We start from the raw sequence: 72089 nt of genomic DNA, 5'->3' as shown, positions 1-72089 counted from the left end.
GAAGTACTGAATTTCCAAACGACAGAATTTCCAAACTCATTCCAACATCCTGACAACTCCACTGGTTTCATTTCCGACTACGAAGTAAAAGATAAAGCTTTTTGTGGGCCTTTTCCTCCATGTCATCCTCTCGGGTGTGGGGGAGGAATTGCTCCCGTCAAATGCGAAGATTGCAATGCACCAGCGGTCTTCTTCACCCTTGTTGGGATGTGTCTGTTGGCGATCCTTATTGTCTTCAGTAAGTTATCAGATTTATTTCATATTAGACTTTCTTAAGTGATGTTGAATTAGTGAGTATCTAAGTAAGCAATTAGAATAGTTTTGTAATTCAGCAATTGGGCAATGATTAATCGTTTTTGTCTGATCTTACATTTGACTGCAAATGTTTGCCATGCGGCAACGTAAAGGCAACAGTATTTTTAAGCTTAAATGTAATTTTTAGAATGTCTTCAAAATCAATTATGTCGTCATTAATCAAAAACTGATCAGAAAATACTTTGTTTAACATTAAAATACTGATTAGAAAATACTTTACAAGTGTTACTACAGTCCAGCACACAGGGAGAAGTGGGAAGTTTCTTGGCAGTAAAAAGGTTAATGACATTAAAATGACTCTAATTTGATGTCTCGTGCGACAATGCGCTTCAGGCTTGGTAGGTCAGGAAAAGATCAAATTCCGCCTTATCTGCTCAAGTTGTTTCTATCGCTGTTCAACGTTGCAGATAGTTTGTTCAAAGTTTACTGGTTTATTTGTTGCATGTAAATTTTTCCTCTAATTGTTATTTTGAAAACTAAACTGAGCTACTTCATAGGAAACAATTTTACAAGAATTCATCTATTCACTGAGCAACAAATCGCTTTTAAATGATTTACACAGAAAAATCTCTGCCATCCTTTCGTCACTTCGCGTATATAACTAACGTTTCGCAAAACGTTTCAATTATGTTGTCCTGAAATTTATTTTTATAACTCTAAGAACATTCAATTTAGATTTGTGAAGAAAACGCAAATTTAATTAATAAACAATGTGTTTTTGCTTTGAGAAAAAATGCAATTTCCAAGCTGGATTGATACAACCCTGGTCATAAATAACCCATTTACAGAAAGATATTTTTACACTATCCGGCTTTGCTGCGTTAGATAAAGCGTCTCATTTAAATATTGATGTTGAGTTCAAAATGATTTTCAAAGAGTAGGAAACTATTTGAACTCGAATACGAAAATATACAGTTTAACCATCTTGTTTCCACAACATACAGGTGCTTTAACAGTGGACTTTTAACTAAAAAGCTTTCTGTATCATCCATACATATACTTGCGCTGTTGTCAATAACATTGTCGGAGGAAGTGAATTTGTTTGTGTAATGCCGTGAATCACGCAACTGTGTTGTTTTCTGAGGTTGTGGAAATTTTTGTGTAGCCTAACTTACATGATCTTTAAGGTTTGAATATAGATTTGGCCTATAGTAAGAGGGTAACTTGTTTGGTCTCAACGAGAGACATTTAAACCCTTTGTCATATGAAACCAATGCAGTATAAACCTAAACTTAAACCTAATCATAACCTTAGCCCCTGTGTTGACAGGAGGGAGGCAGGAGGTACTTTTGAATCCCGCCCCGGAATGACTTTAGAGGCCCAGAGGAAAAAAATTATGTCTTCTTGTTTTTGTTTGGTTTAGATTGAAGTCCTATTTAGACAACAAATTTTTGTTCGTTATTGTTACAGAAAGTTAATTGAATCAACCCAAATCTTTTAAAAAAACGTCATATTTTTATTTCAAAATTATGTTTTTTAAAGTTTCCTTTTTTTCTTGGAAGTATCTTAATTTGTGCCCCGAGAATCTTATTGGGATGGGGTCCAAATAATCCTTTCAACGGCCCTGAGTAAAGCGCTGCATCGATTGATGTGCTGCTATCAGTAGAGAATATCAGCACACGCACGCAGAGGCGTAGTTTGATCGATTTTTTTCATTTGCACGATGTAGGCGACACTCCACTACAATAAATATTCCTCATTATGAAGATGGTAGCTTTACAAATTCAATCAGCATATCGATTTTACTAAAAAATATTTCATACACTCCTAGGCCCAAACATCCTTTTATGTAGCACTGGTAACCCCTAACAACTTTTTGCGGTCTCTGAAATTCAAAACATAAATATCCTTGTTTTGGCTATCGATTGTAGTGACACCAATATTTCCATTGTCTTTTAGCGTAAGGAAAACCAGTGTCAATTGTGTCAGGTTCTAATTTTTTTTTTATTTCTGACCATCACAACATAAAACAATATATGCCGAACATAACATAGCATAGCAGAGTCATATAACTTACTTTTCTTCATTTCAGCTAATGTTTTGGTCATAGTTATTATCATGAGAACAAAATCTTTGCGTCGGCGACATGGATTGATCAAAGTCTCTCTTGCAACATCCGATCTCCTCATCGGACTCTTTGCTATTCCTGCAGCAATTTACAACCTTGTCACAAGCTTGTACATCTCTCTTCCTCCTCCAGAGGAGACGGTTGTAAACACTCAGCTACGATTTTGGAAACCCACTCCGAATCAGACGCAAGAGTTTGTGCAGAAAAATTCTCTTGCCAGCATCTTTTTTGGAACGATCCTCATCATCTCACTAACTTCTTCTATTTACAATCTTTTACTTTTGAGCTTCGACAGGTAATAAATTATATAATAAATAAATTATTCATAACTTTTTGTTTTTATGTTTTGTGAGTTTTTTTGACGTAATTGTCACAATAATAATAATAATTGCAAATTGTGGCCCAGTGCAAAGAACAATTGTACGCCCGTGATCTAAACCAAATATAAGTTCTGCAAGTGAATGAGAATTTATTGAATGTCACAAGTAAAACAGACTATTTGTTACCGGATACAACTAAAACGCATCATCATTTGCATTTAACGTATTGTTTTCCAGATTTTTGGCTGTGGCCAGACCACTCCAAAGTCGATCCGATAAATATTTCTCGAAGAAAAGACTGAGGATCTCTATCGTCATTGTCTGGACTGCAGGTAAGTCTTGATGGTTTTTATGATGTTTATTCAGTATCATTCTGCTCAAGTTATATTTTATTTTTATAATCCAAGTGTTCTTTTGAACATTTTCATGATACAACATGATGTTCAACAGGCCTATGTACACTGTACAGCCAAGAAACCAAGTGACACATGTTTTAATTTCCAAAATAACCAGAATTCAACTTTTGACTATGTTAGAGTTACAGGAAATCAACGTCAGGGCGTCAATTTAACACCGCACAAAAGCACGCGGATGTGTCTTTGGCACGACACTTAATGACCCGTTTGAGAGGGGCACGAAAACATTCGTTTCTTTGTCTTCTTACCTACTTAATCTACGTTTTCACCCACTCTGGGTAACCTTGAGTAGCCTATAACTAAAAGTGCACGTTTGGTTTGATACTTGCTTCCTGTTGTTAAGGACTCGTACTGTCATCGTTACCTGCTTTTATGCCATCACAATTTTCCTACCAACTCGACCCTACCACGTTCTTCTACGTACAAACTGCAAATTTCGACTCCACAGAAGGTGTTGGGCCAATCGCATTCTTCAGTCTCTTTGTGTTGGGACTACCGTAAGTTCAAGAACGAAACTTATTATAGCAGTGTGCCTCATAAAAATATTATCATTATTGTGTAGTCCGTTGGGATAAAATGATGGTTTTAATCCCTTAATTCTTTTCAAAGGGTTTTACACCATTTATGAGGGGGGTTTCAATCCTAACTCTAAACCCCTTTCTTTCCGTTTTTTATGCAATTGAAAAAAACTGTTTACTTTGAAAAAAATTAAATTTGAGTTTGCCTCTAGTTTCGTGGTGATCGTTTTCCTGAATCTGGCCACGATGTATCTAACTCTTAAGAAACTGAAATTCAGTAAAAGACACGCAAGTCGAAAATCTACATCAGCTAAAACTGAGCAGGCTAATAGGTAAGAACTAAAAGAATTTGAAACAAGACTTTAAATTATTATATATTATACAATTATTTATTATATTATGTGCCATAAATTTAATCAAATATAGTTATTAATCTCTAACCATTGACAGCCTCTTTCACCCTAAAAGGGGGATCATCAGAAGGTCCTTAATGTGTTATTATTATTATTATAAATCGTTTAAATTATAGTTTTGTTTTAAAACTTTGCAAGGAGAATAGCTTCGTTAGTGCTGTGCAATAGACCATAACTGCGCAATAACTCACGTTATTGATGCTTGCAGAAAAATATTAATAGGCTGCTTACAAAAGTAGGACTTGTATGATATGAGGTATCAATTTATTGTACAACGACGCAGGTGGTATACTTTTACAGCGTTGTTTAAATGTTAGTATAATGAAATTTCCCTAAGATTAGCTATGTGAACTTTTTGATTGGTTAGAGATTAAAGATGTAGAAAATAGATTAATTTGATTTCATCCCAGAGTGACTTAGTATACGCCTCAAGTATTCGAAAAACAAGTTAATTTTGTAAAGAAATAAAATGATAATCGAGGTGTCACAAAGACAAAGTCCTCAATCTATTTTCTTTATAGCCTGCAGCGTATTGAAGCTCTTTCAAAGAAACAAACAAGAATATTGATGCGTCATATTCATATTAGCATCATGCTTGCGTAATCATTCCGTTATCGTGAGATCATTCTATCTACCAAGATGTAAACATAAATGAGTTGCACCGTTGCACAAACCATTTTAAACCTATTGCAGAAAATGTTAATCGTTATTAGTTTTATTAGACAAATTCTGTTATCTCTCGTTTTAGAATGAAACTCATAATGCAAACCTGTCCGGAGATGAATTACGAAGAAACAGCAACCAGCAAGCTCAAGCGTTGGCTGACTACGAACCACTCAAATAACGTTAGTTAACAAATACTGTCAGCAAAAGTTTATTGATCAGATGAATGAGTTGATTTTACAAATTTTGTAATCCTAGATAAGCTTTCTATCTTTTTTTAAAAGATGTCAATGATACGACTTGTAATAAAAAAGTTATAAGCGCTTAAACTTGATACTGAATTGGCACTACCTGGGAACTTAGTTGAAATAAGAACTTGGGGAGAGATAGAGTTAAATCCGCTGCTTTCATAGAGTCTGCTTGTTGCTGGACATAATAAACTGTTACAGCACGAGATTTAATTTAACAACTTTACATGAACATTCAACTTATTTCCTACTTGGTTTTATTGGTGCAACCATGGCTGCCCTGAAGATGGTGCAACATATCAATCAAAAATCACTCAAGCTTTCCATTGGTTCAACCTCACCTAGACAGTAAAATCTACCATTTTTATATTAATACAACGTCTTCAGACGTTCAATGAATATACAAATGACGAATTGTGCTGTCTAGGATACTGCAACATTAGCATTTAGGTCTAAATGCTTTTGGAAAACGGTGAATTAATGAAAAAGAATTCGTATAAGCTTGGAAGTCAAAAAAACTTTGAAACATTTTTGAACTGATTTTTAGAACCTGAACAAATTATCACGTGATCGATTGGAAAGTGTCAGCTCCGTAGTGTCCCGGATGAAATCTGTCGGAAAAAGCGCAGACAGTCTCAACGCCAGAGTGACAAGAATGATTTTAACCATGGTAGCAGCGTTCACAGGTACATGCAGTAGAATGTTGCATTTTAGACTTCTGAATTACTTTACTCGTGGGCCATGGCCAACATTTTTGAAAACTTGTTTATTTTTAAGACTTTTAGAATAAAGATTTTGAATTAGCCTAATTGTTTTTTGTAATTTATCAACGATTTGCGGCTTTTAGTTTCGCAATGATTATCTTCTTTTATGATAAACAACTTTTATGATAATACCGGATGCAATCATTGTTAATAAAATAAACGTCAATTAATGTTATGATGAAACGTTAGAGTTGTCAACAATAGCTTAAATACTTGTCCAAAAATCAGTCTTTTTTATATTAATTCAACGTGTGCACTGTGCAGATATTGATTCAATATAATAACGTAGATTAGTGATTTTTTGCCTGAGTAACTGCCCAGACAGCAAATCGACGTTTTTTACACGGATTCAACGTCTGCAGATGTTGAATCAACGTAAAAATTGTTGATTTGCTTCATGGAAACATAATTGACTTAAAGTCGGTCAAACATAACGCACTGGTAGAATTTTCCCTCCAGCTCTTAATTTGACAACCAAAATACCCCGCATGCATTCAGAAATGCAAAACCATCATCAGGTCATGTTAGAACAAGTGGACAGTTAACCTCACTGACAATACAAAGTTCATGTCCGGTTTGCATATGAATTGAAGAGTTGACCAATTGCTTTATGTTTATTGTGCGCTTTGCTGTTACCTGCATCCTGACGTCATCATGACGCATTGTAGTGACGCGAAGGAAGCCACAGGCACGTTTGAACTGGCCAAATATGAATTAATCAAGATGATGCCGTCATTAGCTGATTTAGATGTGATCGGGTCAGGTCATATTAAGATAAGCTTTTACACGTGAAATGAATGTATTGTGTACTGGAGAAATAATTTGCATTTTTGATTAATTATTTATTAAAGGACTAAAGGATTGTTGCAGAAAATCGTCGTATGATTTTGTGAAACATATTTTTGTATTTCAAGAAACGATTTGAGATTTTACATAAAAGAAAAATCTAAGAAATATCTTCCCTAAGATTTTATAAATGCAGATCCATAACGTTTGGATTTACATAAAATCATAATCGGTAGTCAGTAATTAGCCAAATGTAGCACCTTTAAACTTTTAAACTGATGGTAAGCTTATAGTTGCGCAGTAACAAACATACAATAAACTTTAAATTACGTTTCTAAAGCGTCTCTTGTTGCAACTCCAAAATTTACCCTTTGGACCACTCTTCATATCCGGTCATGTCTTTGATTTGAAGACGTTGAAACGATATAGAAAAGGTAATTTTGTCATCCAATCTTTCACGTTTGAGTGCAGGAGTGGTAAGAGCATTTGACCAACGTTCAAAAGATTGTAAGTTGACACTCATTCAGAGCAGGTGGCCTTGATTTTAAGGGGAAAAAATCGTAGTTTGGAGACAAACGTGAAAATTATCTTTCTTGTCTTTCCGTTTACGTGATAATAGGTTTTAACTGTCAGGCATAAAGCCCCATACAGCAAATCAACTATTTTTTTACAAATTCAATCTCTGTGGACGTTGAATCCATATAAAAAAAAAACGTTGATTTGCTATCTGGACAAATTTAAACACGATAAAGAGAACGCTCTTTCCTCAAATGCTGGTTGTGACAATTTTGTCACATTTATTACTTCAAAATCTTTTTTAGTAAAATCATGAATTGGGTGTTAAGTTAATATTTTTAATTATACGGAAATGTTATTAGGTCAAATAAAATTGAATAGTCATTATTGGCTTAAAAATGGCGGTTAAATTGTGAAGCAACTTTCTATCCAACAACTAAGCTTCAAAATTTAAAACTGAAGGTTTTGGTGAGAAATCAAAAGCTTCGGAAGAATTGATAGGCTAATGTTACAAATCGTTTGGTTAAAATTACTCTCGAGCTACATTTTGTTCATTGAAAATAAGATCATGTGACAATTGATACCCCAGAGCTCAAACGTTGCAATACGACTTCCACAAGGCAAAGCCTGTTTAAATTTTCCCATTTCAAATATCATGACATCAGAAAATAACAAAGTTGTTTATGCCTGACGTTTATCTCTGATTTTTTATTTCAGCTTGTATTTGTCCGTACGTTGCTGTCAACGCCATGTTTTACAATGGAACACTGGACTGCGGTAACCTTGGCACGGCCTACAACATTGCAGTATATCTTCTCTTACTCAACAGCGCTATGAACTTCTTCATTTACAACTTTTGGCACAAAGAATTTAGGTAAGAAACAATTAAGTTTTTATTCGGTTGAGTGGCCGAGTGATGGGAGTGTCGGTTCGACACCGCTCAAGAGCACGCAGTTGTGTCACGACAAGACACATAATGACTTGCCAAAATAACAATCGGAGCAGCTGACTCGATGACCATGATTGCATGCTCCTTTGCTGCTTCCATATGTTTGTTGTGGTGTATAAACATTATTATGGAGATCGTGCCTATGATGAAGTTTCTAAAACTTCATCATAATTTATATCCGTCCAGTTAGCTCAGTGGTTATTTACCTGAGTCAAGATCAAGCCGCGCTGGTTCGGCTCTCGGCGTGTGCGTTTGAGCAACGCACACAACGACTGCTCTCTATTCAGCGACACTTAGTGGATGGAATAATTCCTCGGCAACAACACTTCAACACTATAGGAAACTCCAATCTGTCAATCTCGGTAACCGGGCCTGCGTCAGTGGTTCAAAGCCTCTACGAATACACGAAACTGCCAGGATTAAGCCAGAGATTCACAAAAGTGGAGGATTGCCAACTCGGCTGCGATATCTGACAAGTGAAGCCAAAAGTGTTGCCAGATATTTGTTAATTAAAAAAATTATTATTTTAGCATTTTTAAAGTAGTAGTGGCCTAAAACTTGCACGTAAACAACTATTCTAAAGCTAATTTAAAGATATTTTATTATTTATTATCAAACTATTATAATGTTTTGCCATTTTAACCTCTCCTGCGCATGAAATATATTAGTATTTTAAGTTTCTTTTTTGTTCTTATCTACTTAGTAATATATTTTTTAAACCTGTAAATTTTACTCAATTTAAGTTTTGTACATAATTTTGCATTCTTATTGCAAAGTAACACAACTACAAATTGTTTTAATCTTGTTTAACGTTAAACTTTAGGTTAGTTTTAAATGGACAAGTTTTGGGCGACCACTACAATAAAAATACCAAAAAAGTATTTCTTCTAAAGATTTAAAAGTATCTGGCAGCACGTTTACCTCCACTTGTTAGATATTGCAACCTAGTTGGTCATTACGTTATTCTTCTATGAATCCTTGAATTAAGCTCTCAAAAAAGCTTTCCCAGTCCGAGGATAAAGATCAAATCAATCAACCAAAACCTTGAAACTGTAACAACTCAAATTTAAGACGTTGTCTATATCTGTACAATAGGCTTTCGAAGCGTTTTTTGAGACGACTTAAACAATTAATTTTTTCATTTCACAGAATCCACCTCATCGCAGCTCTGAAAAGGAGACCACCACCGAACAGCCAACCTCCAAGCACACGGAAAGGTGTCATCTCATCAACAGACCGGCCAAGATTTTCAACCAGTCAATCATCAACTTTTGCAAAACAAACGGTATCACAATACCACAACCGCAAGATGGGAGGCAAGAACACATTCCGAGATTCGATCTCAAACTTTGACACAAAATTGTGAACGATGAACACGACTTCACCACGAAAATTTGGGCTGCCTCTGAAGAAAGAGACTTTAGTCCTTTATTTTACAATACTCCATTGCTGTAAAAACTGAACATTGGCGAATATTTGGCGTCCCCTTGGGACAATGCAAACAAAATGAAGTGCTGTTAGAGACATTCTGAGTCCCAGGTTACTTCAGGCTGCCAGCTACATTCCTTCTCAAAGACATAAGTTACTCCACAAAAATGTTATCAGTGTTCATGCACATAAACTCAGTGTTCTCATCAGGCCTAATATATAAACAAAAATGTAAAAGTATAAACATGAAATACAATAATTGTTCGCATTTTATGCAAAAGTTTCGATTAAAAGCAATTAAACGCACTGGCTGCAGTTTAGTCTATCATTGGTTAAAGAGTCTTGTGGAAGTAAATTGGGTTTTTTCTAAACACGTGTTTATAAATTAATTTTAAAACATTTGCGACGATGAGTTTGCGATTCAAACTAAACTCTTAATAATGATCTAAAGCATATCATCAAACGCGGTTAATTTGCTAAAGTTCTGTGTTAGCTTATATGAGCGGGAATAGTCTTGTCATAATCAAAACTCCAAATTACTGGGCTTGCGTAGCATACTTTTATGTGGGAATTGAAAATAAACTGATTAACCATGATATCAATTAAATAACATGATGCGTTCTACTGGTGCAAATTAAGCTGACCTATCACAAGATGTATAAAGTGACAACCTGCTTTTATTCCGACGTTTCGTCAATCAGACACGACTGAGTTCTTCAGGGAGCTAGACCAGGTATAGTGACTACCTTTTTAGCATGGCAAAACACACGACCATGTTGCTGAAATCAACTAAATATGCGAAACAATTTTTTTTTATACGGTACATCTTGTGATAGTTTAGCTTAATTTGCCCCAGTAGCCTATAACGCATTATGTTATTTAACTAAATATCTGGTGAACAACCTCATTCAATTTTCAGTATGATATCAATCATTTAAAAAGTTTTCTCACGTTTATAGGGGATCTGTTTTCGTTCTAGAAAGTTGATCTGCAAAATTTGATTTATTTGAAGTGATTGCACATCTGACATCTTGGTGTCTGCTTTGACCTAAAGAAAACCGTACACTTTCTTGTTGATGCACTTTAAAATTTATTCTATATTTATGTGAAAGGCTGATTAAAATCATGTGACATTTATCGATGACACCATGTGATGCTTATTATCTTGTTTTTTCTTCCCTCAATCGGCCCATGTATGTCGCCAAATACCACATAAGTTATAGAGCTATCTTATAATACGCTGTGTCTATTCTATGCTTAAAACATCTGCCTCCAAGGACGGCTTGTAATATTTAAATAATACAAACTCTACATAGCTTTAAACGCATTTAAGTTAATTTGGCTATGAATTTAATGCAATGTAAGCTTTTTAACATATGTAACATAGACAAAACGTTTAAATCAATCAAGAATGGATTGTTTTTTAACTTGTTTATTGATGACTTAATTTCTTTTAATAATATTGAAGTTGTACTGTTAGTATTTTAGCCTGCTGCTGTTTACGATGGCAATTTAGGCTGAACACTTAATAAAGTGCCGTTTCTAATCACCTAACCCGGGGTGGTCAAAGATAGCTAGCAGGAAGGACCACATTTAGCCTTAGGTTAGAGAAAAACTTTGCTTGCCGCATAAAAAAAAAATGAATTTCAGCTTTTGTGCGGCTCAAAAAAGTGATTCTCAGCTCATGAAGAAGACACAATGCATAGAACATAAATAATATACCAAACCAATTCACTGCTTCTTGCTTTTGGTAATTGAGTCAATCTCTGCTTTAAATTCGGTGGTCAATAGACGTAAACAGGCATTCAGGATTTTATCATCCGTTCTGTTCTTTGTGTCGCTTTTCAACCGCTTTATAAGTGAGAAAGCGCTTTTGCAAATGTAGCCAAAGTGCCATCAGACATAAAGAGCATCTTCAGTGCAAAATCAAAATACTCTTTCGGAACGAATAGGCCTATTGCTTGCAAACACACCAGACACCGTGGTTTGGTTTTGTTATTGGAAAAATACCTTTCTCTCTCAAGTAGAATTGAACTCCTTGCTTTCCTCTGACACTTTTCTTTTACACACATTTTATTAATAAATTACTTCATTTGGCTAAAATACTAAATGGATAAGTTAACACCCAACGTAAAACTCAATTTGAGAGTCTGTGCCATGGCAAAAAGCGAAAGTCAACGCAAGTCGACACAAACCGTAAAAAGACATTGTAACTTCGCCCATAATTATGGGCTAGTTAATAGTTACCTATAAGTTAAACCTGTATTTGAAGCGAAGGACGTGCGGCTTATGCAGGGCTGTGTCTAATACAATGCATTTATGTGAAATGTGAAGGCGTTTTACCACCTGCGGATATTGCACTGGAAAATCTGGCATGCAGAAAGTGTGTGTGTGGGCCGCACTAAAGTTGCACGCGGCCTTATGCGGCGCGCGTACCAGGGTTTGGACCACCCTGACATAACCTATATCGTTGGGGTAAAACCAAATGGAGTTATGTCCAAAATCATCAAACTGAGATAACCGCAAAAAATTGTTTGAATGTTTTTGATATCTCAAATGGATCAAACCAACCAGTGCCACAATACTTACAACCATGTAAGTGCCACAATACTTACAACCTTGTTTTGCAAACCTGGAGTGCTGGAAAGAACTACGCTCAAAAACCGAGACACTGCAATAAAACTAAAAGTGGACGTAACCCAGTTTGGTTTTACCTCAAGGATATATCTCATGGATAACACAGGATACACAAAAACGATGCTGGTTTTCGAATACAAAACAGCTAGACTTCGCACAAATATTGTGTTTAAACTAGGTTTATCGCTGAACTTGCATCTCGCTTGCAAACTGCTGAAGCCGATCATTCTCATTAGTGCATTGTGGAGTAGAAGTAGGCTAACCTAATAGACTTCAACTCGCATTTGGTTGAGCTTTTCGGGATTAAAGAATCAGTTCTAGATGGGAAAGCTGTCGAGTTAAACCAGTGGTTTCCAAAGTGGGCGCCAGCTCCCCAGGGGGCGTTTGTAGCCATTAAAGTGCCTCAGACAGGGAAATAAATTCGCTAAATTTACTTAAGATACCAAAGAGATGACACTAACAAACTTCCCTGACCAGCAAATCGTAAAAAATATCAACAGGCTACTAAGTTACACGCTTGCAAACTTTCGTTAATTTCGTCGAATCTGGCACTCATTCAATTGCGAAAATAAAAACGGCAACGCCGCTGTGACGTCACCATGGGTGAGAATGATACATTCTTTCTCTGTGGTGACTTGGTAAAGGTATGGTATGACTACTGCAAAACGTGAATGTGTGGGGCTCTGCTGGTCTAAAGCATGTGAAAAATGAGAATTACCGAAATGAAAAAGTCAACTTATTATTACTATCAAGTTTAGATCAAATAGGTTGAGTTTATTTTTATCAAACAGCGTCTCACTTCCGTTGAAATTGCAGTTTTTTTAAACTACTGTAGGGCTACAATTTTGATAACTTTTTAATTGTCCTAATCTGGCTATAGCCGTTTGCAGTGTAACAACAGTATCTCACAAACAGTAGGCTACCCTTAATTTATGGTTGAGTTTATGCCTGCAAATTGCTGTTTATGTGACAGTGTTAGTGACAAAGACCGTGTGCTATCTTTTCACGCTTTCCCACAAAACAAGGTGCTGAGAAGAAAATGGTCAAAGTTTTCTTCAAGTGTTCGAAAGTGGGATGGGCCATACAAAACTAGTCGTATGTTCTCTTCACTTCACTGGAGATGATTTTGTTAACACTACTCAAGTAAAAATGAGCTTGAGTAAACTTTACATTTTGAAGAAATCTGCCATACCAATAACATCTATAAAAGCACAGATGCAACCAGTTGCTGATGATAATTCCAGTACTTCTAAACAACAACGTTTGCAAAAACCTACCCTCTTGCACAGGTCAAGTAGGCTTTTACATGTATAGACTCTGCTATGTACGGTAACTTTATAACTAAGATTTTGTTAACACCGGCACTGACAGCTTGCATTGCGCAAAGCTCAATGCTTGCAGTTTCAGCACTTTGGCAAGGTTTTGGAAAGTAGCCTACCATTTCTGTGGCTCTTTACGTTAATGAAAAATCGCCACACGGAGGTAGGCTATATGCCTATATACCTTCGTAGTCACTTTTTCAACAATTTTTCAAGTCCAGATGGCCGTTACACCGGATTTCAATGTCCAACTGAAGGCACATTATGAGAGAGAGCTGAGAACTTTTATTTATTTATGAATAGTGAATATGAATGATGATTCGTACGATTTCTTCATTTTTCACTTCAAGTATATTTTAGATTTTGTAGGAACGTATCCAGTACAGTTTTATTAAACTAAAAAAACAATAAATCTTTGAAAAAAGAAACCGCTTGTACCAACTCCGACCAAACTTTGATCCACAAATTGCATCTAGGAAGCATTTGTGTCATCCGTAACTAACGACACCCACCCAGGATGACGTAATACCACCAAAGTCGTCCCAGAGCAGTGAAATATGGACTTTCGCCTGTGGTGGCGCTGCGGAACAGGCGTTTGATACAAATTTCGCCCTAACCAGTCGAGCTTCGAGGTTAAGATTAAAAAGTTCACTAAGCACAATTCTGCGCTAGGAAATGCTTAAAAAAGTTACTATACTTGGATCCAACCTGTCAGGGGCACTTTAAGGGGGCGCTAGCTATAAACTGGGCGATTGGAGGGCGCTGAAAGTAAATCGGGCAGTTACACACACACCAACAACATGCTCTCACATGAACAGTAGAATTACATTAAATTTTTATCTGCTTCCAAGATTTTCTGTTTTATTACCGAATCCTTTAAAGATACACCAGATTTTTGTCTGGTTCTATGCTTTTCACTTCGATACTAAACCATGTCAAATTTCACCAGATTTCCGAAATCTGGTGGCTCAGAATACCATCTAGCAGCACTAGCTACGTCGCTTCTCTGTGCCTAACAAGTTTGTTGAGGTTTTAACACATAATCCGATCTTTTGATGATGAAGCTTTTGAGCGCTTACTACTTCACTCCGAAGTGCAATGGCTTTCCAAGGGTAATTTTGCACGAGTTCATTCGCTGTTTAAAACTGTCGTAGAACTCTTTGACAGACATATTTTCCAAATTTAAATTGGATTTATCCCTTCAGAGTAATGAAGTAAATCTAACCAAAGCGAAATCGGCACTGTTTGGATTCAATAATATGCTCGTGTTGTATCAGCAAAACTTAGCTACTGCGGTAGACGATAACTTTTCCAATTCTCAAGCTTGTCGCAACTTGATACCAGTGACAGAGGCATATCTGATATTGATGGAGAGAAGTACAGCAAATATCTTCAAGAACTGTACGAAGACATGGGAGTTCAATTCCAGGATGTATTCCGTTTAGAAGTCCCTAACTTGATAATCGACTCATTCTGTGATATTTCCAAACATGGAATTCTTGAGGAAGAACTAATAACATTGCAAAGCGATTTTGAACTCAAACCAAAGTTCAATATCTTGTATAAATTGTTCTGGCTGCAGAACCAAATCAAAGAGAAATACCCTCACATGTAGAATCTTAGGGGAATTGTAACTACTGTAGTAGCCTACATACAGTGATGGGCATTATCGCCGATAACTTACCGGCGATAATTATCGGCGATAAATTTTTATCGCCTATCGTTATCCCTCAATTATTTTTTCAGTTATCGTTTATCGTTATCGCCAAAGGCAATAATTGATTATCGCCAATAATTGCCGATAAAAGCATCCAACTGATATCTGAAGGTATAATTATAAGCACGGCGGTTACCTCAGTGGTTTGATTCTGGATCAAGAGGTTGAAGATTCGATACCCACTGCCGATGTTGCGATTCTATTCATGCATAACTTACAAAAAGTTTTGTCCCTTTACAGTAGGCTATATTATGTTCGATTTTTCGTCATGTTGATGAAAACAGTTCGTGCTGCATGGGATGGGGCAGCGCTAATCAAGAAAAAAAAGAAAAAAATATCGTTATCGGACATTATCGGCGATAATTTTATCGTTTATCGTTATCGCTTTAGGCATTTTTCGTTTATCGATTATATCGTTATCGCTTTACTGAAAGATGAGTTATCGCGCCCAACACTGCCTACATAGGCTATCAATCCATAGAAAACGCTCATCACCCCATCACCACCTAAATCACTGACGTCACCACCACCATGCAGGCTAAATGCAGCCCACTGTCTAAACTGCTTTGCCACATACAAATTCTGTACACTGGAAACCACTTGAAGCACTTTTTTGTTCTTGTGCATAATTTTGTGTAAACAAAAAAAAGTTTTGAAGGACACAATTTGAGGGATCAGCAGGCAAGGTAGGCCATGTCAAATGGTCGTTAAAGGTAGGCTATTATAATACAAAGAAAATGAAAAGTAATGCAAATGAAAGAATTTTCATCATTGCCTATTTTACCAATGTTCAATAAATCAAGGAAGTTTTTTTAATTCCGGCTATCAAAAGCATACAAACTTTCAGTTGTAGCCTGCATGTTAAGTTTGCTAGTAGCCTATTTCATTTACTTCTTGATGACACCCACCCAATTTATTACACCCTGGGTAGTAGTGAGTGGTAATTTCATCAATCAGCTGAAGCCTGGCGTCGAACCAGGTTTGCATAATTAGAAAGCCAACGCCTTATCTGTTGCGCCATCCCACCGACCATCGACCCACTGACCATCCGACCATCCCACAGGTGAAAGTGGTGGATACAATTGCTGCAGGAAAGGCGGCTGATTGAAAGGAACTAGCCACCCTACTGTCCTTAGTGCCGAAGGCTCAGTATTATGGGAACCTTATCTTCTCATACCGGTACGCGACCCTTGAATTAAGTATGGGACCACCTTCACCTTGATGACATGCTGAAAATGGTGACATAAACGGTTAGTTGGTTTTGAATCTTTATCCTACGCTTGACAAAGCCTCTGACAGTTTATTTCTGGCAATTTCGCATAACCTATGCTACTTGCAGTCTTGCAGAGGCTTTGAATCACTGCGGTTACCGAGATTAACACAGGGAAGTTTCTGATTGTTGAAGTGTTGTTACCGGAGAATAATTCCATCCATTAGGTAGCCTACCGCTGAATGGAGAGCAGTGCTGAAATGCGTTGCGCAAGGCCACGCCTCGAGAACCGAACCAGATTTGCTTGATCTTGAGTCGAGAACTGAACAACTCAGCAAATGGGGCGGCAAACATGGTAAGAAGACCAATTGCTGTCAAAGAATGAAAACGTCAGAAGTTAATAGGTATCTACTCAAAACTAGAGTAAGTTGTATCCTAGCATTCATAAAAACAAGTTTATGATTCAATCTGGAATAAACACGTTTCACCAGGGGGGCATTGAGAAGATATTTTGGGCCCGACACCAATGAGATCCTTGGGCCTCATATCAAGACATTTATAAAATAAAAAAAAAATAATAAAACGCACTGCATCCAATAAATACTCCATCCAATCCAATGGTTTCTTCGTATTCCCAGGCCCGTACAAAGATTCCACGGCTTGTAATATCATTTCGGGCCCGCGTGCAAAAGTACCCACAGAACCCCCTGTCAACGCTGCTGCATTTTGCTATGAGCTAAACGCATCAAGACGTGTTCCCCTTACGACCATCAGCACTCTTGATAACGCACCATGGCCGATCTTCATAGCAACTGTCCATACAAATCTTCAATATATCAGCTAAAGTTATGTAGGCTAATAAATTTATAGCCTATATATGTTTATTTGTTTTGTAACATTTTTTATTTTTTTTATTTTCCCTTTATATCTTAAATTTTTCTGAAGGTGTTGCGACCGTGCCAAATTTCTTTCAACTCAATAACTTACTTCGATCACAAGCAATCAATCAATCAATGTTTTATTTGTCAGTAACAGGAACATAGGTAGGCTACATGTTTGAAATATGCAATATACACAGTACAAAAGTTATACAAGTTCCCATACCGACAGGGAGACAACGAGACGACCATACTACTAGTCAATTGCCACCCTACGGAAATTACGATTTTGCCATTTAAAATAAGCTTACAAGAGAAAAATAATAATTGAAACGTTCCCGCGCTTCAACAACAGTATACGCACAAAAAAACAAAACACTTTGATGATAACGTAGCCTAGGCCAAAACACAAAATTCCATGAAGCAGGCAGAGAATAATAAAGTTTCCGAAGCAACTGACAAGTTGGTTTCCATAACATATCACTTACGATGCACTGTAGCTTTGTAAAATTAACGTTTTGATCTCTTTTTTGAAACAATGAAATGATAAGTTTTTTAGCTTACTTGGAACCTCTGACCAGAGCATTGGTCCCAATACCTGCATGGACTTCTTGCCAAATTCTGTGTTTGATCTGTTTATAAAATAATTGTTACTTGTTTGATATCTTGTGTTATGCTGATGAATAGATGAAGCATTTGTAAATAAATCACAATACGTAGACGGATACTCATTCATATGAACTTTGTACATATGTTTTTTTATTTCAATGTTATGTATGTCTTTTAGTTTCAAGATGTTCATTTTGAAAAATAAAAAATTAGTGTGAGCACTGAGCATAGTAATTTTGCTTCGTAATTATTCTTATAACCTTTTTTTGTAATTTTATTAATGGATCCAGTGCACTGTCACAGGCCTTTCCCCAGCTTGAAATACAATATTGCAAATGACAGTAAATCAAAGTGTGATACACATCTTTTAAAGTGTCTGTGTTGACATAATTTCTGAGTTTAAGCAACGCCCATGAACCTTTTGCTACTTTTCCGCAAATTTTATCTATGTGATATTTCCATGTTAATTTGTTATCTATGTAAACGCCAAGGTATTTTATTTGATCTTTTTGTTGAATGCTTGTATTAGCAATGTTAATATTAAAATTTTTTATGTGTTTTTTATTTGTTATTAGCATGTATTCAGTTTTTGAGAAATTTAATGATAATCTATTAAGCTTCAACCAGTTGTAAACTTTTTGCATTTCGGCATTCACATTGTTCTGCAAATTTATTTCACATTTGTCGCTCATCGTAAGATTGGTGTCGTCAGCAAATAGTTTAACATTCATGTTTGTTGAATTTGGTAAGTCATTTATATACAGTAAGAAAAGAAGGGGTCCCAATGTCGATCCTTGGGGTTGGGGCACACCGCAGGTAACCTGTCTTGAGTTTGAAGAGATTCCATTGACGACCGTGTGCTGTAGACGATTGCTGATATAGCTTTTTAACAATTGTAATGGAAGGCCCCGAAAACCATATGTTTGCAGTTTCTGTATGAGAATAGTGTGATCAACTGTGTCGAAGGCGTTAGCTAAATCAAGAAATACAGAGCAAGTTGTATCTTTATTATCTAGGTTAGTTAAGATGTTATCACAAACGTTTGACACAGCTAACGAAGTGGAATATTGTGGTCTAAATCCATACTGATGTGGTGTGATCAGGTCTTTTTTTGTTAGATAATTGTACATTTGTTCATACAGGCATTTTTCGAATATTTTGGTAAAGGCGGACAATAGTCATATGGGCCTATAGTTGGAACAATTTTTCCTGGAGCCACTTTTGAAGATTGGGGTAACTTGAGCGACCTTTAGTACATCAGGATATATACCTTTATCGATACACTCATTGAATAAGTTGGTGAGGAAAGGGGCAATTATTGGTGAGGATAGTTTGACAAATCTTATAGGTATTCCATCATGTCCTGTACTTTTAGAGACAGAAAGATTATTAAGATGTTTTAATACAGTAGAATTCGCCTATAGTGTCTTTGGCTATAGTGACACTTCGCCTACAGTGACACCTGTTGCAAAGTCCCGTTTGCAAACCATATGTTTTGCATAGAAATGACTTCGCTTATAGTGACTTCGTGTATAAGAACACTTTGCTTACAGTGACACCACATTTCTGTCCCTTGGGCTCAAAAATTTCCGTATAAGGACACTTTACGGTGTATTTCCAGTTTAAGTTGGAATCGTATTTTGTCCCTATCAGCATTCGCCAGTTCCCAGCCAGCAAATCCATCTTTTTACATTGATTTAACGTATGCAGAGGTTGAACCATAAAGGATTGATTTGCTGACTGGGTTTGAATTAAACCAACATGGGATGCGCATGCGCAGATACTGCACAAGTGACGTTATCAACGACGTCATCATTCGTCTATAGTGACACTTCGCTTATAGTGACACTTTTTCCGCGGTCCCTTCAGGTGTCACTATAGGCGAATTCTACTGTACTTCTTCTTGATTGACAGGTTTTAGGAAAAAGGAGAATGGGACACTTTGCAATTTCAAGCAAGCAATTTCAATTTTCAAGCACGTTTTAACGTTCGCGTTTTGTCGCTTCTACCTTTTTCTTGACCTTTGCTATGTTGACGTGTATTGTTTTGATATGATGGTCAGAAATAAAAAAACAACTGAACTGAACTGAACTGAACTGCATTTCACAGTTGACACAAGCAGGGAATTTGCACAAAGCTCAGGGACACTCGCTAGGTGTCAGAAAAGAACTTTAATAATCAAAATAGGTGTTGCCAAATAAAGAACTGTGTCCCCATTAATGATACAATGGTGAAATTCTAAGACCGAGGGGACAAGAAACTATATTTGTCAAAATTTTCAAATCTTTTGTTTAGACAAGCACTGTATTGAGAAAATGGTATAAAAAGAGAAAAATTAGACATATGAAGCGAATAAATTTATCTGGCAAAGCCTGCCAACGCCTGCCAAAGAAGTGTCATCAGCATTTTGAGGTCCTTGCGGATAAAATACCAAATTGAAACTTTTTTATTTCAAAAAGGCTTTTTAAAGATCAAGGTCAACTTGGCACCAGCAGGCGATTAGTGGAAAATTGTTGGTAACAAGAAGTTGCTTTGGAGAATTCCTACTACGATTGGTGCTAATTTTATCTAGCTGTCTCTGGCAACACTGAGGCAAAGACTAAAACAGCTGATGCAGACATTGCAGCTGTTTCAAGACAAAAGACAGCACAAGAGTCAGAACACTAGAGCAGAAGTGGTAGTCATTCGACAGCTTGTGTTGTGTGGCTGGTGGTAGTTTTGCCCTGGGATGTGGATTGTGGAACTTAAACTCAACCCCAGCTACGCAAAAGTACTATCTGATCGGTTATTAATTAAATTTCAAATGATTTGAAGGTTTTAGAAAGTAGAATGGATTGCTTGGTTGAGTATAATTTTTCTAAGTTTTGAAGTCACTTATTTTAAAAACGCTAAGCTTAAATTTTTTTGCTGCTATATCTAGCTTCGTAGACAGTTTCACAGAACATTCACTTCCAAAGTGAAAAGACAAGGTGCGTGCTACTCAGTCAGAAAATACTAAGGTTACCTACCTTACCTTAGGTATGAATAAGCTACCGTACCTATGAGGCACTTCAAAATGTAAATATAATAGCCTTGGCATTGACGCATGCTTAGTTGAAATTTTTGATACTTATATGCTAACATAGGCTAGCTACCTTGATAATTCTTGTTTGGACTATAGTATTAATTTTCTACTTAAAAGGCCATATGTATAATAATTACTATGGAGTCTCTTTTGTTATTTTGCTTAAGTGTACTCAATACTTACCGGTATATGTTGTTGTATTGGTTGTGCTAGACAGTGAATGCTTTTCTGATGATGGTAGAGGTAGATTATTGATTCTATACCCTGAGGGTATGATGCAGCTTGCATAATGTGTCACTACAAAACCATAACAAGGTTTCTGTATGTTACTATTGAACCTGCCTCTAGCGTAATAGTTTGCTCACTTTCATAACCTTCAATAACCTTCAATGTGATCAAGAGAGTGTACATGAAATGTGCTCATTTCTATTTCATTTACTAAATTTTCATATAGTTTAGAAGTAATAGTTGCAGGGCTGCAGGTAATTGCTATTTATTTTATCAACATTTCTGTACATGAGGAATTTTAATAGACGATTAAAATAATAAGATCACCATTGACGATTTGACGTAAACGGTAATAAAATGTTAGACCATTGGCCCAGAAGCTCAAACAAAGAAAAATATAACATCAGTTGCATTTAACTCAAAGTCAACAAATGTTTAAGTGATAATGTAGTGGAAAGTAATTGAGCTCGTAGATACAATTTAGTAGATAGTCAGAGGTTAAGTTATTGCACTTTGCTAATATTACACAAACTATTTAACTTCTGTCACAAGAAAGTATTAATATTGTTTAATTCTGGTAGTGATGCTTTTGACTAAGGAGTTAGGCTAGCTATCCTTGAACAAAACAATACTTTTTAAAAGCTTAATCCTGACAGCTTTACATTTTGAAGTTTTGAACCACTGATGCAGGCCCTTATTGCCAAGATTAAGGTGTGAAGTTTCTGCCTGTGAAAGTAGTCACAAATCAACTAGGTGTTATTAGATGAAGACTTATCCAAAAAAATTATTTCAACAGCCCATGCTGAGAGTTAGGATACCATTGTATTATTTATAGAGCCTAGCCTACTGTTCGCAAGTACCAAGGCATTTATGTAAAGAATCTTGAGTCTAATTTTGCTCATTGATTTATTTTCTGTTTGCTTGAGATTTGCATTATAGGTATATATGTAATTTAGATGTCTATTACATTTTGACTTAAAACTCATTTTGTTGTTTTGCTTTTTAGATTATAAAATATATAACTAATGAAAATAGTGTTTTGTACTTGAGTTACGGTTTATCAGCATCATAATACAGTGGATTTTTAATGTGAAGTGAAGATTTTCAATTTATAATTTTAAATAACCTATTACTGGACTTGAAGACTGTCATCTTTGAAGCAAATTTATTTATTTCATCTTATACCATGTCAGTTGAAGATCCTTTCTTTGTTGTGCGAGAGTAAGTATTGTACTACTGGTATGTAGTTTTCGAATTCAAATATACAATTAACTACATGTTAAACGTTAGTCCCATGGTGTATTTCTGCAGTAACATGTTATGCAAAACACCATTTCCAGCTAATCTTGAATAATAAAGTTTTGCACTCTGCTTCGTAAACTAGGTGATAAATCAATGTTCGTCTTCTTTTTTAAGGAAAAAACAAACGAAGAGTCAAAGTGCAGAATCTGATTATTTGTGGTCAATGTACCACTACTCTTTGAAATAAACGCCGGATGCCCTTACATACTGTTCAAGTGGATATTATTTAAAAAAAATTTCAAACAAATTTATCAGTAAACTAATGTTTTCTATTAATAAATAACATTTTAATACACAGTGTCATTTTCAGTTTAAAACGTTTATTTCTCATTTTTGCGCAGAGATGTTGAAAAATCTGTGAAGGCCTGTCATGAATTGGAACGACAATGGCACAAGATACTTGATGAAGAATCAATAGCGAAGTATGAGCAATATGATCGAGTACACAATGAATTAAAGAATAACATACGCAGCATTGAGTGGGACTTAGAAGACTTGGATGAAACAATTCATATCCTTTTACTTACACGTTTTGATTTTTTAGAAATCTTCCAGTTTTTATTTTACTGTATGTGCAAGACAATGATGAACAATTTGAGTTACAATCAAACTGCAAACAAGTCATGTTGAAATTGAAAATTAAATTGTTGTTGTAAATTAATGAAAACTTAAAATAAAGTTATTTCATTTCACTTTCTAATATGTTGGTGCTTAGCTGACTGTAGCTTGAACATATATATAAGAAAACAAATGGTGGTAAAATGGCGAATTAAATTCCCTTTAGTTTGTTGAAGTTTTTTGTTGTAGGATAGTAAACAAATTTTTAAAACCATTCTAATTTAATCTTAAATTATCGTCAACATATTGCTAAGTATGCATATTAGGTATAACTAATAAAAGCAATACCTGCTTAGTGGTACCGTTATTAGTCATTTTGAGATAAGCCGGTGTTATGCAAAGTTAGCTTTGTTTAAAGATGATGTTACTGATTGTTGGATTTCTTTTCTCATTCATCTGTAGGTGAATCATTACATGTTTTCATGAAGTATATGACAAAGTAACAAGACTATTTCATTCTCTTTGTTTTTGCTTATAATCATAAAACTTCTATAAATGTTCTTGTGATAAGATATTCTTAGAAAGAAGTGTACAAGAATAGTTGTCAATTGGCCAATTTTGTGAAAAACATTGTCTGGTTACTGTTTATCTTGTCAGTGTAGCTTGCCCTGAGGCTTGGAATGTTTTTGGACTGTATAATAATTAAGATTTTTTTGTAATACACAGTTTGACATTGTGAACTTTTTGAAGGAATGCATTTCTTTGCTTCGGTATCCTTGTGTTTTGTATTGTTTTTCCTGTCTTTTTTATCCAATGCTTTTTTGCTTCTTCATTGGTCTTCAGCAAGCAATGCCTTTTTTTATCACTTACCCGTTTTTGTGATAGAAAGATGCGACAGATGTCAGAGTTATATTTTGAGCATTAATCTGCTCAAATAGAAATATGTGTAAGGCACTGAGAGGTACGCCATCTGTGATGGATACAGTCCTATCCAAAATCACGTTATTATGGTTATATAATGAACAAAATGTCACATTACGCCCTACATAGTCAGTTGCGCATTAATCTTCTAAGAAACTAAAAATTCTTTCTATTCAAGCTGTTGTGAGGTTAAACCGTGCTTGACAATTCATTGGTTGGAAGCTTCACTCTCCATATGGTCTATGAGTAATCTCTTTTTTTTTGGTTGATTCACACGTGCCCTCATCACGTTGTTGTTTTATAGTTACTCAATATTGAAACAATGTAGGTCTTGGGTGAGGTAAATCAATAGGCTGGGTTCTTCAAGTGATGAGGCTTAAGTGGTTTCCTGATTTGGTTTTTGTCTTTCACTTTTGGATAAGGTGTTTAGGATCAAATTACCCAACTGGATATGACTCTCGACTTGCAAAGACCCCACCGGCAAATAAATCACGTTTTACGTTGATTCAACGTCTGTAGACGTTCAAGTAATGTTAAAAGTGATTGATTTGTTGTCTGAGGAACTGTCAGCTTGCAGGGATGAAATTTCCTCCCATGTGAAAGGAGTGGTTAAAAAGTTATGACTCAACAGAATTGTATTAGCGACTAATTGGTCTTGTTCGATTAACAAAAGCTTTCTTTTCACTACCTCTTGCGACGTTCAAGCGATGTTGAAAAGACAATCTTTGCCATCCCTTGTCTACTTTACTTGCTGCCAAATAAGGCAAGCAGCCGAATTCTCCAATTCAACCATAGAAACCTTATCACTTGTCCCAGAAAACAAAATCCGTTATTTTTACACTGATTCAACGTCTACAGACGTTTCACACTTGTTCTTACTTTTATTAGCAAGCTGCTTTTTCTAGGAAGCAATAAAATTCTTTTTCAGTTATTTTTGCTCATTTATTTCATGATTTAAATGTTTTCACTGCTTTGTTTAACGTGAGATTTCCATCAATTTCAATTGTCGAAAAAAAGGCATTTTTTTCTACTTTTGTATTTATAGTTTCGGGAGAGAGTTAGTTCTAAAGTTACTTTCAAGAAGTTTAAATTTATTTTGCTATTTATAAATATTTTCAGATTCCTGATGAGGGCTTAAGTTAAGCCGAAAACGTTTGACTGTTAAACTATTTGTAAATATGTAAAATATATTGTTGTAGTGCTCAACCCTGTGGTATTGTTGTGTCTTGCCTGTCATTCGTATCTGATCCTTAACGTTCACTTCACATGTTGTTGAGTCTAGTCCATTCAAATTTCGTGTCCCCACGGAAGAACTGGAAGGACGAAAGCGTTTCATAAGCGACACAAGAAATTTTGTTCAAGATGTCAAAGGCGAGTTAAATTCCACCACGAACCAAGAAAAGGCAGAAAAAGTCACGAGAAAGGTGAGTGGCCAACAGAGTATATAACTGTCCACTTGGCTAATCAATCGCTTTTTGCATTGATTCAACGTCTGGTGTCCAATCAGTGCTTTCTGTATATATTTAACATCTACAGATGTTTAGTCAATGCAAAAAAGGTGTGATTTGCCAGGTTTTCAACTTTTCACTATTGTTAGTGATGGCAGCCCTGTTATTCACGTTCGTGGAGAGACCAAGACAATATTTAGCATATGGTTGTCACAACATGAACATTGTTTGAATGCTGCTATTTCAAGAACAAGCATCTACTAAACTTAAATAAACGACTCATAGCAACGAGTTACTTTTGTTTGTTAACACAGCATACTCTTGCATTCGATTATGTTTATTGCACGCTGCAGCTAGCATGTGTAGTTGTGTACGCTAAGCAAAGACTTTTATAGATTCATATAATATTTACGATTGGCAAAATGCTTTGTGTGTCTTCAAACGCGCACGCTTTCGGTAAACATACCAATGATGATTAATTAATTGTATGTTTTACAAGTGTGACTAGTTTTTTCACATTTTTTTTGTGTTTGGTTGCTACCGGAGCTCTTTTGGTGAGTATGGTATCTGCTTTATCCAGGTTGATTTGATCCACTATGGAATGATATAATCCCTTCACATTTTTAAGCCAAAATTTAAATTTTTTGGATGACTTCAATTTTCTGGTGTTTAACTTCACTCGATATTTTCTTTACGTCTTCATTTGAACAATATCACATCTTTTACATTGCATTTAAGTCACTCGTTGTATTTTCTACATTTCATTGCTCCCTAAAAACGTATACATATTTCCTGGCTGCACCAAGCATTTTTGCTGGCATTTTTTTGCAACACACGGTTTGTAAGGTCACCGTTTGGCCACAAATCATTTGTTATTCTCTGTTTGTAAGCGCTGACATCTATCCCAATTGCCAACCTAATCCCTTGATGCTGTAGATTTAATAAAAATCGATTCGGTAACATTAACAGCATCTGCTCCTCTATAACCGCACATTCAATTTCATCACTTTATTCCAACTTTTTCATTGTCTCCATTTTGTGACGTTACTCTGGGACAGCACAATTCAGGGAAGTTATTGTTAAATCCCAAATAGCAAAATCTGTCATTTTTACATTGATTAAATTGTAAAAATGACAGATTTTGCTGTCTGGGATAACGCTTTAACTGTCTATTCAGTTTTATACAGAGGTTTGGAAAGTCTCATTACTACCGAACTAAATGCATCCATAAGTTGCCTGTCAATGGCGTGATGTACTTTGAATACTTTGATATTATGGACTATTATTCATGAGACATGTAGTCTTAGTTTACTGGCCGAACTTTTCCATCTCACCAGATATACTGGCCAGTTAAAATATTGTAACCAATAACGTGGACTGAAGCAAACGATGCAACATCTGCTCGAGTGCTTTGTCTTAAAGCCAAGGTGCTCTGCACAGGATTTGGCCGATTTCAACGACAGAGCAAGAGCTTGCGTGATGCTCTGGGCTACGGTCGTATGACACACGACGAAGGAGAATCAATGCATGATGATTATTTTACGTCTCTAGAGTTTGCAGTTCAGCAGTGGTAAGAGAGACAAGCTACCATACAACTCTGACACAATCCTAGACATTGAATATAGCCCTGACAACAAGCCTTCCAATGGCTATCAACAACAGAGGGTGAGTTAGCACTTGTCAAACATGAATTTGTGTTTTATTTAATTTCAAATTCTATTTAAATATTTAGCAAAACTTTTAAATTTCTTAACTTTAATTACTTTCTAACGAGTTATTAAAATGGTAGGCGCACGAATTGGGGAAGTAAAATTAGCATTCAAACAAAGGTCGGCTGCCATATTGAATGTTAAGAACTGCGTGCATAATGAAATGACTTGTTTCACCATGTTGCGTGATGTGTTATGGTATCAGCGTTAAAGTGGATACTACCGTTTACCGACCTTAAATCAACATAAAAATTGGTGATTCTGTGAGCTGAGAAGTTCCACCCACACAGCAACAGTTCTTTGCATTGTATTCCTTAAACAATTCCATTGTTGGAAATCTACTGTGGAACGGCAATCGAAACACTATGTTTATAGTCTATATTTGCTTCATGTAAGCTGTTTGTCAATACAGTATTATGTTCTGTGTAGGCTTCAAAACCTTGATTGGTTAATGTGATAAACATTTTCGGTCATTTGAAATTAAAATCTGTGTTTTACGTGGTGCTTAATTGACTATCATGTGTATGTATATACAAAGCTCTTGCTACTTATAAACTAAAAATAATTCAGCTTACTCGACGACTACATGACTGACAGCAAAAAGAAAAGCAATAGCCTGCTATGTCGTGTAGCTGTAATAGCTGTGGAAGAAGTAACATCCCTACTGGCAAAGATTATTATTTTAACATTGTTTCATCGTTACCAGACGTTGAGGCGATGTAATAATGACAGCTTTTGCTGACTGGGTTCCAGTTAGCAATATCCACTCGGTGCTGTCTTGCATAAAGTTTGTGACAATGCGCAAAGCAAATGCAATTTTGAAGCAGTTTTATGTTGTATCGATTTTTTGTTTTCTGCTATCACCTTTCGAAGCAGATGTGTTTCCCTGTACCAATATTTACAACACTCTTGTCACCGATTCGTACATACTTGCTAACATTAAGCCTAGGGCATGAATTACTGCATATGGCATTAGCACATTCCTCACTATTACTTCTCACTTGTTATCTAATGGTTTTCCGGCAGGCAAGAATTTTCCACCTTGCTGAAGTTGCCTTTTTGCATCGTTTTTACGTTTCAAAACGTTATTCTATCCCTTTCTTGCGAATTTGTCAAGAGACAAACTTTTATTTTACGACTGCTTAAATTTGCGGTCAATTCTATTGCGTCAACGCCCCCGGCGTTATAATGAACACTGCAATAATCTTTTTTTTGCCACATGATATTTTATTTTTCCAACTTACAGAAGTATTTCTATCTCCCCAAACACAATTTGCTTGGAAAGCATATGAAGTTGATAGATAGCTTTAGAATTTAAAGTTTCATAATCTTTGGAAACCCGAAATCAGTTTTCTGATCCAGGATATGGTTTTACAGCGAGAAGCAGGCGGGCAGCGATGCGGAAGCTCACAATGCATATGTGGGGCTCTTTTTGTCACGAGGGTTTTATCTCATCACGAGCTGACAAAACAAACATACTTTTAAAACAAGGCATTTAAAAATATGAATTACTCTAAAAAACCATCAAAATTTGCTTTGCTGAGTTGCTTCACAAAAAAGTGTATCTTGACAAGTAGAATGCCCTACCGGTGTATTAATACAAAGCAGTTAAACAAAATTTTTAATTTCTTTCTAACCCATTTTCCCAGCCATCTAATCCGTCCTTTTAACATTGATTCGATCATTTTACGATTTATTTTTTGTTCCAGCTTATGTTTCCTCACCGAGATGATGAAGCCAAACTGGTGACGAACAGCGTTGATGTCTTGGAAGACATGTCCAAGTAAGTGAAGAAAGCTGTGACTTGTAAATTCTTTTTTGTTTCGAGTAAATTACGGTAAACCCATGTATGCCTCCCACGAAAGAAGGTTTTAATCATCATCATTTATGAAATATGTTTTTGTTGCAATTAGAAATCCTCTTCAGAATCCTAATATTGGCAGTTTCGCATACTTGCTGAGGCTTTGAACCACTGACACAGGGATTGACAATAAGTTACCAACTGTTTCATTCATTGAGATCCGCTGAATAACGTGGTTATTGAACTGTCTTGCTCAAACCTGCTGCGTGAAACAACTTAATGTTACATTTTGCTGGCAGCTAGCCAGTATTCAAAGCAATCGGGACAAGTCAAATTTTAGGCGAAGCCAATCCAAGTATTCAGCGGAGATAATGTTCAAAATCTGTAAAATTTCATCATTTTTCTTTTCCCCTGGAAAAGTTTTGAGAAATAGAAATTCCCACTCTCGGCTGTCTCTTACGCAGCTGTGCGTTTTGCAAAAGGAAATCGTTTCGCATGTCACCGCATCCGAAAGCAATGCAGTAGGCGAAATTATCAAACCATATTGATTGCAAATGATAGAAGTCCACTTTTAGTTTCGTTTCTAATTTGGTTCAGAATTATCTCAACGCAACCTTGGCCCGTATCACTTCACTCAAGTATATTTAGCCAGTTTCGTGTCACTTGTGATATTTGCTTCACTCGTAGTTGTAGTTTCGTTCTGCTGGTGAATGGTCATTTAAATTCTGCAGCTTTTAACAGCTAAGTGTGAGTTCTGTGTCGTTGTATGAAACATAATGGTTAATCGTTATGACTTCAACTAAGACCTTCTTGTTAGTCGAAAATCAGAATTCCTCAGACCGTACCATCTCTACACATTTCATAACAATCATGTTTTGAGACCAAATATGGTTTCATCCAATGGTGCAACATTATGCGCGGCGTCTATTGTGCCAAGGTAGAAGAGATTGTTACGGCCTAGTGGTTCTGCTTATCAACGTCAAATTAAACTTGAATTCCTTTCTTCTGATGGTTACCATGATTGCCATGATAAAAATGTACTTTTCACTTGAAGCTTTTCATCTGCACATTTTCAATTTATTATACCTAATCCGGCGTTGATTAATTATATACTTTGAAGATACAGTATATGTTTTGTCTGGATTTTTTTTATAATACTAGAATTATTTTTGTCAGTAGATTTGGTGTTGTCAGAATGACATGTACAGAATATAAAAGCGTCTGTTATTTATCTGATTTCTGTTTGCAAACTTTGCTTTCTTGGGGATTCTAACTGAACAAGAAGTCTTTTCAAATGATGGCAAATGACAGAGAAGTTTGGAAGACCATAATCGCCAACGTCTGTATCAGATCAGGCGCATAATCATCATCAATCAAGAAAAATCAGTCATTTTTACATTGATTCTCAACTTACGGACAATTGCAAACAGCTCAAAAGATTAAAACGCAAAAATGTTTGATGTTGTTTACGGAATTCACGTCGACCTCAAGTTATGAAACAGCGATTCAATGTCGAAGCACGATTTGTTTTGCTAATTTAGACAAAGACATGCAAGGGTGTTGACTAATTACTTGGACATAAACAAAAACATATTGGCGAAACAATGTTATCTATGATCTTGGTGGGTGTGGTTGCAGTGTTCGACTTTCTTCGTTCCCGTAAAATACTTTTCGTAGAATCAACGCTTTCATTAATCAAATACACGCAAAGTAATTCTTTTTATTGAAAAGACGTGTTTGTTTAAACTAACACCAATGTCTGCTTATTGACGACTGCACTCGAGCCAGGTCAGCTGGCGTGACGTCATAAGGCGACTTCGTGCGCATTGTGACGCGTCTCTCCTTTTGTGAGCGTGCTCGTTGTGTTGTGCGCTGACAAAATTAGACATTTTCTCTTTTTTGTTGAATGTACCAATTGGTGGTTTGAGGAATGTGGGAATTTTAATTTCTGTCTTAATCTGAAATAATAACAGATAGCAGTTTATTCGTGAATTTTTTTCCTACTTTGGTTTTGTAAAATGTTTTTTTTTATTTGGTTTTAAAACTCACTTTTGGTTTCACTATCTGCACAGCAAAGTCCAATTATTTTACATGATCCAATGTTTGAAGGCGCTAACCTATGCAAAAATGACAGACTTCACAAACTGAGTAGAGTGCATGCTCTATTCCGTTTTTTACATTGATTCGATGTCAGCAGACGTTGAATCAATGTAAAAAAAACGGTTGATTTGGTGTGTAGGATGCTTCGATGCAGGATTCCTTCGTCCGTGTTTGTGCTTAGGCGAATCATTTTGCTTTTCTGGAATAGTATTCGTTTCATTCCCAATTCCTCTTAGACTTCTTCATTAGAAAAGTAACTTTTAATTCTTAGACAGGCTTATCTGGTATTGCGAACCTATAGAAAAGAAACACTTACAAGATTTACGAAGAATTTTTAGTATAATATAGTGCAGTACTATTATTATCTTGAACATTTATAGTTAGGCACATGGCTAAACTTACCACACATATTTAGTTGAATGGATTTTCATGACCAGACTATTTCTGGATATCCCCAGTTCTATTGCTGTGCATTGAAGCGCTGTCTTGTATTATAAAAGGTCTGAACCAAACACAGACAAATCCTTTGTCTTGTATTACACACATCGCTGCCAAAAACGATTTTTTTATTAGCATCAATCAGATATCACAATAGCGTACCTTCACCGTATCTTAATTGTATCTCAAGTGAGATTAGTGACAAATTGCTTTAAGTTTCCATTTTGTAACTTAATCGTGGCACGATTTGCTAGATCGAAGAATTGCCGCAATGATCACACCATGAAATCCGAACCAATAAGAGAAACGCGCTTACAACCTTTTTTATTGTTACTTTCTTGGAAAATTGTCCCGTGTTGTTCAAAAAAAAGATTGTAGTCAAGTGTCAGTTACAAGCCAGAAAATCTTTTTTTTTTCAATTCATAGACGTTGAATGAACGTAAAAAGCGACGTGCTTGTCACTGTTGCAGTTGGAAGCATGCAGAAGCTATCCCAGACAGCAAATCAATCGTTTTTTACATTGATTTGCTGTGTGGGTAGCTGCTGCTACGATCGCACGATTTAAAACGTGAATGGGTACGTGCTGTTGTCTGTTTTGCATTGAATCATCACAAGCTTCAATAACCTTTTTCGGGCATTTGAAATTAACTAGACCTACTCAGAAACAATCGTTCGTTTTCTGTTCATTTCTGATAGCACGCAGACGTCTTTAAACTCTATTTCCTGTTCGGTGATATTCTCCTGAAGCCACTATTTTTTTTTCTCAGAGGATTTAACTATAGCTTGTTCTTGTCAGCAAATTGGTTCGTTTTTACATTGATTTCACATCTACAGACGCTGAGTTTATGTAAAAACGAATTGATCTTCTGGTTCTAAACTGCGTCTTCGGTCAGCGGCGATGCTGGTGGTTGACCAACAGCTGATTGTTAAAGTTCGAAACACATTTGTTGATTTTTTTCGACATCCTTTGATTTATGGAAGCTTGTTAATTGTGCCGTTTGATCTTTGTATACATTACGTTATCATGTTGTCACAGAATCACAGTCAAAGGAGTTGACTGATAACTAACCGATAAAATTTGTTCACAAAGCACATTTTTTTATGCTGATTTTGGTTTGACTGGCCTTGCTCGTTCAGCAAAAGACCTGTTGTTCGAAAAGAAGCGAGATTCACATGACATATGTGTTCAGTTAGTTACAAAACACAACAGATCTGTACCCAGCCAGTACAATTTGTCGTTTTTGGTCTGCGGACGTTGTTTCAATGTAAAAAAAGTTAAGTTTTACTGACTACATCAGCAAATGGTTTCATCTGTACAAGAACTTTTCTACATTTGCCATGATGTTGTGTGTCCACTGTCCAGTCATATGCTTGTTGCTGTTTATTGGCGGGTTGGTTTTGTGTTATTGGTGATGTTTGACAAAGAGTTGAATCCTCAACAGAATAAAGTATCTTCTGACAGGTGTCAAACCCACAACAATGCAGAGTTGAATCCTTGGTATATATACTAAACGAATGTAAACTGAGAGATATTTGTACTTACAAAATATGTTGTTTTGCATTGTTTCAACGTTTAATCAAGCAACAAAAGACTGGTTGTGTAATCCGAGTTTTGTTTTTTTGGCGTTTGTTTGTGTTTTGTTGAAGAATCTTTGAAATGATAGTGAAGATGATAAAGCTTTCTCCTTACCTCAGATCCTGTCACAAAGAAGAAATTGACTGTGATTGTGATGAACTAAGAAATATTTTGGTGGTTGTAATCATCATATGTTTGTTTCAGCCCTAAACAAAAGCAATGCTGGGAATTTTTACATGTGTGGTTGTTATTTTGTCGTGTGGGTGTTTCAGTTTACTTGCCATGCACTTGTGTGGGACAAAAAGACCGAACTTACCAGATATGTTTCACCCGCATCAACAAGCCGTATCTGAATACAAAGAAAATTGTAATGTGTAAAACTGTGTTTCTCAGTATTTCGGTTTTAGAAATACTCATAGTTCCAGTTGTTACACATCGGTCGTTCTTCTTCCTTCCTTAAATGCCATTTATGTTAAAAGTAAAATGTTTTTAAATATGATAATGCAGACGCAGACCGTAGCATTATGTGATGGCTTGTTTAAGCAGTGCAAAGATGACTTCCAAATATCACAAAATTTTAATTCTTTGGTTTCCGTGTCAACTATACCCAATTTTACATTTGCACTTCGCAGTAACTTCAATGGTGAACTTGCAGGAACTTTAATTGGCATTTTATTATAACTTAGCAACATCCCAACTTATCCAACAACTTCCCAGACAGCAAATCAACCATTTTTTTGCATTGATTTAACGTCTGCAGAAGTTGTATCAATGCAAAAAGCAGTTGACTTGCTGTCTGAGTTGTGACATTGATCGAGAAACGTAATGAATTTCGCGACAAAGAATCCAAACCCTAAATGGCATGCTAGGCTACATTCAGCTTATACTATTATCTACAAATACCATGTAATTAGAAAGAATTATTTGTACACTTTTGAGAAAATCAGTACTTTTTCTCCATAACTAACCCATGCCATTTCTGCTGTCTGCTTACACGAAATACGATAATGGCTCTTCAGTCATGCATGGAAATAAATGAACCAATGACAAGATATTTATCAAAGAATGAGGCACTCCTCAAGTTATTGGTTAGGACTGAACAAATGGGATAATAATAATGCTTAAAACAGATGTTTCGCTAAAAGATGTTTATTTGTTGGAATTTTCCTACTTTCCTCAAGCAAACCACCTCTGAAGCTTAGTTTTGATTGTTACTTTCACACAGGTACTAGCAGAGACTTTGTACCACTGACGTAGTCATGAACACGGATAGTGAAAATTCCGCTTCTTGAAGCGTTCGTTTCTAGCACTAGTTGCTACGTTCATCTGATGAAATTGAAAGTAAAATTAACAACAAACAAGATGGTTTATTGCTTCACTGACGTTTCGCGCACCATGACAATGCGCATCCTCAGAGCGAATAATCATATATGATTATTATGTATGATTATTCTTATTATGATTATTTATGTATGATTATTATTATGTATGATTATTCGCTCTGAGGATGCGCATTGTCATGGTGCGCGAAACGTCAGTGAAGCAATAAACCATCTTGTTTGTTGTTAATTTTACTTTCAATTTCATCAGATGAACGTAGCAACTAGTGCTAGAAACGATAATTGTCCTGATGAACACCCAAACTTTTCAGTATTCTTGAAGCGTTGTTGCTGGCAATTTTTCTATCCACTTGATGTCGCTAAATAGAGAGCTGTTCATGCATTAGATTTCTCAATTGCCCTCATTGCTGAACTTTAGCAAGTAGATAGCATTCTTTATAAGTTGCCATGTTTTTATCTTCCATTTGTATCATTTGTAAATGAAACCCTGTGTTTGCCCTAGCAAGGGTCTGTCAGCTTTTACGGCCCCTTTTGCCATGTTTCTCAATTGTTGAAGTTAATTTTACCCAGTTTTCGTGCATTGGTGTGTTATTTTTTTCCTTTCGTCTTGTCTTCAACAAAACTTTGTTTAGGTCACTTGGAAACGAATTGGATCAACAAGCCATCATATTAAACCATCTTGAAACTGAGATGCAACATACAAGATACCAAATGGACTCCATGTTGACAAATATGGCCAAAATAACACACTTATCAACCAGTAAGTTTATTAAATACATATTATTAACACTACGTAAATAGTGCCAAATACCGAGTAAAAATGCCAAGCAGGGCGAATTGAAGCAAGTGTATTTAAAATGCAAGTGTATGTAAAAAAAAGCTTAGCAGTCTGTTTGACCCTTAGTAGGTATTCTTATTCAAATGGAATTATTTCAGTACTAAGTTAATTTATATCCATGAGTGGATAAATGCTCCTTTAATTGTTAAAGTGTTGCCATGTCACGTTTTTGTGACGTTGGCTTTTATAAAAAGTACCTACGCACAACTGTCTACAAATTCTTACAAGGACACACTGCACTGCGTGTGTCATGCAGAAAATATATAAATAACTTTGCATTTTCATTTTTTCTTTCGTATTAGTAAAACATTTAAGTATAGTTTTGATATATTGGTCTTACGTAACTGAAGTTTTCATTGGACAACGTCACGTTTTACGTAGCGAGATTTCTTGGTCACTGTTTTCGTGCTATTTGACACGGAACAACATTCTCACACCTTGCTGGCAACAAAAGTCGAGAACAACCCTTACAGAAAATCTGTCGCTTTTACATTGATTTAACGTCTGCAGCCGTTAAATCAATGTAAAATTGACGGACTTCGCTGTCAGGAGAAGGAGTTTATTAGCAGTCATGATGACATCATCTACACCGGATCTTCTATAACAAATATTGCATGTGAAAAATTCCGACCGACGCAGACATGGTCACCCTAACCCTAAAGCATTTTTTTGCTTGAGTAGATACTTTTGATTTGCTTGTTTTCTTACAATTTTATTACATTAGCTGAAATAAAATATGCTGTTACATGGCAACTTTTATTAATATGAATTATTTATGATTATGTTTAGGTCGCAAACAATGGTGCGCAGTTGGATTCCTCAGCTCATCAATCTTTGTTATATTTTTGTTATTTATTGTTTGATTTTCCTCTTTATTTTATGTCAACGTACAGTAGCTGAATGCAATTACTAGCCGAGCAAAATATCTTTCTTGAACTTAACAACATTCGCCGCCACTTTCTTTGTTTTCTTATTATCTTATTTAAAGTTATTTAAATATTGTGAGGAATCAAAAGTTTTTTTCTGCTCATAAAAAATTGGTTGGTTGGAAAAACTGCGTTTTCTGACCCTTGGCCTTTTAATCGAAGCTGTGTTTTGTAGCCTGCTGGAAATTGTATTCTACTGAATATTGATTTGTTGAATGATTCAAGCGTAAGTTTATCGTTGAAGCACTGCACCATGACAGTCGTTAGGTAAAACCGGACTTAATGTATCCCTTCACTGAGACGTTTGGCAGGCATAATTTGGGGTGTAAGTTGGCAGACATCAGCGCACTGCAAATATTCCTTAGGTTTACACCACCACTGAATAGTGCTCCAATGCCCAGTGCCCACACCCGCCTCATCAACTGGCCTATCAAAGACGCGTTTATTGTTGCTGAATGTCTTTGCCCTACTGAAACAGAGTAAAAAATGTTAAACACTACCTTGCTTTGGAACTGCCATTTGCAGTGTAACGAAAAATAAAATGTCTTACACTTTGCTTCCTTGCTTACACCACTCCAAATTCGATACACCTTCTTAATGAGCATGAGAAGCGGAAATAGTTGATTAAAGTAATCATTGAAAGTGAGTAACATGGTGCAATTGCAACTTTTATAGAACTTTCAATTTTCCCACAGGCCCATTTCCCACAATGCTTTGTCAATGGCTGATGTTGTTGCAAGTTTTTAGAACTTTGAAATTGCCATTTTTTTAACCATCAAATTAATTTCATAATTAGCACATACCAGCCAGCAAATCAGTCCTTTCAAACATCGATTCAACGTCTCTATACGTTCAATCAATGTAAAACCGACTGATTTTATGGCAAGGAATGTTTGTGATCATGAGTGCCATCTTTCTGTGTTTTATGTTCCGACCCAGCTGGCCACATGTGTCGTATTTTACATTGACTTCACGTCTCAAGACGCTGAATTATTGCAATCAGTATGAAGTTTGCTAGCTGGGGTAAGAATAGCAGCTTTTAATGACGTTTCTATAACGTTTGTGCACGTGTTTTGTCCGCAAGCATTCATTCGAAGTGTTGTGTTCCTTTTTTATGTCTACGTAGCTCTGTGCTGCCCTCTACTGTGCGAAATAGTGAATTAGTATTGCAACTATCTGTCGTCTGCCAGCAACAAGAAACGTTGTAATTTTTGCATCGTTCAAACTTCACCGTAATTTTAGACGTCAATTGTCGTTCCAATGATGACAAAATACCAACTGTTTGCTGGCTGGGTTATCCCTTGCAGCGTTTCATAATGTTAATGGCTTGTTACTGTTGTTTTTATTTCGTGTTCGGTACAGAAAACAGTTCGTCTTCTTGAATATGTTCCTCTCGCGTATGAATTTTGATTCAGAATCACTTTCAGCTGCTTTCTTTGCGCTCAGACTTTTAATGGTCAGCACTCCTTACTGTCTGAACGAATCAGGCAAACCGAGTCCTTTCAATGTACTTTGCGTCTTTTTCGTTTTAATTCGACAATTTGGCAACCTCATTAAATCGACTTATCTGCAAAAACGAAGTCATGTCGTTGTGATGAGGCCCGGTTGTATTTTACAATGTACCAAAGATCAACTTGTTACTTTTGTTGAAAATCAGCGTCTTTTCAACATTGATTTCTCAAGTTATTACCAAGCCACAGTTATGCTGCTGCGATGCCGTATGCTATATTGAATAATAAAAGAATAGGTTTCTTTGTAACCATAGCCTACTTCTTTCATCTGTTTGTACTCATATGAACTTACCTGTCGGTGCAAAGCATGTAGAATCTCCTTGTTCAAGCACAAGCAATTAAACAGCTTGTGTTTTTCAAGTCGATGCCAATTTGAGCAGTGAACCCCTGGACAACAAAATCTGTCATTTTTACATTAATTCAACGTCTGCAGACGTTGAATCAATGTAAAAACGACAGATTTTGTATCAGGGTTCATGCTTTTGTTGCCTTCCAGTTGTAACGGTCACATGACTTTGTGTCGAAGCATCACCTTTTGCATACAAATTTGAAAACTTAAATTTTGTTCTTTTAAAAATACGTTTATTAGAAATCTAAATTCAAGAATTAAAGTTTTCTATCGTTGTTAGTATTTGATAACTAATGCTTCAACTTCAAATGGCCTCTCAGCACCATACTGTTGTGATGGTATATAATTTGTTTGTTGTAAAACTTACGCATTAATTAAATTATCTTCAGTGGAAAATTGTCTTTTTTCAAGTGATCGTTAATTGATTTTTTGTTGAGCTTTGGCACTCACATTCAAATGCCATAACCTTTCTACTATATTAAATATTTGGATCATGTTTTTTGAGAATGAACTGTGTAGATTTTGAGCTTGTGCTTGAAATAATATGTGCTTGCGTCAATAAAATAATCTTTTAATTTTTTTTGTGTTCTAGCCAATGTAGCTTTTTTATTCTTAAGATATGACTTGCATTAAAACAATATATTTTTGTTACAACTTAGCATTTTACCAGATTTTCCTGGTACCCTAAGAACCTCTGGGTTTGTAGGAGTTTCACCGACAGCCCCATCTTCTTGTACAATCTTTTACGCTGTTGCATTTTTTATACTTAGTTTTCCATTCCAGAAGTGTTGTATTTGTTCTGCCCATAAAGTTGTACTCTTTTAAGTCAACTCGCCTGAGCACCCTTCGAAATCACTCATGCATAACGATTTGTGTAATCGTGTTTTGCCTGAATGATTTGAGCCCCCCTCCTATCAAGTAGACTCGTATTTTTGAACAATGACAATATTTTGCAATGAAGTACTTTTTGTCTCGTCCATCGTGGTTACTTTTCTATTGATTTGTAATAAATACAAAAATCCATGCGTCTTTTGCGTTGGTTTTGATTTGTAAGAGTTGCATTGCGAGTCGTAGAGGTAACAGTTAAGGCAGACAGGTTCAACGTGGTCGTATTGAGGCGCAATCCAATACATTATCACACTGAATCCATTCCCTTAATGCTGAGTAGCCTACTAAGTACAAACACGACTTAGTTGTCACTCAAGTGCCAAATTAAATTGTCAGTTTTTGAAATTCCTTTCCGACCCGTACAGTGTACACACAAATGCACTCTCAGCAGAATTCAACAACTGCTCGTTTTTTATTTACCAAAACAACGGAAAACCATACATTCCAAACATAACATCAATCTAAAAAGGTAGCAGCGACAAAACGGAGACTTTATATCACTAAAGCAGGCCGGTCACCGAGATTGACAAACAATTTTTCAGCTTGTTGCCGAAGTGTTGACTTTTGCGAATTATTCTATCCACTATGTACCGCTAAAGAGAAAACTTTCCTCAAACGACGTTGCTTTTGTTCAAGCGCACACTTCGAGAGTTGAACCAGCGTTGCTTGATCTTGCCGTTTCAAAAACCCTGGCATTTATCTAACTCAGTTGTCGACTGCTAGCAGCACCTCAGAAATAAGATGATTTCACAAAAGCTTAGACAACTACACAACGCGTTGTTGGAGTATTTGTTTTTTGAAGGTTGTCTAACTCTAAGACTTCATGAATAGATTTGAATTGCATGATACTGCGTAGAAAAGTGAAAGCAGAGAGCCCATTTGAAGGTAGATCACGTGGGTTATTATGTAAAAAAACATTATTCTGACTTCTGAGCAGTGTTGTACGCGTCATTGAAATAATTTGACGGCGTCAGCGTCAGCGCGAATTGCCTAAAAACTTTACGGCGTAAAGGACTGCGTAAGCTCTTAAAGAAATTGACGGCGTCAGCGCTATTTTTTGCCAGCGTCTCATAAAACGGAAATATTTCAACCAAGTTCAGGCTAACAATAGCTATAAAGAGCAGATATTATGTTTTGAGACTGTATTGTAATTAGCTGCTCAGCCTATTAGTTATTTCCTTGCAGAAAAACAAGCATTTCAAAACGTTTGTCTGACAATTTGCTGCGTTTGGGACGCATATTCAGGGGCGCCAGAGCGATTTTTGGCTGGAGGGGCAAGAGTATGAAAAAAGAGCACTTTCGTTGCTGAAAGGCCAATTTGTTTTTAAGTATTAAAATAAGATATAGCGATAATGCTCATCTATCAGCTCATTATCGAGTAACGATACAAGTGTCCGCTATGCAAACAACAATGGCACGGAAGGGCATCATGCTATTTTATAATGATGTAATATAACTTACTGTGATGGATAATTTTTTGTCGTGAATATTATTTTGAGGCAAAAATAGAACATTATAATTAGGCTAAAAGCGAATAGCATAAATTGTTATAGGGCCTATTGCAAAGTGTGCAGTAGCTTACATGACCTTAAAAGGACACCATTGCCCCCTCTTCCCTCCCCATCCACAGAAATTTGAGGGCAGGGGGGCATATGCTCCCTCCCCCGCTTCCGGCGCCCCTGCGCATATTGTCCTTTCCAAGTGAAAACATGCGTTCCACAGCAGCGCTGGTTGGTATTGGTGTGTTGTATTTCAAAAACAAGTTGAAAACGTTTAGTCGGAAAGGTATCACTGTTCCAAGCGTGCTGTGATAGTTTAGCATGTATAAATCTTTCAACGAGGTCCACTGCACCAACATCGCTCTTTTCAGGGGCATAGAGTTCTTTGCTATAGCCTACTGCTGAGTTGTATTCAACATTTTCAATAGCGTATCCCTTAATGTCGATTCGTACCGGATAAAAACACGCTGTTGTGAGTAAAATGACCAAAATGGTTTTTGAGCACAGCATTTTCCTAAAGAAAGCACTATAGGCTCAATTAGAGACGAGAGTAAGAGCAATAGAAATTGGTGCAAGAAACTTAGCTACTCAGATTGCACTTCTCATTGTTTGGACAATTGATACGCGGAAAAGCAATCCTTTTTTACATTGATTCGATGTTTGCTGATGTTGAATTAACGAAAACGACGGGTTTCTTAAATAAGCTGTTTATCCCTCCAAAGTCAGCTACGGGGCCTAGTGGTGCGAACCTCAAAAGATTGTGGGGTCGATACCGCTCCAGAGCACGCGGCTGTGCCATGACAAGACACGTGACAAACTAATTGGGAGCAGCTAACCCGATGACTATATGTCACTTCGCTGCTTCCTGTTGTATCGCATCTTTGATCGCAGCATACTTTATGTTGTCGTATAATAGGTTGGGAAAACATGTTGGCCGCAGTAGTCTACTAACTAAAAAGCCGGGCTTTCAAACTTGTAAAATGAGTGGCACACATAGGTAAAAGGTAAAGGTCTCATACTCAGTTACTGAGCTTTGGGAAATGAGAAGATAAGGTTTTCATCACACTGAGCTTTCGACACTAACGAGAGCAATCAATCAATCATTTTATTTTTCGTCATTAACACGTCAGGGGCGAAAAATTTATTCAATTTATTTTGAATTGAAAGATACTAACTACAAAAATCGATGTAGACCTACCAGCACGTTAATAAACGGGAAAAGGTGGCATAACCTTGAAAGGTTTAAAACGTGCCTGCATGGAAAATCATGTAGTAGGCTATATGTCTGTAGTTAGCACCGCCACAAAACCAAAAAAACAAATAGCAAAAAATAAGCAGGGCGGCCACTGGCCAGTTCCTTTCTCTTAACCGCCTTTACTTCAGCAACTACGCCCACCCAATTTATTACACCCTGGATAAAGTAGTGTTTTCAACAACCAGCTTAAGTCGGGTGTCGAACCAGGATTGCATGATTGGAAAGCCAACGTCTTAGCCTATCCGCTGCGCCGTCCCTCCGCTGCGTGACACACATAGCCTAGCCTAAGCAACAAAATGTGAAATAAGTTATAACTGAACAAAAGTTGTCTCTAAAGAGCAAGACGTCATGTGAGAGGGTGAAAGGAGGATGAAAATAATAAATAAAACAACCAGAATCGATGTAGTTACACAAATTCGAAACAAAAAATCGCTTTAAATAAACATGGCATTTTCTTTTAGTTTATGTGCCCTCTGCAGTGGTTCCCAACCTTTTTAACCTTGCGGCACCCTGTCAAAGAGATAATGGGTTTGAGGCACACTGGCAAAACTGGATCAATTTATGAGGTTTCTGTATTTTAAATAACTGTATGAAATAACACAGAATGAGTTGTACAGTACCGGTATAGCTCGCGTAAATAAATGTATTTATTCAAAAGTCATTGTGAAATTTGGGCTTGACTTCTTGCACAAAGTCCCTTAATATCTGGGGGCACATTTGATAAATCCACCCGCATTTCTTCCTCGACTATAAGCAGTCGTTCTCGTTTTTTTACAGAAAATCCACTCTCACACAGGTATGACGTGGACAACTGCAGCAAAAGCGCAATAACTTTCTTTCCAACGCAAGGATATTCATTTTGAACTTTTATCCAGAACTCGCCAAATTTTTATCCAACAAAAGTTTCCTATTTTATAATGGTTCCCAAACAATCGTGCAATTTTATAAGCGTGCTGGTTCACACAATCCGATAATACATCACTGCAATTTGACTTTGTGCGCCGTAAAACGTAAAATAAAATCAGGAAACCTGGCAATAATGATGCGTTTCAAGCGTTTTTATGGAAAGAACAGCAACGAGTCAAAATCTCTTTCACCCTGTTTTTCCTGGCTGGAAAACAAAGGCTTACGGCAGATCAGAGTTAAAATAAATAAATAAATTCGGCACTAAACGGGTTAAAGTTAAAATAAAGAACGGGCCGCAGTATTGAAATATCTTAATATCTCGCGGCGTCCCAATTGCACCCCAGGGTGCCGCGGCACCCCGGTTGGGAACCACTGCTCTAGAGTCTAGAAAGACACCGGGACCATATAATCATCAAAAGCCGGCTTCAAAAATACTTTTGGGAACCCCTTCAAAGGCTATTTTACCTATTTGGTACCAATCAGCGTCAGATGTCAAAAAAACGCTATCCAACACGTCATTTAGGCCTATTCCAAATTAGATTGTCGATATGTCAATATGCATAATGGCAGTAATTGTAGCTGTATAGATGATGTCACAGAACATTAGATTCTATGTTTTTAAAAAAACGTTTGTTACGAAAGACTAAACCAACAAGTTTCATGAAAAATTTGTGTTTAAATGTCGTTCTGTTCAGCATGGTGAGCACAACGTAGCGATTTCCTTATCTCTCTTTTTTTACTAATGAACCAGATTGATTTATGCGGTATTTCCTGGATAGGCTGCTGTAATTTTCCACGCAAGCTGCTCTGGATAAACGCATGGCACAAGAAAAAAAGGGAAGCAGACACGTGGTAATATTTTGTATTTGGAGTTTGGACTGCATTTTGGTAATTCGCCTTTGGACAGAAAACATTAAAATGATTAAACAGATGTCATGCTTTGTACGTAACAATTGAAAGGTTTCTAAAATGTAATAATTTGTAAGATTGTTTGACTATGATGCAATGTTTAAATTCATTTCGTTTTACCTGCAAATTTGTGAATACGTTGTGATAAACTTTTACAGGGGTGTAATCAGGGGGCAAACTGGGTAATTGTCCTCTCCTAAATATTTTGAATAAACATGTCCTTTTTCGTTACAGCATAATTTGACAGAGTTTCTCTATGGATTTGGGCTGAAAGTAGCCTATTCTTAAGCTCTTGTTTCACGGTGCGGAAAAAATTGCACGGGGGCCTCCACCAGCTAAACCCGGCCCTGCTAAACCCAATTTATTCTTTAAATATTTCTGGGGTAGAACCCCTCCTAGACACCCCAATGGATACCTTACTTTATACAATTGTTTCCGGGCTCACAAACGTGCTCAACAATACTTATTTGCCCCTCAAACATTTTGTGCTGACTATACGCTCCTGCCTTTAAAATATACAAATTACTGTAGAATAACAGACTACGGTATGGAAGAAACTTGTAGTCAGACAATAAAATTACACAGGATTTCGCTGCCCAGAGTCACTCTTGGAGTGGCGAAGAAAATTTCAACAAAGAAGACAGATAATTTTATTTTATTTAATTAGAATATCAAACAATCACTGTGAAGAAACGAGCGTTCTTCGCGGCTATCAGCACAAGGCTGAGCACTCACTAGTAGCCTACAGCAAGCAGTTGCAATTCGCTAACCATAACAGGGCAGCTTCCACGCTAGCCATTCTTCCTACAATCGGCTGCCGAGAAACATAAAACAATCAGTATTACTAAAACAGGGATACAGGCCTTTACAACAGGCTGGCTACTGGCTACAGGCCCTACACGCTTTCACATTGGTGACCCCGCAAATCAGCAGAATGTAGGCTACAACGCAAAAGCCGAAAAATAGGTAAGTGCCCGTTTTCTCTATTTTCGTATATAGTTACTAGCCTACATCATATTATCTTGTTGTTTATCTTATAATTTTAACTGTCGTTTTCTGCTCTATCATCATTATGACCCCCAGGAAATCTCGAACTGGCAGCGAATATCGCGACCCCTTCAAGCCCAAATCTCTCCAAGCGAGAAGTGTTACTACACATTTTGGAGAGATAGGAGTAGCCTAAGTCACCACGAGTCTTTGGTTTGCTATTTTGGAACATCGGTTTACCATTTATCAGATTGATTGTCAAAGTCTGAAAACGAACAAGCTTTTATCATTTTGTCATATCCCATAACTGTAAACGTGTACAAGATTAAATTATAGCGGGAAAAGGTTACGATGAATTGAAAAATCAAACATCCACTTTAGCATTTTGAGTGACGTTGAGTCAAGTGGACATATTGCTGCAAAACTTCCTTTGAAATGCTGCATCGAAAGAATTAATCCGCGAATTCCCATGTGACATTCGATGCTGCCTATCACGCTTCGTAACATTATGGTTTGTTTTAGCTGTCAAATTGTAAACTGAAGCCTGGCACAGACGCTGCAGGATGTGGTGTCTTCGCCTTTTCACAGCAGATTAATAACCACTTAATCCTACCCCAGCTCATTCGCCATATCCTTCCTGTAATGTGTTTGGGAGTTCAAAAGTGTGTTAACCATATACGTTTTGTCACCGAGCACGTAGTATTTCCATTTATCATTGCTATTATTTACCGTTTTTCATGTCGTACCTTAAGCTACAATTGTTAATTTTCTTTATAAAGTATTTTATAACCACACATCTGTACATCTGTATATTATTTGCATCATGTATAATATAACCGCTTATTGTGATGTGATTTATCTGTTATTTTGCCGTAAAGAGGGAAGTGTGTAACATGTACCATGTTTTTAACTAACAAATTTAAATTATGAGAACATCTGCTGGCCGAAACCTATGAGAACTGCAATTTGCAAATGCACTTCAAATGCAAAAATTCAAAACCTAAATTCTGCTCTCACGGCATTTAGGTCACGCCTCCTGTTAACAAATGCCACTCTCACGGAACTTTGCTCACCACATCCGTATTTCTGAAACGACATAACTGTGTATTGTGTAACCGTTCTGCTTTTATAACTCCCATTATTAGCTATTACTGGTAAAAGGGCACTATATTATGAAATAAGCGGAGAAAGGAAAGATACAGCAGAGAGAGAACAGACCGAACGACGCTACAACAAGAAGGTAAAATTCACGATTGGAGAATGTCGCTTTTCTGACACCAGTCGCAATAAACTAAATTGGTTAGAGTTAGACAGCAAGACAGGATAAGTATTTTTCCATTTCCCGAATAAGAGCTTGTAACTTTGATTAACCAAAAATACATTTCAACCATAAATATCCTTTTGTAGCTAGAGACCCAGAGACTCAATAAGCAAAAGTCTACACTAAAAATATAGTTAGAAATTAAAAAGCCTACATTTTCATAAGGATACAATGTAGATTAAAGTCAACGAAATCTACTAAAGTAATAAGTAGCCTTCCACTAGGATAATGCAAGCGGTTGTGATTCTTTAGCTTAGTTTGGTTTGTTTGCTGTAGGCTATAACGCGCAAGGGTCACTTGCTTCTACAGTGCTTTTTTGTTGCAGAAGTTTAATAATTACTGTAATGTCTCACCATCTTGTGCATGTGGCTGAGAATCTCAGACCATTGTCCTGTATATCGACCCAAGGACAGATATGTGGACATCACAATGCTCGATGAATACACAATCCATTAGCTGCTGCGCCTGGACGAAACAATGTGATATGCGGCGGCCTCAAACGCAAGAAGAATTACTGTAAGTTAAAAAATTTGCAAAAGTTTTTTGGTATCTAAAATGAGTGAGAATGACACTGTTTTAATAGAGAGGGATGTAATGGGGATGGGAGTAGGAAGGTAGGCCGAAAGGAAGAGCCTGAATTAAACACCTGGAAGCGTATATCAAGATTAAACTTGATTCTCGTGAAGGCGAGAAGCTATTTTTACAATGTCAGAAGTGCTTACCTGCAAAGCAAATTTTAACTTACCTGCAAAGAAAATCCCGGAAAAATCGCCAAGTGGTCTGAAGCATGGTCTGAAGTCACAACAACACGAAAATGTGCATCCGTTTGCGCTACGGTAGTCTACTGACGCGCCAACAGCGTTACTTTTGCGTGTTGTTAGCGCCGCTAATAACGGCGTTAATTTTCAGCAATTCGAGCTAACGCTGACGGCATCAATTTATTTTGTTAACGTGTACAACACAGCAACACTGAGTGATGGGTATAGCCTACTTTGTAGCGTAGAAAAAATGAAAGTTTAACTTTGTTGGCAGTATAAAGAACATCAGCCTGTTTTAAATGTAAAGTTCGTTCAGAAATAAATTTTAGCTTTGTCTTCTACAAATACTACAGTAATCAATGTTCTAAAATCAATGTTTTTTGTTTAGAACAGTGAGCCAGTAAATCTTAATATTTACCAATTAAATTTCTACAATGGACTTAAAGATTACAAGTTTGATCCTGCCTTCCCTTTGCCAAAATGTCGTGAAGCAAGTAATTATGCTATTAGTAAAGGACGAATTAAAACTGCCAAGGCCAACTATCCGACTGTTAAAAGGAGAAAAGTTGCTCACAATGATTTCATTGTCACTAGCTGGAGTATTCAGAAGCTAAGGATGCCACATTTTGCTTTTCCTGTCGAGTTTTCAACAGTTTGGTGTGTTATAGTTCTATTAATATTAGTTAAACTTTATTCTATTAAACTGCAATAATGCTCTGCCGGTGTTAAATGATTTTTTGTTCTTAATGTTTCTTCTTCCTATCCACGAAGATTTCATGCGCAATATTAAATGACAATGCCTCAACCTCGAACTGGCGTTGGAAGATGTAAGATGTTGATGCGACACTGGGGATATTATTTGAGAAGCACAAGCTGTAAGTGTGGACAGGAGCAAACGATGTAACATCTACTTGAATGCCCTGACCTAAAAGCAAGATGCTCTGCACAGGATTTAGCCGAGGTCAACGATAGAGCAAGAGCTTGTGTGATGCTCTGGAGTAGTTAGTGTCGTGGCTGTTAGAGCCCTCAAGCCTTAAGTATTACACGGAAGTTACGCTTCAGGTATCACCGTAGTTACATTTCAGATAACATTAATTAAGGCAAAAAGTGTCAACGGCGTGACGTCACGACTGCGCAGAGCGAAGTCGTTCTGGCTGTTTCCTGAAGCTTAATCAAGGCTATGATATTATTTTATTAATGCGATTATACTTTTTCAAATCGTTTTTCTGACGACTGCGCATAGGGAAGTCGTTCTGGCTGTTTCCTGAAGCTTATTCAAGGTTATGATATTATTTTATTAATGCGATTATACTTTTTGAAATATTTTTTCTGCAGCAAGGACATGTCGCTATTTTTTGTTCACAAGTTCGGCAGCAACATAAATGCCCGCATGGTAGAACTTTGTAGGTGTGACGTACTTTGTGTGGTGGTTATAAAACAATCCATTTTTCATTACAATGTAAGTCATAAGTACACCTAAAGCGTACTTGAAGGTTATGAAGGTATTAACGCCACTTTAATAATTTTTCTTACTCAGCCAACATAAAAATAGCAATCTCAGAACATATTAACTAATGAAGTGTTGCTGATTTTAAACTGTAGACCTAGATTTGTTACATGTCGTGAATTTCCGAGGACATAGCCGTAGGAGAGTAAAAAATTTTGGGGGGGGCGAAAAAAATTTGCCCAAATTTTCCAAACTTTGCCCAAATTTTGCCTTTGCAAACATATTGTGAAAAACGCAATATTACTCACAACCTCTGAGATAGTGTAGTCTAAGAACTCCACAATTTCATCAACTTGGCAGTGTACAAAAACACAGGCAGCAAAACAAGGCTGAATTAACTTTAAACTAAATAAACCATCAAATTGAAATAAGTCATCAAATTCAAAAAACATTCATCAACTTGGCAGTGTACTATAAAAACACAGGCAGCAAAACAAGGCTGAATTAACTTTAAACTTAATAAACCATCAAATTGAAATAATTTTCTTGTGGCACAAAAATATGTATATATATTATATACAGGCCTAACTGGATTCAACAACAAATTAAACTGAGAATTCAACAACAACTGGACAGCAGTGGCTAAATATCCATGCCCTCAGATCATTTCAAAATCTCAAGACTCAAGGTTCATAAATTTGCATTGAAAAAATCTAAAATGACAACCTATTTACTCATCAAACTAAAGTAACATTACTTACTCCATGCTACTTAAAACCTTGCAACCTGAAAAGAATTCGACAGTTTATCATACTATGAGCATCAAATTTGCACCTTTGAAGAAAGCTAAGTTGCTATTAATTAGTATGAATATTGATCTCATTACAGTGAAGTTGTAGCCAATGTTTTTTCATTAACATCATTACCAAGATATTTTAAGTTCATGATGAAGCAACTACTGAAATCGTAGGCACTGAACTAAAACAACTCATAGGCCTATCCTAGTATCCTATAGGTAATAGTTTCAAACTCAATCCTTGCCAGAAAATACAGACAACATCATCAATATCATACTATCTACATTGCCCGATATATTAACTGCATGAATTGGATGCCAAAACAACATAACACTTGCCTGTATATTTGATCATTGATTGCTATAATACTGTGTCATTCATGGTAAATAGCTGAGCATATCAACCCTAGGACCAGTAAACACAAACAGCAGTTAATACAAAAAATTCTTTTTATAGAAAACAATTCAACTGTAGCCCACAAAAACATGAAATCAAACACTGGAAAATTCACAGGTACTAAAACGAAGCTTAACATTCTCCACAAATTGCAACATACCAAATACAATATTTTCCAAAATTGAAGATGGCACTGTTTACATTCATGGGAAAATTTTAATGTATGTCATACAAAATATTACACTATAACAATATACAAAGTTTTTAAACTGGTAAGATGTTCAAAACTCATGGTAAGATTGATTCTCTCAATAACTGGACATTTTTACAAATAAATTTATTAGTAGAATATAGATAAAGAAGCAAAAAACCTCATAAGATTACCAGTACAAAGCAGGGTTTCAAAATTCCACCAATGAAGAAATGTGTATATCCTAATGATTATTAGTAATAGCTTACCTCTGCCTTCTTATTGCATGATTTTACATTTTGCAGATATGATATATCATATATATACTAAATCGAAGCTTAATATTCTGCCCAAATTGCAATATACCAAATACAAAAGTTTTAAAATTGATGACACTACATTTAACATTTAAAAAAAATGTTAATGTATTTCATACAAAATGCAACACTATAAACAAATTCCTAAACTAGAAAGATTTTGAAAACTCATGGTAAGATTGATTTGCCCTATAACTGAACATTTTTGCCCAAATATTTTTACAAATAAATAGGCTATCATACATTAGTAGAATATAGAGAAAGAAGCAAAAAACCTCATCAGATTACCAGTACAAAGCAGGGTTTCAAAATTCCACCAGCGAAAAAATGTAGTGTATATCCTAATTCCAAATGAACTTCAGTGATAAGCTTACCGGTACCTCTGCTTGCTAATTGCATTTTTTTACATTGACACTCTGCAGATATATACTGAATCGTGAATCGAAGCTTAACATTCTGCCCAAATTGCAATATAACAAATACAAAAGTTCCAAAATTGATGACACTACATTTAACATTTAAAGAAAAATGTTAATGTATATATTACATACAAAATGCACATAAATTAATAAGCAAAAACCTCATAAGGTTATTAGCAGGCTACCCAGCAAGCTTAGAAATCTCACCTGTGAAGAAATGCAGCCTATGTACATGCTGGTGAATATCGGTACTAATAAGCTTAACTTTGCTTGCCAATTATGTTCTTTTACACTTTACTTTTTGCAGGTGGTGTTGAATCGAAACTTATCATTGTGCCCAAATTGCAATACCACATGCAACAATTTTCAAAATCGATGAAAATGCATTTTACATTGATTGGAAAATATTAATGTATATATCTCATAAATTATAACAATTACGTAAAGTTTCTAAACTGGTAAAATGTCGAAATATCATGATAAGATTGATTTGCCCAAATAAGTGCAGATTTTTGCCCAAATTCGCGGCGTTTTTTTTTCAGCGGGGGAGCGACCGCCCCCCCTGCCCCCCCATCTCCTACGGCTATGTCCGAGGATAACCCATAATTTTTGTCGGTCTGATTACAGGCGTAACCAATCTTTTTACAAAGCTTCATTACATTTTTTTAAACGCTTTAGCACGGAAACAACCTATGTTTGCGGTTATATAACGTTACCAGATACCTTTGGGTCGTCGCTTCTGTTTCATGATGCTGCGCATTCAATGTTTTAATTGCGTAATCATTTTAATCTCGTAGGTGTTCATATTAATTGTCTTTCCTTAATTTCTTTCATTACAATTACATTACATATGAGAGCTTGTAGCCTAAATGACGTAATTTTAACTATTTTTCATCTTCGCTTCGAAGTAGCCAACTGTCATAATTATTATTACAATACAAGTCCTAAACACATCTAAAGCATATACTTGAAGATCATAAAGGTTTATTAACGTTATTTTTATAATGTTTCTTGCTCAACCAACATAAAAATATTAAGCTCACAAAATCAATCTCACAAAAAAAATTGGATACAATCAAACCAACAGACACAGCGTTTCAGTGCAGTATTTGATAATTTCTCTATCAACTAACAGACCAATCAAAATCATGAGGCATATTTAACTAACAGACTGTTGGAAAATCAGAAAGTGCATTTGTAAACAGATCAGACATGCCAAAAATGTGGGACTTTACATAGGCTATATTGCAGTAGACATAGCAATAGAAAACAAGAGAAATTAAATAATATATCACCCTCTTGCAGTAATATTTTGTCCCCTCAATGTTGAAGGTCTGGTGGCGCCACTGTCACGGATGGACAATAGGAAAAACGGTAAGCACTTTAACGGCAAAATTTCATTAACTGTCGAGAAAACCTCAGCCAATCAGAAGCTACGTTGTCTGTGACGTAAGAACGTCAAAATCATGAATGATCATCATGAAACTCAATAATTTAGCCTACTTGTTTTGTCAGCTACATGGCGTGTGGTTGCACTGTGTTTACTTGCCAGCGCATACAATTATTATTATTGTTGTTGTAGTGGTTCACTTCTGTGAAAGATGGCATGAAGTCCACTTAAGACTATGCAAAGAAAACAGCAACAAAACTTCTTGTTGCACAGAAACGAGCATATGGTCGTATAAGTCTTCCCGTTCACTTAATCTAAATCAGGGGTGACGAACCTTTTTGCGGTCGCGGGCCACTTTGTCAATTACACATGGTTATCGGGCCACACAACTTAGCGCTTGTCAAAATTCTATGACGTCACATATTGGAATCGACCAAAAATACAAGGTGAAGTTGGTGAATAGTGTTTTAACAACTTTGCTTTATAGCTTTCCTTTTTCTAACTTTATACCTTGAAAGTTAGTGTTTAGGGCAAGAAAATAGCAAAGGAAAGGTGTACCAGTGAATGCATAAAACAGCTTTGAGATGTCTTTAATGCATGAGCGATTGTTAAAGAGTTTTGCGGGCCTCACAAAACTTTTTGACGGGCCGCAGGTTCGTCACCTCTGATCTAAATCTTCAACCACCTGGCGTGAGCCTGGATACGACAAAAAAACTGCTCTTCATCTTCGGTACTATGAATCCCAATAACTTTTTGAAATTACTTTAATCAAACATACTTCTAGCTGAAATGTGTAAGTCTGCATTCTGCCACATTTAAAAGTTTAGCTCAATTAGCTCCAACTGCCTTTGTCTAAATCTTTTCTCAACTTTTTCTGCCGCTGCGGTACCCAAAATATATAATTTTTGTTTAACATGTGCGGTATTAACTTTTTGTAAATAGCCAATGCACTATGGCACTTCCACTATTGTTAGGCCAGATCATCATCCATGTGTCTCTCCTCCCCTTGCCTAGATGAGACCTGCCATTTGTCCTCGCAACCCTTTTTTTCCCGACCAAACTGAGAAGTTTAGAGTTTCGTTATTTGTTGGATGTAAGTAGACGCATGCTAACAGTTTTGACCACCTTAACACACTAAACCAGCTTCTGCTCAACATAGCCTACAGTTTTCAATTTTTGTCCCAGGAATTAACTCTTCAAGCAATACTTTCCCTAGTTTGTGTGTGCATTAACATCCTCAATTATATGTCGTCGTTAACAATTGCGAGATTTGTGAATTCATTTGAGGCTTTGGTCATCGAAATCAATATATTTGAACTAACAAATTCAGTCCACAACACTTTCCATTAGGCTGTTATTTAACACTAGCACGTTAAGTTAAGCACGCATATGTGCTGCGATTTGTGACCGTGTTAGCAACTGAAAAAAACCTTGGTGTGAAGATCACAGAACTGTGCTTGCAACTGCACGGTGTTATCAACGTGCAAAACAACTCGGCTCCAGGTCCCCTGCGGTCACAGACACGCATATTATCCCTGAATTGGGGGGTATCGCGTTTGCCAATCGCTCATAGTCGCCTGGTTTGATTGCAAACAAGTCAATTCTATGTAGTTGCTTTCCTCATCGCGTCCAAAGTTGTTGCACCATAAGCAGCCCTCATTGCATCCGCATGTTCTCCATAACGGTGAGTGTAGGGGTTTGGTTTCGCACGTTTTTGTGGCAGTGGATCACACGCAACTTTTCTATCCGATCCGCGCTTTCGTTTTGCCTTCAGAGATTTAGGCCGAGTATCCTCCCTTGCGATTGTTAATCCAGCGTCTTGGCAGATTGATAGAACATCAGCTGTCATTGCATCTATCCGAGTGACTGTATCATTTATCAATGTGTGATCGTTAACACGATACAGAACATTACACAATCGATCTACAGATGCATGAACATCCCTCATAGATGTCATAGGTGTGGTAGGTGATGCATTGCTCGGTCCAGGGGCGTCGTGGTTTATGGGTTCAACATTGGTGGCAAAATCGAAAGACGGTTGCACAACACTTTGTGGAGAATGTGATGGGCAAGGCACCGCTAGCTTACCAACCACGTCGGGATCGAGCACAATCAACACAGATTTGGTGTACCACGTTGGAAAAGATTCCCAACGAACATTTGCCACATTATGAATAATGGCAAACATATGTTTGCAAGGAAGAAAATTGAGTTGGAAATCTTGGCATGTGCAGTTTGGCGCACAGTTGCAACTGCCAAAGGTTGTTCTGTAACGTACTTCTGATGAAGTGCTTTTCACAACAAACGTATCTCCATCTTGAACAATGGAGCTTGCGGTGACGTCTTGGGATGAAATGATACGATTCAAACATTCGTGAATGAAATGTTTGGGCCGATTTTTCAAGTAATTAGGAATCGAAGAGTTATAATTCCGATAAAATTCCGACGAGAACATGTTTTCTTGTTCGTACCTAAACATTGCAAAGATAACAGAATTATTAGTAATTAATTAGCCATGTGATGTGCCTTTCTCCCCTGCTTTGCCGTTTCCTTCTTATGTATTTCATTTTTTCAATTCATTGTGTAGACCAGTTATTCATTTTCAATGTGGATGGTGTAAAATTAGTTAATTTTCGTTGCTTCAAAAGGGCTAACATGTGTATTGGGTATGGTCGAAAACGTTTTTACTTTATAATTTATGTCCAGTTTAATGCATTATGTTAAATGCCGTGCGGTTGCTTAGTTTTATGGTTATTAGTAGCAGACAAACATGCAGAAAGTGGCAACATTCAACGATTATTCTGGAAAGTCACTAACCGACGTTTGTTGTCAGGGAGAAATTCCTTGTGGAGAAGCGTTACAAGAGCAGATAACGATTTATCCCTTCTCATGCTGATGTATTCCTTCAGAGTCCTGTTCTGCCGCTCCACTCCATTGTTGGTGTGAAACGTGATGCTAACCTTGTCAGAACGGTAAAACCACACCCAACGCTGAAACCCACCAACAAGTTTATTATTTTATTGAACTAGCCTACGATTTATTTGCATTTAGGGTAGTTTATATTGCACACAAACCTTCTTTTCTGTAAGCCAAACATTCTCAATATCTGTAAGCCAAACATTCTCAATAAAAACGTTACTTCAAAATCAATACATCGAATTGCCGTAAAAAGATAACATTTACACAAGTTATGATAACATTATAGCCTGGCTAAATAAACTTTAAAATTTTGGATGCAACCTAGTTCGTACCCTGAAAAAATCAAAAAAAAATAGCACAAAGCCGAAGTTGCTGATCGCAGTTTCTGCAAACAAACAAAAACTCTTAGGATCCTTACCGGAAATTTTAAAATGTTTGCGAAAACTCCGATTAACCATAACCCTTTTAAAATGTTTGCGGAAACTCCGATCAGCGACTTCATCTATTTTTAATTTTTTCTTCTTGATCTTTTCCTAACCCTAACCCTTTTAAAATGTTTGCTGAAACTGCGATTAGCGACTTCGGCAAACTCTAAGGATCATTACCGGAAATTTTAAAATGTTTGCGGAAAAAAGAAAACTCCGATCAGCAACTTCGGCTTTGTGGTAATTTTTCTCTTGATCTTTGCGATCACTGCGATCAGTGGCTTCAGCTTTTTTATTTTTTCTCTCGATCTTTTCAGGGTACGAACTAGGTTGCACCCAAAATTTCTACTGTCAACAAAGGTAAACCTCTACAGTTCAGTATGAATTTTGTAGGATGTTATGAAACAAACAACATACACACCATATGCTCGTTTCTGTGCAACAAGAAGTTTTGTTGCTGTTTTCTCTGCATACTCTTCAATGAACTTCATGCCATCTTCCACAGAAGTGAACCACTACAACAACAATAATTGTATGCGCTGGCAAATAAACACAGTGCAACCACATGCCATGTAGCAGACAACTGTTGAACTTCATATACCACTACTTTAGTAAAAATATATAGCCTACTCAGTACTCATACTGTAAGATCTAAATCAAATTGCAACAAACCTTACCTGAGTTTCAGGATGATCATTCATGATGTGGGCTACTTGCGTTTTCCTGCACTAAGCTGCCTGCTATGAAGCTAATAATGCAAATGTCAGCTAATGCAAATGTCGTCACACCGCCAGCTATGAAACTAATGCAATTTTGCAAATGTCTTCCATTTGGGTTTTCGCGCGTTTTTTATGATTTCAGGTCACAGACAACGTAGCTTCTGATTGGCTGAGGTTTTCTCGACAGTTAATGAAATTTTGCCGTTAAAGTGCTTACCAGGAAAAACAAGGTTTGACATTTATACTATCTATCGGTCAAGCTTTTCATATCGGTTCAAGCACACTTTAAGCAAATTAATAAAAAAATAAACAGGGTGAAAGTCGGAAAAGGAATCTAGTTAACATGGGTTTTGAAGGATTGCCAACCAGAAATTTTTGAATGAATTAACATTGTTTTGATTGCTTTTTATGCACTTTTTAGCCCAATAATGATTGATCTGATCAAGACACAAAACTTGAATTCGACCAATAACCTATCATCAAATAAAAACTGGATTTGTTCAACAGTTTGAGTGACAGGCTCTGATTTAAAATGCCTGAAACAGGACACGACGATTGACTTCCTTGCCTTCCCGTCTAAATCTAAGTCTTCAACCACAAGGCGTAAGCCTGGATAGTGGATATGACAATAAAATGGAAGTTAGCCTGCGTTTTAAATATATTTTTCTTTCATGACTACAAGGATTTCAATATCGTAATTTATTTGTTGAAGGTCTGTAGGCTATATGCTTGTTTTTGTTTGTTTGTTTATCTTTATCCTGCATTGCGGGAAAGCGGACTTGAGCGCTATGCATCGGTGTACGCCTTCCGACATACACCTGACCCACGCTGCAGCCGACGGCAATGTCTGTTTTCTGGTTGTCTACTTTACTTATGACTTAAATTTGGTACTACCCATTACTCGAAATCGATCACTAGGTAGAGGCAATTATCGTTAAGTTTCTTGCCCAGAGAAACAACAGCAAGTGCGGGTGGTTGGAGTCGAACATGCAGGCTCTCGACTGCGAGCCCAACGCGCTAACCACTCGGCCACGGCTGCCTAGTATATCCTCCGAAAATATATGGCCTACACACCGTGAACAAGATTTCAGAACTTAAGCTGAAGTCGATTGCAGATAAAAATGTAACTTAGGCAACTTGGGTATTCTACATTTGCTTAAAACGGGTTGTGTCTAGAAAGTTGGTTGATTTTGAAGCTTTTCCTCGGACTGACAAACCCTTTATGGTTTATTCATGGTAGTTTCGCATACGGTACCGTAGCCTACTTGTAAAGCCTAGCCTATATGATAGACACAGGGTCGGTTAGGCTACGGAGATTGACGGGGTAAAGTTTCCGATTGTTGTCGAAGAATTATTCCATTCATTAGGTGCCGCTGAATGGAGAGTAGTCCTTAGAATGCGTTGCTCAAGCGCACACCCCGAGAGTCGAACAAGCGTCGCTTAATTTTGAAGCTTCTTTGTAGGCCTACACGAAGTCACGCGCTAACCAATATTGTTTCAGTGGTGCGCTTTTCATTTTGCAATCTACTTTTTGCAGATTGAAGCCTAGCGCGTGGGCGTTCGCCATAGGACGTGGGGATGTGGATGGATAGAATAATCTAGTCGATGGAATAACTTCCCGGCAACAACACTTCAACAATCGGAAACTTCATTCTGCTAATCTCGGTAACTGGGCCTGCGTCAAAGCCCTTATAGGCCCACAAGTAGCCTATGCGAAACTACCAGTGTAGCAATCCAATATTATGCTAAACAAGTTTTCCTTTCTGACAAGTGAACCATTTTAACCTATAGGCCTAGCCTACGTCATTTCCTAAAGTATTTGTATTTTTCCATCTAAGCTGCTCTGAATAGAAAAAAAGTAACAGAAAATAAAGCTGTTCACACTCGCCTTTTGACGAGAGAGACGAAGGGACACGAGAGAGAATAAAAAGTAGAACGTATAGAATTTGGATGAGTGTTAAAATTTGATAATTCGTAGGCCTAACCTCTTATTGACTCTTATTGTTTCGTTATTCTGTAATGTTTAAATTCATCTTTGTTATAGACCTACAATATTAAGTCATATGAACACTTTCTGATAACTTAAAGTTGTAATTCGAGTAACAATTGTGTGGAAATAGTTTATTGGAGTGTATAGTTAAATTAGTTAGGATGTCCAACAGGCAGACAGAATTTCATCAGACAGCCAATTAACATTTAAAATCTTAACAAAACCATCCTTGCATCATAATGTATATTACCACCTTGGTGACGACGTAATATACGGTAACGTGAATAACCCATCAAGGCTTTGTCAGTCCGAGGATAAAGAATCAAAACGAGCAACCAACTCCCACTCGATCTTGACGGCGATTTCGGACGCGTGTTCTTGTGACCAGGCGGCAACCTTTTCGATACCTACTGGGTCGTGACTCGGTAACCCTTGTTCAGACTGTTCTAAACAGATTCATCATTTGACCGCTTCGGTTCCTGTAGCCTGCATTTTTGGCTAGTTTCATCAACTAGGTTGTAGCCTACGTTTTTTTTCTGAGTAACTGGCAGCACAGCCATCTGACCGATGATCTGACAATCTGCCAGAAGAATTGGGGCTGGGCTAGTTTTGTTTTTCTGGCCTAAAAAAATGTTAGCAGTTATGGGTTTTAAGCAGTGGCGTAGCTAGAGGGAGCGGGGGGGGCGGACCACCCCGGGCGGCACTGTAACAACCCCATATCATCAGCTACTTATTGTAGCTAAACACAAACAAATGTGTTTCATAAACATAAACAAATGTGTTCCTTGGTTTCGTATTATCTAATGGCAAAACACAAACAAATGTGTTCCTTGGTTTCGTATTATCTAATGGCTAAACACAAACAAATGTGTTCCTTGGTTTCGTATTATCTAATGGCTAAACACAAACAAATGTGTTCCTTGGTTTCGTATCATCTAATGGCTAAACACAAACAAATGTGTTCCTTGGTTTCGTATTATCTAATGGCTAAACACAAACAAATGTGTTCCTTGGTTTCGTGTTATCTAATGGCTAAACATAAACAAAGGTGTTTCATAAACAAATGGTGGCTGCCTGAAAATATGTGGAAACTTCCGTAAACAGATCTGACCATACACAATTCACCACAGGATGTCATGACATAAAAGCACTTAATTACAGTGTGAAAAATTACATAAACTTTCGTAGCTGAATGATTTGATTGGCTGAAAAGTATCTATGTAGATTGTTCGAGTGTTTCCATTGGTTGGACCAGAAATATAAGCAGGTGTTTGTTTGCCAGAAGAGTTGGGGGGTTATTTGGATTTAGTTGAATCTAGTTGAATTTTCATCTAGACTAGCTCAGATGCGCGGCAGGCATCGACACATGCTCAGTGATGGGCATTATCGGCGATAATTCATCGGCGATAATTATCGGCGATACATTTTTATCGCTTATCGTTATCGCTCAATTATTTTTTCATTTATCGTTTATCGTTATCGCCAAAGGCAATATTTGATTATCGCCGATAATTAATCGCCGATAAATTTTATTTTGGATCAACACACAAGTGGAAAGATCATGAAAAGTAATATTTTTACTAGCCACCTAGTTAATGAAACTAAAATTAAAACCAGTTCTTCTTCAGTGCCTGAAGTGTGTGTGCACAGGTCGTTATCAGGGGAGGGGGCACGCCCCCCTGCAGCGACGGCCCTGAAAACACAATAATTTTTAGAGTTGCAATGCAATGAAATGCATGCAACAAGTCTCTTGTTGTTTTGCTGCAATGGGCAATCGCGAGTGAATTATACAATTAAAATGTAAGCGCACAGGCGGCACAACTTCCTTTGAAGCAAAGCGAAAGAAATTGGCAAGTGGTTTGTGAAAGTGTCGCAATGCGAGGCCGCTTTTACATCGAAAACATGGTCTTTCGCGCCACCTCACGATCAACTATTTTATTCTTGTTTTTTTTTTTCGTTGGATGTGTTAGTTTTTAGTAAAGGTAAAGGTAAAGGTGGGTCCCATACTTGATTCAAGTGTCGGGTATGAGAAGATAAGGTTCTCATTGTACTAAGCCTTCGGCACTAAGGAGAGTAGGGTGGCCAGTTCCTTTCTCTCGGCCGCCTTTACTTCAGCAACTACGCCCACCCAATTTATTACACCCTGGGTAGAGGTGAGCGGTGTTTTCAACAACCAGCTGAAGCCGGGAGTCGAACCAGGTTTGCATAATTGGAAAGCCAACGCCTTATCCGTTGCGCCATCCCACCGCTAGTTTTTAGTAATTGTCGTAAAAAAAATAATCTCGTCAAAAAATATCTCTCTAGTCAAAACATGAAACTTACTGTTTTAAGCGCATTAAATCTTTAGATGAGTAGATTAACTAAAATTGCAAGAACTTGCCTTGAGACGTGCGGTTACGTCACAAACTCAGATTAAAAGACAAAATTCACACACAATAACAACACATCGGTTATAGACTGTAAGATCGATTTTTTTCTAGCTTGGCGATATAACTTTAATCCAAAAATAATAACCGAATGCGTAAGTGCCATTTAACTTAAAAAGTTAACCCATTTGTGCCAAAAGTGAAAGTACTTAAAAAAATTTTCGGAAAATTTAAATATTGCATAATTATGACCTAAAAAACATATCACAATTATTTGTTTTCTAATTGTGTTTGTACTTTTTGAGAAAAAAGTCGTCCTATATATAAGACGCTAGACAAATCCGTTATCAAATTTTACAAGTTTCTTGTGCGTAATGCTTAAGCGTTATTACATTTTACTTATCGCTCAAAGTGATAAATGGGAAATGTCTTGTTCATGTCATTATTGTCATCGAGCATTTTATTGAAATGAAAGTTCAAAAATATGAAGATGAAAATTAGCAAAGTAACACAACATCACTAAAACAAGTCATTGCGGAATATGATATTGCTTGAAGCACTTAACATGCAGACCGACATCACATTTTTTGCATCTTGTAGTAGTTTTTGCATGACAATAGGCGGATCGAGTTACGTGATAAAATTATGCTAAATACAGTATAACCTTTCTCATTTACTGTAGCCTACCTATGCGACATAGCCTACCTCAATCAAATATTTTTATTCCCACTAATACAGTGCCTACATTGTAATTCTTATCTCAACAACTCAGCGTTCTGCCATTGCTTTAATGATGGTGTTCACAAAAAAAACAAAAAAAAATTATCTGAAATTATCAGTAAGTTACGATAATTATGTTATTGTTCTTAAACAAACACGACTAATTTGACAAGCGTGATGGATTTCACAGTATGCACATTTTTACTACCAATAACGCTTAAGATTACTGATAAATTTTCAAGCATTTTGCGTTTTTGGGAATTTTTTCAATTATTGCTCGTCGTCGTCTGAGCTTCTGGGGCCGAGGGTCTATCCTTTTACCACCCCAGATTCACGATGTTCCCGGACTACACTGGAAGGCTGCTAGAGAGCAGCCAGTCTTTAGTTTCATCATCCATGACGCGCAGACCTTCCACTCCGTTAGGTGGCTTGAAGATGGTACAGTCATTGATGATGTGGTCTGCGGTCTGTTCCTCGGCACCACATTCACAGGAGGAGGAAGAAGCCATTCCCCATTGGTGCATGGTTGAGCGGAAAAGCCCGACGCCCGTACGGAGACGGTTGAGGCGCACCCATGCCTGTCTCTGTAGTGTCAGGCCGATGGGGCGTGTGTCGGCGTCGGGGATGAATGAATGGAGTCTGGTGGTGCTTGACCTCCATTCAGAATGCCATTTATGGTCCGCCCAAGTAGCCGCAGAGATGTCTTGTTCGTCAGCTTCGTTGATCAGAAGCCGAGCGGCTGGCACGAATGGGTGTCTTGATTTCAGTCGGCGGGGGTGCCCGTTTGGGAAGGCAGAGATCTTGTGGTGGAGAAGATGATTAGGCTCCAGTGCCCGTCGACCGAGGGACAGAGTGGCTTCTTCGCGACGAAGCTCAGCAGGTTGGATGCCAGCGAGAATGGGGAGATTGTCCAATGGTGTGGGACGCAGGCATCCGGTCACTGTGCGCAGGGCGCTGTTTATGGCAGTGTCGATGTTGTGGCAGTGAGCACTGCGGCACCAGACAGGTGCACAGTACTCTGCTGAAGAGTAGACAAGGGCTAAGGCTGCTATTCGCAAAGTGTCAGCCCTCGCCCCCCAGCTAGAGCCTGCCAGGCGCTTCAGTAATGCAGCGCGGGATGTCAGTTTCTTGCGCAGTGACACCAATTATTGCTGACTTTGCTGTAAACAGCCCTTTAAGCAGAAAGCAAAATACAAAGTTTGGAATTTTTTATGGTATTTTCATTTGATTTAATTATTTTGCCAACTGCACGTAAGCGGCAGTGTAACTCAATTGATAAAAGCATCCAACTGGTATCTGAAGGTAGGCTATAATTATAAGCACAACGGTTACCTCAGTGGTTTGATTCTGGATCAAGAGGTTGAAGATTCGATACCCACTGCCGCTATTGCGATTCTATGTATGCATAACTTACAAAAAGTTTTGTCCCTTTACAGTATATTATGTTCGATTTTTCGGCATGTTGATGAAAACAATTCGTGCTGCATGGGATGGGGCAGCGCTAATCAAAAAAAAAAAAAAATTATTGTTATCGGACATTATCGGCGATAATTTATCGTTTATCGTTATCGCTTAACTTTTTTTTGATTTATCGTTTATCGTTATCGCTTTAGGCATTTTTCGTTTATCGATTATCGTTATCGCTTAACTGAAAAATGAGTTATCGCGCCCAACACTGCACATGCTTATATGGCTGGTCCTAACTACTTTGTCTCAGATTTTTTTCAATGTACTAAGATAATTATAATCAATGTAACTTATAATATAATATGTGTTGTGGTCTTGTCCAGAAAAGCTTAGACAAGGCAATAATCAGGACTCGCGAACTATTTGAATAAACTCAAAACCCCGATTAAGTTAGCTTAAATAAATTACCGTACGCTAATCGAACTTTACTAGACTCACATGTGCGCTCTAGGCGACATGAGGGCGTCACATTTTGGTGCCCCGAGTGAGGAGAAGATTTTTGCTCTGTGCATGTCGCTTCTGGACAGGACTATCAAAACGAATTTAATTTTAAATTATTTTGTGCGAGCTATAATTGATTCTTGTGCTATTGCTTAGCTTATAGAATAGGAATGGATGTTCAGCGGAACGATTTTATTAACTACTCAATTGGCGCATTATTGCTGTTAATTCTAGCTGTACTAAAAAAAAACAAAAAAACATATATATATATATATATATATATATATATATAAACAATCAACAACGATAGATTATCTACAAAGGATTTAATCTTACGACAAAAAAGAAACGACAATCACGTCATAAGTAAATCATCCTTTTTTTTCTCTCCCTCTGCAAATATCATAGCTGACACTGCTTGCGAAGTATGCTTGCAACAATATGTTCTGGTTAGATAGATCTCGAGCGCCTTACCAAAGTTTAACAGGACGTTTAAAATATAGTCGAAAATTATGCAGAAATGGAAATGCTTACTCTCCTCTTGGCCGTTTTCCGAGTACAATATTTTACCACTTATGTAGACAAATCTTCGAGTTCAACTTATCTTATGATGAGGCCCAACAGCTTCATCTGCCTCATTTCTAAAGATCTCAGAAGCCCATTTGCCGTTCCTGACTTATCTTCTGGAAAACTACTTTTCTAAATAAATAATCAAAAAAATTGTGAGGTAGCAGCAGGCCTACATCTGAAGTGGAGAACAATATACTGGAGTAAAACGTAGGGGGATGACAAAGTCTTCTCAACAGAAGGTATGATCATTGTTTTATATTGATTTCGGCCTTGATAATTGCTGGCTATTTTCTTTCCAGTATATCGGGCATAATTTTCAATGGAATGAAGTAAAGCATTTTTTTATAAGCTCTCTTTTCTCATTAGGATAAAAGGGCTCACCTACTGTTCGATTTTCGAGCTCACCTACAGTTATTAAGTATAACAGGTATTTTCTTGTGCCTATTCTTCAACAAGTCTCCTTTCAATTTTAAAATTAAACATTTGTCTTTTTATGGCATTCCTAAAGTAGCAAGTTCAACAATTCTAATTATAGCAACAACTTTACTACAATACCTTTAGACTAAGGTTTGTGATGAACTAAGTGACTGATCGTTATTGACCTTTTTTTGCTCAAGCAATAGGCTACGCTTTTCGTCATAAACAAGTTTCATTTTATTATCTACACATCCGTCAACCGAGCTGCAACCAGCTTAGCAGACAGGAAGGGCTTAGTCGACAGGCTTCACGAGATAGATTGTCACCCTATGTTATTTATCGTGATGATAACTTATCACCTCTATCGCACTTCTGGACGGTTTATTTTACTTAATAATTTCGCCTTGTAAGGCATAGCCCACTACCAAAGCAGCTGTCCTTCATTTTTTCCTTTTATTAAAAGAATTGCTTTACTATTCTTCCATCTCAAAACACGCTACTATATGGAACGTAACGTAGGCAAAGCGGAAATCAACGTTGAAAGTTGCGACTTGTCATCATACCAACACTTAAATCAAAAGAAACCTGCAAGTCACTAGTGATCGAAACGATAGCATGTTTAATCCTAGATACCAACTATGAAATTTAACGTTTCAACCATGTTGAGAATTTCGCAGTCAAAACTTAAATGAGAATGTTGTTAACTAAACTAGAATTAAGTGCTTCAGCACAATTAGAGTAGTCACCTCTCAACTTAAGCCGAGCTATTGTGAGATTATCTATAATTCACTAGCATTTTTCTTTGATCTAGGTACAGCAATAAACTAGGTTTAAAACATAAGCGCTGATTTGATTCATCAAAATCAACTCTGAAGATAAATTATTAATCATTTCAACAACATTATTCTGTCGAATACATCAAAAAGGTATTTAAGCTTTAAAAATAAAATAAATTGCTGTTAGTAGTACCATCAAATGAATGTTCCATTGTTCTCCTCACTAAATAAGATAAAGAAGCGCTTTACGGTTCGACAAACCCACTCTCCTCAAACTTCTCAAAACAACCCAAGTTATTCAACTTCTGCTATCATAACTTCTCAGTCCCACACTATGTCAAGCCACGAAGACTCTACCCATGAAGACGACGCTCAAGACAACCCAACATCATCTACCGGAAAAATAATCAGTAGTGAACATGATCAACAACCGGGTCCAAGCTCGACACCACTCAATGTGACAACAACCGATCCTAATTCGTTTAATACTGATTCAAATTTTCCTGCAGAGTCTATATTATACAATAGCGGTAGGCCCATATCAACCCCTTCAGTCAGGTTCCAAACTACAGAGTTGGGCCTATCTGACCAATCGAACCTCCAACCGTTTTCTTTTCCTGGATATCCTCAACCAATGGCACGTCACATGGACTCCACTCTGACCCAGGGAGAATCATATCGTTCACCCCATAACAGTCAGAAGCCAACGACTAGTCTTCCATCCTTTTGGGATCAGGATGTCCTTCTATGGCTTCAAGTTGTAGAAGCCATCTTCCATCAATATGGAATTTCAGAAGAACAAGAAAGGTACGATTTTATGATTTCCAGTATAGATGCTCAACATCTACGTAGGATTAGTCAGACAATTTTTCATCCCGACCCAGTCACTCTATACAAGACTCTTAAGGAAGCTCTAATTAACGAATTTAGGCCATCACAATCAAACAGATTGGACAGGCTCTTCAGTTTTGGTTCGTTAGGTGACATGGAGCCCAGTCTTTTGCTACGCCAAATGCGTGAGTGTTTGGAGGGGGAAGAAAGAGTAAGAAGGATCTTGGCCAGCAACTTATCTGATAGTTTAGATACGTTAGCAAAAAAGGCTGACGCTGTACTACTCACTACCGGATCTACAAGTTCCAGCAGTTCTAGTAGCCGTGGCCGAGTGGTTAGCGCGTTGGGCTCGCAGTCGAGAGCCTGCATGTTCGACTCCAGCCACCCGCACTTGCTGTTGTTTCTCTGGGCAAGAAACTTTACGATAATTGCCTCTACCCAGTGATCGATTTCGAGTAATGGGTAGTACCAAATTTAAGTCATAAGTAGAGTAGACAACCGGAAACAGACATTGCCGTCGGCTGCAGCGTGGGTCAGGTGTATGTCGGAAGGCGTACACCGATGCATAGCGCTCAAGTCCGCTTTCCCGCAATGCAGGATAAAGATAAACAAACAAACAAACAAAACTCAAATCAGCAAGCAATAATTAACAAACTATTAGAACAACGAATACAGCAATTGTCGAACAGCGTAGATCGTGTGGTGTTTTCACTAGGACGTGATAAAGAACATCACAATCAGAATAGGACTACACACAACAGAGTCTCCTTCGGAAGTAGAGACTTCAACGCAAGACGTCCACAAACAAATTGGCAAACGGGAAGGAGACCCATTCACTTTCACCAAGAAGCACATTCCACTCCAGCAAACCTATATGCACGCCAAGGCAGGACACAGAACGACCGGTTCTGTTACTATCACAACACTTATGGGTCAAACGCAAGGAATTGCACGCAGCCATGTCAATGGCGAAACAACCCTCGACCAAAAAACTAGATAACCTAGTTAGAACGATGGCACTGACTGGGGATTTGAATGATGGCCATCTATTTACTATTTGTGACAAACTAAATAATATTACCTTCCTCATCGACACAGGTTCAACGTCTTCCTTTCTTACTGCTGATAAACATGTATTACTAGGCTACCTATAACATCCAACTTTAGGGCAGCTAATAATACAAAAATCCCTGTCCATGGCAGACAGCAGCTCACAATATGTTTAGGACTTCCCTTCAAACTGCAATGGGAGTTTTATCTTGTTACTAATCTACCATGCTCCATTATAGGTAACGATCTGCTGTCTCATTACAACTTACTCATAGATGCTAAACAAAAACGCCTCATTAGTCAACACTCTTGTCAACCGGTACCGGACTCCCAAAAAGCGCAACCTCAAGGCCCTACGGTTGCGACTCTCCTGAATGGGCAATCAGGAGGGAGTTACTCTTTCTCAACAATCGCACAGCGATTCTTCAAGGTGTTTGACATATCAACTTACTCGACGCGCGTCATACCTAACGTATTTCATTATATCTTGACTACAGGTCCACCAACACGAGGCAAGCTAATTAGATTATCACCTGAAAAGATGACAGCTCTACGACTAGAGATCAATAAACTTCTAGACTTAGGAGTGATAAGGCCTTCTAATAGTCTATATTCGTCAGCAGCTTTATTAATTGCCAAAAAGGAGCCAGATCAATATAGATTGGTACCGTAGTAGATTACAGAGCCTTAAACAATCAAACTCAACCTGATCGTTACAGCTTACCATACTTGCATGATTTCGCAAACAACCTCCATGGGAAGCATGTCTTTTCTAAACTTGATTTATACAAAGGATTTCACCAAATTAAGGTGTCACCACAGGATGTACCAAAAACTGCTATGCTAACTCTTATCGGACTATATGAGTATGTTCGAATGCCGATGGGGCTCAAAAATGCTGCGCAAACATTCCAACGACTTATCGATTCTATACTAAAGGACTTAGATTTCTGCTCTGGCTACATCGACGATATATTAGTATTTTCGAACACTAATCGGGAGCACACGACACATCTTAGTAAACTACTCCAGAAGTTAGAAGAACACAACATCACAGTCAATGAAGATAAGTGCGTATTCTTTGCTTCAGAAATTACCTTTCTAGGTCACGAGCTAAGCGAAAAAGGGATTCGTCCTCTACGTTCAAAAGTAAAAGCTATCGACCAATACCCAAGTCCAAACACCCTTAGAAGATATGGGAGAAGTTTACAATGTGTTAAGCAAAACCAGAGCCTTACATGACCAAATTCAGAATCTATTCCCTCGCACTGATCAAACCACTATTTCCACCTCATCCTTGACCGGAAATGCAGATACAGCAATTAAACATTTATCTCTACGTTTACTATCGTCCATCACGTCACCCGTTGTCAGGGCCCGATTAACCATGAGGCACACGAGGTACAGGCCTCAGGCCCCCTGGTTTTGGGGGCCCCCATTATTTTTTACATTAGTAAGGAAAGTAGCCTACTATAATTTGGACCACCTAATGAAAAATCTTAATATTTTTATAAAAATCCACAACATTGGGGTGCAACAAACTTTACTTGATTAGTTACAGGCTAGTTGGTTTGCAAAAACAATTCCAACCAAAAAAACATTTATAACACAAACAAAGAATACTACATTATTATTTTTTTATATAGTGGTCCATAATTATTATCAACCCAGTTTCTAAAATGGACCACCCTGTTTCATAATATGGACCACCATACTGTAATATGGACAGTTGTCATGTGAAAGTAAATATATCAAGGAAGTCAAACTTCAAAGGCATGAAATAGAACACAAACACTCAATAAATAAAAATAGTCTGAAACGTTCATGATAGTCATCTCAAACAAGTTTCAAATCTTTGATCGTTGGCACAGTTGTCACAATAGTAAAAATGAGCATTTGATATATCAGCACAAATTTCATGGGCCAATTTCTTGCACTGACAACACTGAATCCAATCCTCATCAGTGGACTCGTCACACACAAGACAAGTGCATGCAGAAGCAGCATTGCTTGGAATACCTCTCTTTTTTGAAAACTTAAAAGGTTAAGCCTTTTCTCACTTGTTTTGCTGGTTTAGCTTTTTCTGTGAACTTGATTTTATGTTTGTGTGGCGTACCTGTCAGCACAGTAGCCTTTGTAGTTTTTCTACGTTTTCTTCCCTTCGTAACTTGTTTTGGAAGTGGGCTCATGTCCTCGACAGATACCCTGCATGAAATGCTAACTGAACAAGGTTGTAAGTTCTTAATACTCAATGACGATGGTCCTGGTGCTTGTGAGATTGCTTCATACGGTGCATCAGCTAAAGTTCCAGATTTAATTCTGTTGACATAATAGAATTTTTTGCCACTTTCTCAATGTTTACCACATCTTGTGACAAAGGTGAAATGTTTCGAGAAATTGCATTTTGAGTAGACATATCTTGATCATCAATTATCAGCGGTGATACATTGTTTGGAGAGGTGTCTACTTCATGAGGCTTGTCAGTAACTTCAGCTGAGTGAAAATCACTTTCATCAAATACAAGAGGATTAATGGGGTAAATTCCTGCTTTTTCAAATCCATTTACTGCATTTAAATCCAATTTTCATGCTTAGACATGTCATCAGAATTTAATCAAATTGTTTATAATATCAAAGTGATTATGCAAATTACTGGTAATAGCTTTTATCACTATAAGAAAGCAAGTTACAAATATATTTTATGATGCACTCTAAAAAGTTTGAAAAAAATGCATAAATCTCATGGAACTTCATTTCTATGCCTGTCTATATTACTGAGAAACAAATTTCTACCAATTGACCATAACCTGGACCATATTACCAAACAGCTAGGTGGTCCATATTACAGTTAGCATAATCTTATGTTGCTTGGTGTCATTTAGAATTAATAAACTTAAACTAAACAGTGGACATTTCTTCAAGATTTTGGCACATAGTCATTAGTAATGCCTCTCCTGCAGATTACTTTTGTAACTGTAGCAATATTTGCAAAATTCTCAATAGTTTGAACCAGCAAAATAACATCGCAGACCCCCAAAACACAAAACCTCTAGTAACAACAAAGAACCAGCTCAATCCTTTGAATCTGAATCTGAAACAGTAAAAACTAGGTCAGTAAGAAAGGTTAATTCAAGCTGTTCACAAACCATGAAATTATTTACTTCAGTCATTGAAAAAACAGCAGTGGTCCAAATTATCAGCCGGTCCACTTTATAGCACTTTCTACCGTAGGCGTAGGTAGCGAAAGTTGTTGTGCCAGTATGTGCACACTTGTTAATTTTGAGTAACAATTTCAAATTGTGTAACGATTTTGCAGTAGGCTAACAGTTGAGCACTCCTGCTCTGCATCGAAAGCGATTGGGGCCCCTAAACTTAGCTGTGCCTCGGGCCCCCGTGAGCCTTAATCAGGCCCTGCCCGTTGTCAATGCTTTATTGTCAATTTTATTAATTATAGCTTTAGTATGGGGCGTGGTCTGGACAGTATGGCTGTTTAAAATCACTATCCTTACATTGGTTTCAGCCATACGCAACCGCACTTCATTACAACAACGTCACTTTTCATCTTCCGCTCCGGTTGGACCAGCCGAATCGATGCTAGCCGCGCATCAAACTCCCAATGATACATGAGATCTTGTATCTCCCTTTGTAATTGTATTAAACCAACTTGTAATCAAATATGCACTGTAGCCTATATCATAATTATTGTAACCTAAAATCGCCTAGGCCTAGAGATATGTATTACAGAAACAGCTTATCCACGGTGTCATCGCAACCATCAAGGACCTCCTAATCGACCATTACAACACTGATGTTACCGATTTATGGATTTCTATAATCACTGTGTACCCTCTGCAGTCACCCCAGCTAAAGACATTTTGTTTTCAATCAACATTACAAGAAGATGCAGTATGACAAAATGATCAGCAAAGCTTCAATCAGTGCGGATCGCAATCCCTCATGCAGACCCACAAACTTTGCAGATGTACGGAATCATCGACGACTTATAGAAGCACGAAATTTCTCAACCAGAAGATACTAACTCAACTGTTTCCTTATGGCATTAATGATGATGATTTAAGAATCGAATTACCGCCGGCACCATCGCGCCAGGGTCTTGCAACCCTCCCGCTCTGGCGTCGACGTAGATTCTAGGTGGGGTATAATGTAACAACCCCATATCATCAGCTACTTATTGTAGCTAAACACAAACAAATGTGTTTCATAAACATAAACAAATGTGTTCCTTGGTTTCGTATTATCTAATGGCTAAACACAAACAAATGTGTTCCTTGGTTTCGTATTATTTAATGGCTAAACACAAACAAATGTGTTCCTTGGTTTCGGATTATCTAATGGCTAAACATAAACAAAGGTGTTTCATAAACAAATGGTGGCTGCCTAAAAATATGTGGAAACTTCCGTAAACAGATCTGACCATACACAATTCACCACAGGATGTCATGACATAAAAGCACTTAATTACAGTGTGAAAAATTACATAAACTTTCGTAGCTGAATGATTTGATTGGCTGAAAAGTATCTATGTAGATTGTTCGAGTGTTTCCATTGGTTGGACCAGAAATATAAGCAGGTGTTTGCTTGCCAGAAGAGTTGGGGGGTTATTTGGATTTAGTTGAATCTAGTTGAATTTTCATCTAGACTAGCTCAGATGCGCGGCAGGCATCGACACATGCTTATATGGCTGGTCCTAACTACTTTGTCTCAGATTTTTTTCAATGTACTAAGATAATTATAATCAATGTAACTTATAATATAATATGTGTTGTGGTCTTGTCCAGAAAAGCTTAGCCAAGGCAATAATCAGGACTCGCGAACTATTTGAATAAACTCAAAACCCCGAATAAGTTAGCTTAAATAAATTACCGTACGCTAATCGAACTTTACTAGACTCACATGTGCGCTCTAGGCGACATGAGGGCGTCACAGCACGTCTGGGGGCGGCACTTTCAGACTACAATTTTTCATTTTGATTACAATCTGATACAGTGGCGTAGCCAAGGGGGGGGGGAGGTTTGGAGGTTACAACCTCCCCTTTGGCACGCGTGTGACGTCACCATATTGAGAATGATGCTTTCAGTCTAAAAAAAATCGCCTAAAGAGCGAGTTTTGCCAATACCAAACATTCAAACATCTCAGCCAGGAATTAGCAACAATAAAACATAGAGACTTAGCTTTATTTCCGCAAAATGCCGAAAACAACATGATCTTATCCTTTTACTATGCCACCGGACAGCACCATTTTACAGGAATATTCATACCCACATTTTTGTTGAAAATGCTCTCAGAATGCACTAAATTCAATGTAATTTTTCAAATTTTTTTGGAGGAGGCCCCCCAGACCCCCTGCCGCTGGGTGTTGTCTTAGGCAAAGAAACCATCCCCTTTCAAAATTCCTGGCTACGCTACTGATCTGATAAAAAAACACGTTTCATTTTCATATGCTTTTTCTTAAAGGGGCGGCGAAATCTGAATCCGCCCCCGGGCGGCACATTCTCTAGCTACGCCACTGGACTTTTAAGTTGATTGATTTTGTTGGATTTCGTTTTATTTCAAACCAAATTTTGCAATGTGAAAACTATTTTTTAATAGCAATTTGTATTTTTGACTTTACTATGTGCAAATATTTAATTTTGGGTTTGTTTCATTTCAACGTGTAAATGATTGAGCTGGTTTACAGCTGCATTTAGGCTGGAAAGTTAAAAAAACATGTGGCAATATTGCTGAGCTGGTCAGCGGTAAGGTTGAGTTGAATCATAGGGTTGAAATTGAATCAATGTAAACTAAAAATAATTGATTTCTTGTCTAAGTAGGTGCAGTAGTTTTCTAACTGCTGGGCCTGCCTGTTGCAACTCGAAAATGGCTAGCGACGTTAAAGCAATGTAAACGTGACGAATTTAGCTCTGCAATCATTTTCCAGCAGCCTTTCCTTCCTGTATCCTGTGTGGTGGAAGCGTGCGAGTGAACTGTTGGTTGAAGGCCTGTCATTTGTTGCAGAGAACTTTACACCAGACAACTT

General features: G+C 37.2%; 3 protein-coding genes across 3 annotated transcripts in view; all 3 read left to right on the top strand.

Annotated features, from left to right (window-relative positions):
- LOC145778430 (cholecystokinin receptor type A-like) overlaps positions 1-10944 on the top strand; it is an 11058-nt gene extending 114 nt beyond the window's left edge. The window contains exons 1-9 of the mRNA XM_082589942.1: positions 1-238; positions 2348-2678; positions 2941-3035; positions 3463-3616; positions 3850-3969; positions 4799-4895; positions 5509-5647; positions 7745-7901; positions 9126-10944. The exon at positions 1-238 is cut by the window's left edge and continues 114 nt beyond it. Of these exons, the coding sequence (XP_082446068.1) occupies positions 1-238; positions 2348-2678; positions 2941-3035; positions 3463-3616; positions 3850-3969; positions 4799-4895; positions 5509-5647; positions 7745-7901; positions 9126-9342 (1548 nt within the window). The 3' untranslated portion in view covers positions 9343-10944. The remainder of the gene's footprint in view (positions 239-2347; positions 2679-2940; positions 3036-3462; positions 3617-3849; positions 3970-4798; positions 4896-5508; positions 5648-7744; positions 7902-9125) is intronic.
- Positions 10945-22076: 11132 nt separating this feature from the next.
- Positions 22077-26587, top strand: LOC145778334 (syntaxin-6-like). Its single transcript, XM_082589839.1, has 4 exons — positions 22077-22287; positions 22710-22897; positions 25159-25271; positions 26483-26587. Exons 1-4 carry the CDS (start codon positions 22253-22255, stop codon positions 26585-26587), a joined length of 441 nt encoding a protein of 146 aa, XP_082445965.1. The 5' UTR covers positions 22077-22252.
- On the top strand, positions 24983-38904 carry LOC145771177 (syntaxin-6-like). The gene is made up of 5 exons (XM_082582916.1): positions 24983-25271; positions 26847-26960; positions 28714-28787; positions 34892-35019; positions 35887-38904. Exons 3-5 carry the CDS (start codon positions 28717-28719, stop codon positions 35958-35960), a joined length of 273 nt encoding a protein of 90 aa, XP_082439042.1. The 5' UTR covers positions 24983-25271; positions 26847-26960; positions 28714-28716; the 3' UTR covers positions 35961-38904.
- Positions 38905-72089: the final 33185 nt, after the last annotated feature.

This window comes from Aplidium turbinatum, chromosome 1, assembly GCF_918807975.1.
Source record: "Aplidium turbinatum chromosome 1, kaAplTurb1.1, whole genome shotgun sequence".
Lineage (NCBI taxonomy): Eukaryota > Metazoa > Chordata > Ascidiacea > Aplousobranchia > Polyclinidae > Aplidium > Aplidium turbinatum.
Note: the sequence above shows the minus strand (reverse complement) of the source record. Positions and strands in the feature narration are given on the sequence as shown.

Excerpts from the sequence above, each read along its gene's own strand:
- LOC145778334 (XM_082589839.1), top strand. The coding sequence starts at position 22,253 with ATGTCAGTTGAAGATCCTTTCTTTGTTGTGCGAGA. Across the intron at positions 22,288-22,709 it reads CCTTTCTTTGTTGTGCGAGA|AGATGTTGAAAAATCTGTGA; the intron begins GTAAGTATTGTA and ends ATTTTTGCGCAG. Across the intron at positions 22,898-25,158 it reads TCATATCCTTTTACTTACAC|AACTGGAAGGACGAAAGCGT; the intron begins GTTTTGATTTTT and ends TCCCCACGGAAG.
- LOC145771177 (XM_082582916.1), top strand. The coding sequence starts at position 28,717 with ATGTTTCCTCACCGAGATGATGAAGCCAAACTGGTGACGAACAGCGTT. Across the intron at positions 28,788-34,891 it reads GTCTTGGAAGACATGTCCAA|GTCACTTGGAAACGAATTGG; the intron begins GTAAGTGAAGAA and ends AACTTTGTTTAG. Across the intron at positions 35,020-35,886 it reads AATAACACACTTATCAACCA|GTCGCAAACAATGGTGCGCA; the intron begins GTAAGTTTATTA and ends GATTATGTTTAG.